At 39.6% G+C, this 72,089-nt stretch overlaps 2 protein-coding genes across 5 annotated transcripts; one reads left to right on the top strand and one right to left on the bottom strand.

Moving 5' to 3' along the window:
• Positions 1-20,204: 20,204 nt before the first annotated feature.
• Positions 20,205-24,707, top strand: npy2r (neuropeptide Y receptor Y2). Of its 2 annotated transcripts, none has more exons than XM_017709375.2 (3): positions 20,205-20,326; positions 21,763-22,387; positions 24,005-24,707. In XM_017709375.2, the coding sequence occupies exons 2-3, from the start codon at positions 21,776-21,778 to the stop codon at positions 24,533-24,535; spliced, it is 1,143 nt and encodes a 380-aa protein (XP_017564864.1). In that variant the 5' UTR covers positions 20,205-20,326; positions 21,763-21,775; the 3' UTR covers positions 24,536-24,707. The 2 variants fall into 2 exon arrangements, with proteins under 2 accessions (XP_017564864.1, XP_037388846.1); XM_037532949.1 differs by lacking the exon at positions 20,205-20,326 and adding an exon at positions 20,430-20,542.
• Positions 24,708-31,479: 6,772 nt separating this feature from the next.
• map9 (microtubule-associated protein 9) lies at positions 31,480-51,641 on the bottom strand. 3 transcript variants are annotated; one of them, XM_037532948.1, is made up of 14 exons: positions 51,479-51,641; positions 49,503-49,603; positions 49,326-49,419; positions 47,731-48,360; positions 47,277-47,491; positions 46,448-46,538; positions 45,226-45,287; positions 43,951-44,021; positions 43,704-43,866; positions 43,244-43,333; positions 42,940-43,101; positions 41,386-41,531; positions 40,899-41,034; positions 31,480-33,950 (listed from the first exon to the last, which is right to left on the bottom strand). In XM_037532948.1, exons 2-14 carry the CDS (start codon positions 49,575-49,577, stop codon positions 33,831-33,833), a joined length of 2,055 nt encoding a protein of 684 aa, XP_037388845.1. In that variant the 5' UTR covers positions 49,578-49,603; positions 51,479-51,641; the 3' UTR covers positions 31,480-33,830. The 3 variants fall into 3 exon arrangements, with proteins under 3 accessions (XP_037388845.1, XP_017564866.2, XP_017564865.2); XM_017709377.2 differs by having other exon boundaries at positions 43,951-44,024; XM_017709376.2 differs by having other exon boundaries at positions 43,951-44,024; positions 49,503-49,631.
• Between the last annotated feature and the right edge of the window lie 20,448 nt (positions 51,642-72,089).

The raw sequence follows: 72,089 nt of genomic DNA on the forward strand, positions 1-72,089 counted from the left end.
CAAGAGAAACACGCAATATCTGCTTTCTCTGAAGAACACAGGAGATGCATTAAATTGGTGGACCAAATAAATCTATGTGTAATAAACCCCAGACCACTTTTGGGTATTGATTTTTAACAACCCCCCTGTTCAGTGAGGCACGTATGAAATAAAATTCGCTGTTGCAGATGAGTGAAAAAGACAGAATGTTAGCTTTAAATTCAGCTACTTTAAGGTGCCTGATTGACGAAACAAGTGTTCAACAGCACACATACAGTTTCTATTATTTCCACAGAAAAGCAGTGACCAATAGAATGGTGTGCTCTGGTGCAGCTGCACATGAGACTAAGGTCACGATGCACAATGCCAAGTGTCATCTAAAGAGGTATAAAGCTCTCCAGCTTTGGGCTGTAGAGCAATGGGTCTGTGCACTCTGGAGTGATGTAGCTCCATCCAATGCCTTTGGCATGAGTCGGAGTGACCTGGAACTGATCATTCAACATTAGTACCTGACCTCACTAATGCCCTTGTGGAGGAATGCAATCAAATCCTCACAGCAAGGCTCTAACATCTACTGTAAAGCCCAGAACAGCAGAGGCTGTTACTGCAGCAAAGAGGGACAAATTGTCTATTAATACCCGTTACTTCTGAAGAAACACTGAATGAGCTGGTGTCTTCAAACATATGGGCACTTTAGTTTGAGTTAATGGCCCTTTGGTAGGTTTTTTCTATGCTACACACTTAAAAGATGGTTCTTTAAGGGTTCCTTAGTAAAGGCAATGGTTCTATTTAGAACCATTAGCTCTATATATATACCTATTTGCATGGTCAAATGATTCCTTGCATGTTGAAATGGTTTGTCAGATTTATGAAGAATGTGCTATGTATAGTTTTCTATAGAACCGTTTTGAAGATCATACATAGCACCCAAAGAAGTTCTTCTATTGTATATAAGCTTGAGGTCATAACAATGGCAGAACTCTATTTGGTGCTTGGTATATAGAACCCTTTTATACCCTTTGTAACGGGGAGCAAGGAGGCAGACGCATATGCGGAGATAAGCGAGATTCATTAAGGGCAAATCCAGGGTCATAGTCATAACAGTCCAGGGTCGTAGAGCCAACACGGATTGATCGGGGGGCAGACAGACAAACCAGAACAAACAACAGTACCACCAGAGCCAATCGAGAGAGTTCCCCCCACCAAGGCACGAGGCTCCGAAGCGTGCCAAACAAAACAAACACAAGGGGCCAAAAACAGAACAAAACTAGACAGAGACAGGAGCCAGGACAGGACACAGAAGCTGGAACAGGAGCAGGAGAATGTGGAACAGGAACCACAGGAGCAGAAACGGGCACAGGAGCAGAAACGGGGGAACAAGGGACAGAAGACAAAGACACAACACCAGACACAGGAACAGACAAAACAGGAACAGAATGAGGACGAAAAACGGAGGGAGGACAAGGAGGCACAACACAAAACGACGCCAAATGAGAGACGAACGGAGGAACAGGACGAGGAAAACACGAATGGACCACAGACCATGCAAACGACAGGGGAACAGGAAGAAAGAACGACACAGGCACGGAAACAGACACACAAACAGAAACCGGGACAGAAACAATAGGAGAAACAGGAACGGGAACCACCACAAGAACAGGAATGGGCACAGACACAACATTAGGGAACAAGACAAAACCAGGAACAGACGAGGGCAAAAACGAAGGAACAGAAACAGACGAGGGCGGGAAGGGCGGGAACAAAGGGGCTGCAATGTCCAAGGGGGCAGGTGGGCCCGTAGTAACGTCCATAGAGACTGGCGGCGGGTTCGCAGCGACGTCCATAGAGACTGGCGGCGGGTCCGGAAGTGCAGCAACTGGCGGCAGGTCCGGAGGCGCTGCGACTGGTGGTGGAATCAGGCTTGCCGTGGGGTGCGGCCACAGGATCAGGAACTCGGGCTGGGGACAGCTGCTCCAACCTGGAGGAACAAACTGAAATGGAACCCACTCGGCCATTCCCAAGGCTCACTCGAGTGATAGGCAGTTCGCAGTAGTGCTTGCGAACGAGCCGAGAACCACAGTATGGGTTATCTGAATGTTCCATCCATCTAGCCTCGTCTTGCGCTGCAGGTCGCTCCTCCCTGCAGTGTTGCATATATACAACACATTCTCCATCAGTGTGAATTGTTAGCATAGAAGCTAACTGAACTTAAATTGAATGTAATAGCAAGTATTTATGTAATCAATTGTGCTATTACATTTAAATAGGATAGCAAAGCAACAACATTCAAGCTTTAAAGACAATGTTAGGGGGTAATACTTTTCTTTCTTAATTCTTGCCATCCTCTGGTACAACTTGTGATATTGTTGTACCATGTGCAAATTAACCTTTTATGGAAAGGCCTGCAGCTCCTTCAAAATTGCCTTTGCCTTCTTGGTGACCTTTTCAATCTGTCTCTTCCACACATGCTAATGCATTCTGCTGAACCAAGCTGGTCTAGCCAATGTCTCAGTGTGACAAATCTGTCCACTTGTTAATAAAGGTCTTGACAATCTTCAAAATGATGCTCAAGTCCTATGGAATCTTGTAACACCCACCTTCTGCTATGTGCCTTTTCATGGTTGACCCTTCGAGGTATGTAGCAGTGGATGCTAAATGGTGGCATCATCTAAAACAGGTCATATCTGAGCTCATTATCTAGCTCTAATTACTACTAAATGTGGTGTACACCACGGCTCACTATTGGGTTCAATGAAACTGTTGCATTTTCTGGTTATTTGCTGTTAAATATCCTACTGTTCCATTTCATATTGTATCCATTTTCTGGCTATAATTTTCTTTTTTCCACACAATTTGATAACAGTTGCTGTTTGCATTGTGTAAACATTTAAGATGAATGGACCAGGAGAAATTTTGAAAAGCAACCCTGTGAAGGTTTCTATGTTACAGTAATGCATGTTGAAAATTTCAGCTAAAAAAAGAATTTCTGGAAAATAAGTTGGTGAAAAAGAATCTTATTTCTCCTCAAGTGACTTCTAACAATTAGTTGTTAGAAAGAGCTATGCATCCTGTGGGAAACGGAAAATAGTCCCAAAGGGAGCAACAATCACACAACCAATATTATCGACATCCAACATGAACCAGAAAGCCCTACTGCAATAATACTCTCCTGAACAGGATGATAAAAAACACTTTTAATCATTCCACCATAGCTGTTATGGCTTTTCATTATCTATTGTGTATATTTATAGCATGGTGCCAATTAATACCACAGAATAAAGCAGTTAGTAGCATTACGGATTGAACAAGTAATGACTAGGGCCACCTCCACAGGGAGCAGGTTATTTCTGGCTGTGTGTTCCTATGTGGTCAGAGTTGTGCTTCACCTAATCATGTCAATTAGGCTGAATGTACATGTATTTTCGTTCAGCATGCGGAAGTAGATGAAATCCATATCACTTAATTATACAGCTTTCAGGTGACTAATGCAGTCTGGTAGACGCTATTAGAAGCAGGTTGCATTGAGACTGAGGAGAGCCTGGTGCTTTGTGTGCATGCAACAGCCATTACATAATAGGACCAACAACTATGATCAGAGTGAGGTCTGAATGATATATGATATTTTAGAAATAAATAAATATGATCAAATTATATAGAATAAAAAAAATACTCAGATAAAATATTTTCAAAAGGATCTATTTTGCGCTATATCTAACCTCAGAACTAACACATTTACAGGTGGAAGCAAAACAGAATTTCAGTATTCTGGTTAGGGCTGCACAACGTAGAAAATATATCATATTATTTTGACCAAAATCACATTATTTTGACCAGTTGTGAAATGCTAATCAAACAGAAAGCAGAAATATGTAAATTCTGTTTGACCTGCATTGAATTAAAAATAATATAACAACTCAATATCTGATGTTGTACAATATACATTTTAATTTTTTTTAAACAGACAATCCGCATGTGAAGCCTGCAAAATGAGTCTAGAACATAGTTCTGAATTGTGTATATATCTTTTAGCGTCAAAGGTATTTTACAGAAGTGAGAGTTATCCAAGCCATATGCACTAATACATTTTGAACTTTACACTGGTAACAATCTGTTAGTTTCTTCAAAGCATTTCTGAGCCCATGCAGTGATATTACAGAGGCGTGACACTTTTAATGCAGCTCCATCAGAGATTTCTCTGAATTCCCTTAATCTTTTAATGACAATATGCACTGTGGAGGGTGAAATACCACGAAAGCTTGCAACACTTCTTAAACTGTTTTTGCTGATGCACTTTTGGCAAAGTGGCAGCCTTAATGAAGGATGCTTAAAGAGCAAAATTGGTTAGCTTTCTGCAATATACTATATTACGCAGGTCATGATAAGAGCAGCGATATATACAAGCGATATATTATGTAGCCCTAGTCAGGGCTATTAGTTTTAAAGAGTAGAAATTTCAGGAAAAAAAAGAGTTATTGTTACTCATTATGAATGAAAACTAATAGTTGACATTATCTGCTCTTCATTAACTAAGTAAAACAATGCTAACCAACAAGTACATTTTATCCATACTAGGTTGTAGCCTATCCAGAAAATACTACTGACTCTATTACAATCTGAATTATGCAAATTTCCTCGATTTATGAAAATAATGTTGTTAAAGTTTCAAAACGTACCTTTACTCCCTGATCAAATATACATTTATACATTTATTTAGCCCTGCCCATTCACACTGATGTTATAAAAAGTTTTTCAGCTCAGACTGCTTTCTGAATAAGGTACAATACAGGACAGCCAATCAGAACAGACCTCATTTATATATATAAATCTTCAGTCTTAAATCAGTCTTAAAGGCACCACCTCTTGATTTCTCAAGGATAAAAACAGGTTGGAAAATGGTTATGTTAGAATGAATTATGACATAAATTAAAGAATTATGTACATAAAATCACACCTGTGGATATCTGGGGGAAAAAATATGAGAAAAATGTGAGATATGGGCCCCTTTAAATGATTCCATGATTTAATATAGGAGGAAACTGTCATGTATATTGTGTGTATATTGCATGGCTAACCTTTCCTCAAGTGTAGGGGCTTCTTCTTCTCCACAGCGCATAAGCTTGGGTAATACTAAAATGCCCTTTGCACCAACTCCGTACAAAAAGCTTGAATTTTTCATTATATAGAGCCTAGTTTCCTGGCTAGAGCTATTAAAGGGAAAGAATTAGAGGTGACTGACAGAAAGCCCTCCAAGGAAAAGCTTCATAAGGCTCTGTTTCTGGTAATACACTTACAGACTGAAGCTGCTCTCTGTATGATTTCAAGACATGTGCATGATTTGATTCTGATGCCGTTATTAAAAATCAATAGCATATGTACCTAATGCACTTTCAATCAATTCATTTAGACCCGTGATTTGCTACGTAACCCTTCTAGGGCCCTCATTGCATGCAATACTTGAAATGGCTCTTCTTACATTTTGTTGAATTATTTCTCAATCGTAACTACTAACAAGATGAGAAAGTGAAATGTTGAAAGTGCCATTTCTAAACTGTCAAACTAGGACAAATTTGTGTTTGTAGGTAGAATTGATTACTTGTATGGAATCAAAGTTTTTGTGCATAAAGAAAACTTGCCTTCAACATTTTTGCCAAACAGAAACAAGACAAGCAGGCTTGAATTTGCCGATGCAAATTGTAAGTCTAAAGTGAATGTAATAAGATTTGGAACTAACTCCCCGAATATGTAGCCAATTATGTAATTATATTTAAATAATTGTGCAAGCTTAACTGAATGTACATCAAAACCACTGTAATAACTGTAGACCTGCTGAACCAAATCTCATACTGACCACACAATTTCTTCATAGAATCTTTCACTAAAAGACCTAAATCTGGGAAAATAAAGTATATTAATATTAATCTAATATGCATACTATAATAAAGCAATAAATCAAAAATGAGGCTGTGTGTTATGATTTTATCACAGGAAGCGTGTTCTTAGGCACAATGTGAAACGCAGTGCCTAAAACTCCCTTCCCTGTGTTAAATCCCCAGACAGCACAGCCTCAAGTGGCTAATTGCTTTTATAAACCGGCAGCCAACATGAAATATGATAAATTAGACATTTTTAAAAGAAAACTTGTTATTAATCTACATAAAGAAGTATTCTGCCAAGAAATGTAGTTCCTTTACAATGTGGTATTGTTGCCAAGCAACCAAGGTTTCATTTCATGAACTTTTTGCTGTATGACAATGAACATATGATAACACAGCACTGTTTAAAGCAAAAACGTCAATTTCTAAGTAACTTTTGGTCACCAAATCACCACCACGGGTCTTATTGAGCACATATCCAGCTGGGCTTCTTCTTGTGCTGGGGCTGAATCTCAAATGACTCTCTGCTCCCTACATAGTGCACTAGCCACATAGGAATTTAAATACTGGATCCTGCATCCCAACTGTGCTAAATATAGCAAGGAAATAGTCATGTGGCATTCAGCCACATCCACACTTGATAAATGATGCACTATTTGGCTGTAGAGGCTGGAATTTCTACACTTTCACAGCAAGCACACTATTTAGGGAGTACAGAGCCGTTTGGGATTCAGCCTTCTGACTTTTCAGCCTTTGTAGTAAAACAGCACTGTAAGTACCAAATTCCTAGAGAGCTGACAATGACGGGGTAGAAACTGACACATCCGGCAGGACGGAATGTCACCTTCACGTGTACTTGCTTACATTTTCTAACTCCAACTGGAACTTCAGATTTAAACACTGGCATGCTGATAAACATGAGGCACCGGTTGACAGCAGCAATGGCTACGCAGTAATTGAAGTAATTGAATTATTTGAGAAAATAAGGCGGAGCTTGGTGGAGCATGTAACAATATGATTGGCTTAACACAATGACAGCTCTCACAGAAAATTTAATTTCACTCTCCAAAACGTTGGCTTCATTAACATTCATTCCCCATTTAATTGGGTAAGCCTGTTACATTTGCTGGCCTAAACATTTTCCTTCCTTCCAGGAACATTTACACCACCATTTTGGTTCCAGCCTATCTGACACATTAAATACAGAAAATGTACTTTATTTGTGTAAACAAGCAACAAATGAAAGCAATATAAATGTGGAGCGCACAAAATATACGTTTTGATAGTGAGGGGACATTTCAAAAACCATATATCCACCCATCCATCCAACCCATCACCAGTGCACATTAAAGGAGGGTGGACTGGGAGACATGCCCATCATTTTTAGGCACTCTAGAGTGGTGGACAAAAGCAGTGCGTAGCTGAGTGGTACAAGAGCTGTCATATGAATTATTACATAGTCTTCTGCATTTAAAAATAGAAATTAAACACAAAATAGACTGTTTCGCAACAATCAATAAAGGCCTGAGAAAGGAGCGTAATCGTTTTCATCACTTCAGTGTGTTGTGATCATTTGTTGATCTATTCCATTACAGTTATTAATAGGTCCCTCTTTTCCTTCTGAACCTCATCGCTATTCATGTGTTTTGCAAAATTGTTTATTACATGCAGATCAAACTCAGAAATTCGGCTACACAATAAAAAGAAACAAATGCTGCTGTAACCGGCAGCAAAATTCTGAATCTGTACATTATTATTTCTGTTAATAATATTATTGCATTTGTTTTTGTGTTGTAATATTGCACACATCTCAACAGCGTGAGATGCCTATATCATATGAGTGATAAGTATAATTGTGCACACTTAAATAAAGATGGTTCTTCAAGAGTTCTTTAGCAAAGAAAATGGTTCTATATAGAACCATGGACTCTCAAAAAGCCTTTTGCGTGGTGAAAGCGTTTTTCAGATTGATGGAAAATGTGCTGTAGATGGTTCTATATAGGACCTTTGTAAAAGGGGTTCCATATAGCACCAAAAGGGATCTTCTACTGTGTCAAGCTTGACATCGTAACAACAGAAGAGCTCGTTTTGGTGCCATATGGAACCCTTTAAGAAAAGGTTCTATATAGAACCGCCTGCAGCACATTGTCCATAAATTTGAATAACCCTTTCAAGATGCAAAGAACACTTTATGGTTCTTTATAGAACTACTATAGAACTAAGGGTTCTATGTTGCATCAAAAAGGGTTCTATTGTGTCAAGCTTGACATCGTAACATTAGATCCCTTTTTTGGTGCTAATGTATATGGAGCCCTTTTTGTTCAGGGGGGCTACCCTGGTCATATAAAACACACAGAGGACGCAGACCTGAGTTCTCAGGAGACATTGGAGTCAGGAGTCATGCCAATAGCAGAACCAGTGGTTCTAATAAATGTAATCCTATTTCTTTCAGCAAGAGTAGTGCTGTTTCTTCAGAATACCACAGAACAGAACAGGGAGCTGTTGCTTTGACTGAAAACTGTAAGGTCCATTTTTTTCTTCCTGCTAACCTCAAAGGACGCCTGAGGATAAAGCACGTTTTAAAATGGATTCAGCTTAAAAGTGAACGTCAATAAAAATCATGGGTGGGCAGAAAAGATGACAGCTCTGTAGATCATGTCTGAGATTCTGACGTGGTGATATTTAGCAAAGGCTAACAGGAAAAATGATGAACGTTCAGTCGCCGCAGTTCAACGTAGCTGACGTTATTGATATCGGAGCTGTTAAGCAAAATGATGCTTTTTAGTCGATGCATTTAAGTCAGATACTTAATTAAAGAGCTGGCATAGGAAAGGAATCGATCACAGATTGAGATTCTGAAACTACTGCTTCCTTTTAACTGAGGCGAGACACGGCGGCGGGTCTGCAGTAGCGATGCATTGGTACCATTCTTTTCAGTTCGAGCACATATTGTTTAAGTCCTTGCTGATTGTTTAAGTCCAATACATAACCAATTACTTACTTTGAATCAAGTAGTTGTTAGTGTAAAGGTGTGCAATACACTTTATTAAATCATTCACATCTAGCTCATTTTAAATGACGTGCATTAGCTAGCACAGCTGCAGGTTTTGTTCCACGTCAGAAAAGCACCTCTGTACGTATGTAAAGTACATGTCATATTTTTGATCCTCAGCTATCTCTTTTAACAACAGTCTCTGTAGTACAGTGACAGCAGGAATCACTAAAGAGTCCGAGGAATTCGTGTGTGCCTCGTTTGGCTGGTTGAGCTGTAGTTCAATGCCTTCTAAAGCCAAACTGAGTGACTTAAGAAACTTTGCTCTTTGGCGACTCACACTTTGAATACACCGTTTTGTATGGGCAAAGCCGATGACGTACATACTCACATTATACGAAAGCACTGTATGAAATGCAGCCCCTACAGACAGCTCTACCAATGGACAACTATCGATAAAGCTGTTTCATTCAAAATAACATGCTGTGCACCGAGTACCGAGCAGAAATGCTGATACATTTTTCATTTTTATTTTCATATTTTTCAGTTCTATTCAGTCAGACAGTGCCAAGACGGAATGCTTGAAGTGACCAGAGACTGTGTCCAACCTACACAGAGTTAATGACACTTTACATCACTTCACATCACATGGTATCAGGTGATATCAGATGTTGGTATCGGCACAATTTTATTGTTGAGTAAGAGTAAATGAGCACAGGGCCGTTACTCAATACCAGTATCAGTATCCATGCATCCCTGGATATGCACTATAGACAGATCTACAGTAGTTCCACCATTATGGTGAAATAACATGGCCAAGGGCTTTTTTTCACAACCCATACTACAACAAACCCCACCCTCCTGTGCTAGGACTGGCTAATTATTTGTACAACTCCTGGGATCGGTTGGTAGCTAACATCTTACATATTGAGCCAGCGCTGTGAATATGAAATTCTAACCAATCCTAGTGCTGAAGGGTGGGGTTTGGTGGAATATGGAAAGCAAAAAATAACTAGTTAGGCAATGAGAAAAAGCAGCACAGAGGTTAGAGCTTGTTCTTAATGACACCCTAAGCCCTGCAGCCCTCCAAGTCCAGGATGCACTATGGCGGCATCAACAATGAATGAACATATAGGGCAGAGAGACCGCTTAAAAGCATCCCTTTGCAACAAACTTGTACAGGCTGCCACGTATCATAGCTAAGGAAATTATGCTACCAATTGCACTTGTTGTTTTGAACCTAGGGGGTTCCTAAAGGGACTCAAATTTGCCTGAAAAGGGTATTACAAAAATCAGACCCTATCAATAAAATCCTTTAATTGCTTGGTTTTCTTTCAGGTAGTTTTTAAAAATCTTGTTTAGTTAACTACTCTTAACTACTCTTAACCCAAATGAACTACTCTTCAGACATGTGCCAACCTTCTGTAATCACTGACCCAGGGGGTTGCCTGGTCTCACCTTCACCCCAGCTCATGTGCACATCAAGCAGCAAACCATTCATTTCAGCCATAATCTTGAAACACAGTGGTCACGTTAAAAATAAGGTAGACAGACTATAATGAAAGAGCGAGCACAGGAGCGCAAGAGCACACATGCAACAGAAAGCGAGAAAATGTATAAAATGCGCATCAGATACCCACGTCAGTGACCAATGCAGAATTCCTGATTTGAAGATTTGTTGATGTCTACATTTACATTTATGGCATTTGGCTGACGCTCTTATCCAGAGCGACTTACAATTTCATCATTTTACATTGGTAGGCCAAGGCTGTGTTAGGAGTCTTGCCCAAGGACTCTTATTGGTATAGTGTAGGGTGTTAGCCCAGGTGGGGGATTGAACCCCAGTCTACAGTGTAGAAGGCAGAGGTGTTAACCACTACACTAATCAACCACAACCTCTAGTTTAGTCTAGATCCTCACATTAAATTAGGCTTTTAAAATCTTGGGGAGATTAACCCCAAAACACTGTTACATTAAATGATATTAAAAAGCTACATGTCCAGAAAACGGCTCTGCACTGACCATGTTGTTTATGTTCAAGTTGTGTCAACAAATACTGTACTTTTTATCAAATATATCAACACTAGATTTTGAAACATGAAGATATTCAGATTTTCTAAATCGACAAGCTAGAAAAGTACTAGAGCTAATATTAGCTAGCTAGCAAATCTTACTAAGACAATTTTGGAAATGAGGTCTTCTACACATTGACTGAGTCTCCTTTTGTCTTCAGTCTGAGAAATGAGTAACTTTCCACCAGTCTCTTGGGAAACTGGGCAAGTTGTCAGACTTGCAAATATGTTAAGGCACACTATGAAGACCTGGGCTTAGTTACAGTTACTAGGCTTTGAAGGCCCAACTGGGTGAACTTGTTTGCTATAGCGCCCCCCTGAGGCAGAGCAGCGCAGCAGGTCTAGTTGGTTAAGAATATCAGATACAAGCTTGCTGTTTCCAGACTGAAGCAGGCTAAACAACCTTTCTCTGAATTTGCATTTTTTAGCATAATGTAAGAATTTTCTGGGACCCCCTAAAGTTTTTTATTTTGAGGACTCTGAGCCCCTAATACCCTTTGGGTTAATACTGTTGAAAAGACTCCTAAACTACTTTTAGTTCCCAATAGTGCTACAGTGGAGCGCCTTAGTACATCTAACAGAAAACAATGAAATTAAACCCAAAAAAAGGAATTAGGAAAATCATGTGAAAAGGCTAAGCACATATACACACACATAAACTATAACTATACCCACCTCTGCTTTGAACTGAAGCCTTTGTATAGCAACATTTTAATAAGATGACCGCCTTTTATTTAGCTACACGAAGCCTGCTGAACCGTAACTTCATTTTACACGTCACATGTGCCTGCATTATCATTTCCACCTCGTATGAGTCAACACGATGGCCTGGTTTTTGTGTAACGAGTCCCCTGGCTTCGGTGTAATTGCATTTCCTGACATTGCAACCTTCACTGTGAACAGCTGTAGTGTTTTTGTGAGAAGTGTGGTTGGACAACAAGGGACTGTCCTGACGGAAATGTCTGGCAGTGCCTATTAAATAATTAGCCGAAAAATCCGATGAAATGAGAGAAAAGCGGTAATATGGCTTTTTTCTTGTTAATATTAACCTTAAATTTAATAACCTTAATATTAAATTTAATTTAGATAATTGCTATAATATAGACATTTTACACTGATGTGGGTCTAATAGAGCACTTTGTGCAAATATGACAAGCAAGTAAAAGACTCATTAGCATTACTAAATGTACACAGCAAAATCTCAGATATTCAAGACCAGATATGTTCGTATAACAAGCCCTCAACAACTTCAACTTACTTTCTGGAAGTGTATCACACCGCCGTTGTATCCACTCCCAGCACAAAAGGAGGAGCAGCGGAATTTTCAGTCGGCCTTGGCTGGCTAAGCCTTAGTGAGCTAAGTAGCTTTTTAAGTAAATTAATAAACATAATTAGGTGTATATTTATGTTAGCATTAGAAACTAGTTGAAAGAAGCAATTCACATACATTTTTATTGAAGTATAGGTAATGTATATTGTATAGGGAATGTTGGGAGAGGAGGCACATTATTGATGAACCTCAAATAGCTCCCTACTTCCTATTTAGTGCCCTGCCTTGGTCATGGAATTATCTATAACCCCAGTAGTGTTGGTCATCCTCTAGTCCTTCATCAGTTGTCACAGGATGTTGTTGGCTGGATATCTTTGGTTCTTAGTCCAGCAATGACAGAGTTGTCCAAAAACTCCAGCAGCGCTGTTGTCGGAACAAAACTTTGTATCAAAATACCTCGTATTTTTTAGTTCTTCAGTTTTGTGCATAATTTGAAAATGCTGGTTGTCCTTTACATTGTGTGTAAATTTTATGATGAATCAAGTAAAAGAAACAACTTACTTACATTACAGCTACTGAGAGCTGATTGATTAGCATTACAGCTACTGAGACCTGATTGATTAACATTACAGCTACTGAGAGCTGATTGGTTAACATTACAGCTATTGAGAGCTGATTGGTTAACATTACAGCTACTGAGAGCTGATTGATTAACATTACAGCTACTGAGACCTGATTGATTAACATTACAGCTACTGAGAGCTGATTGATTAACATTACAGCTACTGAGAGCTGATTGATTAACATTACAGCTACTGAGAGCTGATTGATTAGCATTACAGCTACTGAGACCTGATTGATTAACATTACAGCTACTGAGAGCTGATTGATTAACATTACAGCTACTGAGACCTGATTGATTAACATTACAGCTACTGAGAGCTGATTGATTAACATTACAGCTACTGAGAGCTGATTGATTAGCATTACAGCTACTGAGAGCTGATTGATTAGCATTACAGCTACTGAGAGCTGATTGGTTAACATTACAGCTACTGAGAGCTGATTGATTAACATTACAGCTACTGAGAGCTGATTGGTTAACATTACAGCTACTGAGAGCTGATTGGTTAACATTACAGCTACTGAGAGCTGATTGATTAACATTACAGCTACTGAGACCTGATTGATTAACATTACAGCTACTGAGAGCTGATTGATTAACATTACAGCTACTGAGAGCTGATTGATTAACATTACAGCTACTGAGAGCTGATTGATTAGCATTACAGCTACTGAAACCTGATTGATTAACATTACAGCTACTGAGAGCTGATTGATTAACATTACAGCTACTGAGACCTGATTGATTAACATTACAGCTACTGAGAGCTGATTGATTAGCATTACAGCTACTGAGAGCTGATTGATTAGCATTACAGCTACTGAGAGCTGATTGATTAGCATTACAGCTACTGAGAGCTGATTGATTACCATTACAGCTACTGAGAGCTGATTGATTAGCATTACAGCTACTGAGAGCTGATTGATTAGCATTACAGCTACTGAGACCTGATTGATTAACATTACAGCTACTGAGAGCTGATTGGTTAACATTACAGCTACTGAGAGCTGATTGGTTAACATTACAGCTACTGAGAGCTGATTGATTAACATTACTGCTACTAATAGCTGATTGATTAGCATTACAGCTACTGAGACCTGATTGATTAACATTACAGCTACTGAGAGCTGATTGATTAACATTACAGCTACTGAGAGCTGATTGGTTAACATTACAGCTACTGAGAGCTGATTGATTAACATTACAGCTACTGAGAGCTGATTGATTAACATTACAGCTACTGAGAGCTGATTGATTAACATTACAGCTACTGAGAGCTGATTGATTAACATTACAGCTACTGAGAGCTGATTGGTTAACATTACAGCTACTGAGAGCTGATTGATTAACATTACAGCTACTGAGAGCTGATTGGTTAGCATTACAGCTACTGAGAGCTGATTGGTTAGCATTACAGCTACTGAGAGCTGATTGGTTAGCATTATAGCTACTGAGAGCTGATTGATTAACATTACAGCTACTGAGAGGTGATTGGTTAACATGACAGCTACTGAGAGCTGATTGATTAACATTACAGCTACTGAGAGCTGATTGGTTAGCATTACAGCTACTGAGAGCTGATTGGTTAGCATTACAGCTACTGAGAGCTGATTGATTAACATTACAGCTACTGAGAGCTGATTGGTTAACATTACAGCTACTGAGAGCTGATTGGTTAACATTACAGCTACTGAGAGCTGATTGGTTAACATTACAGCTACTGAGAGCTGATTGGTTAGCATTACAGCTACTGAGAGCTGATTGGTTAACATTACAGCTACTGAGAGCTGATTGGTTAACATTACAGCTACAGAGAGCTGATTGGTTAGTGTTACAACTACTGAGAGCTGATTGATTAGCATTACAGCTACTGAGAGCTGATTGATTAACATTACAGCTACTGAGAGCCGATTGATTAACATTACAGCTACTGAGAGCCGATTGGTTAGCGTTACAGCTACTGAGAGCTGATTGGTTAACATTACAGCTACTGAGAGCTGATTGATTAACATTACAGCTACTGAGAGCTAATTGATTAACATTACAGCTACTGAGAGCTGATTGATTAGCATTACAGCTACTGAGAGCTGATTGGTTAGCATTACAGCTACTGAGAGCTGATTGATTAACATTACAGCTACTGAGAGCTGATTGATTAACATTACAGCTACTGAGAGCTGATTGGTTAACATTACTGCTACTGAGAGCTGATTGGTTAACATTACAGCTACTGAGAGCTGATTGGTTAACATTACAGCTACTGAGAGCTGATTGGTTAGCATTACAGCTACTGAGAGCTGATTGATTAACATTACAGCTACTGAGAGCTGATTGATTAACATTACAGCTACTGAGAGCTGATTGGTTAACATTACAGCTACTGAGAGCTGATTGGTTAGCATTACAGCTACTGAGAGCTGATTGATTAACATTACAGCTACTGAGAGCTGATTGATTAACATTACAGCTACTGAGAGCTGATTGGTTAACATTACAGCTACTGAGAGCTGATTGGTTAACATTACAGCTACTGAGAGCTGATTGGTTAACATTACAGCTACTGAGAGCTGATTGGTTAGCATTACAGCTACTGAGAGCTGATTGGTTAGCATTACAGCTACTGAGAGCTGATTGGTTAGCATTACAGCTACTGAGAGCTGATTGGTTAGCATTACAGCTACTGAGAGCTGATTGGTTAACATTACAGCTACTGAGAGCTGATTGGTTAGCATTACAGCTACTGAGAGCTGATTGGTTAACATTACAGCTACTGAGAGCTGATTGATTAACATTACTGCTACTAATAGCTGATTGATTAGCATTACAGCTACTGAGAGCTGATTGGTTAACATTACAGCTACTGAGAGCTGATTGGTTAGCATTACAGCTACTGAGAGCTGATTGATTAACATTACTGCTACTAATAGCTGATTGATTAGCATTACAGCTACTGAGAGCTGATTGGTTAGCATTACAGCTACTGAGAGCTGATTGATTAACATTACAGCTACTGAGAGCTGATTGGTTAACATTACAGCTACTGAGAGCTGATTGGTTAGCATTACAGCTACTGAGAGCTGATTGGTTAACATTACAGCTACTGAGAGCTGATTGATTAACATTACTGCTACTAATAGCTGATTGATTAGCATTACAGCTACTGAGAGCTGATTGGTTAGCATTACAGCTACTGAGAGCTGATTGGTTAACATTACAGCTACTGAGACCTGATTGATTAACATTACTGCTACTAATAGCTGATTGATTAGCATTACAGCTACTGAGAGCTGATTGATTAACATTACAGCTACTGAGACCTGATTGATTAAAATCGACGTCATGCTTATTAGATCCTGTACCTACACATCTATTTAAACAGGCACTGCCTATGGTTGGGAACTCATTACTAGATATAGTCAATTCATCTCTCAGCTTGGGCTATGTACCTAATTCTCTCAAATTGGCAGTCATTAAGCCCATCATAAAAAAGCCAAATCTGGATCCCTGTGAGCTGGCTAATTATAGACCGATTTCCAATCTCCCCTTCATAGCCAAAATTCTTGAAAAAATAGTGTTTAAGCAGCTGTGCTCTTATTTACAAAACAACAGCATTCATGAAGTTTTCCAATCAGGATTCAGACAAAATCACAGCACAGAAACCGCCTTGCTAAGAGTAACAAATGACCTACTTTCTGCACTCGATAGGGGCAGCACTGCCATTCTTGTGCTCCTTGATCTCAGTGCTGCCTTTGACACTATAGATCACGCTATTTTGCTCAATAGATTAGAAAATCTTATAGGAATTAAAGGATCCGCCCTCACCTGGTTCAAATCCTATCTTAGTGATCGCTACCAGTGTGTTCATTTAAAGAATAAATGCTCTTATCAGTCTAGAGTTAAATATGGTGTCCCACAAGGGTCAATTCTGGGCCCAATACTCTTTACACTCTACATGCTACCGCTGGGTAAAATAATCCGTAGGCACGGTATTAACTTTCACTGTTATGCAGATGACACCCAACTTTACATATCAGCTAAACCCAATGAGGACCTCTGTCTAAACCAAATAACTGACTGTATTAGAGAAATAAGAAAGTGGATGACACTTAATTTTCTCCTACTAAATTCAGATAAAACTGAGGTCCTCCTACTAGGTCCCAAACTTGATAAAATCGATAATATTGTAGTAGAAATAGATGGTCACCTAATCATACCAGGTAAAACGGTGCGAAACTTAGGAGTCATTTTTGACTCAGTTCTTTCATTCGATGTGCATATATGCAGCATAGTTAAAACCGCATTCTTCCATCTACGTAATATAGCTAAACTCCGCAACATACTCTCTCATGCAGATGCTGAGAAGCTGGTGCATGCATTCATAACCTCTAGACTGGACTACTGCAATGCTTTGTTGGCTGGAAGTTCATGTAAATCTTTGAATAAGCTCCAGCTGGTTCAAAATGCAGCTGCTAGGGTGCTCACCAGAGCTAGAAAATTTGATCATATTACACCAATCCTCTCATCCCTACATTGGTTACCTGTTAAATTCCGTATAGACTATAAAATACTCCTTTTGACGTATAAATCTCTTAAAGGGCTGGCCCCGCAATATCTGGCGGAACTCCTTATCCCTTATAACCCGCCACGTACACTCCGCTCGCAAGAGGCCGGCTTATTATCAGTCCCGCGTATTAGAAAAAACAACGCATTAGGTAAAGCTTTCTCTTATAAAGCTCCGCAACTTTGGAATAATCTCCCTATTAATATACGGGACTCAGACACACTCTCAGTCTTTAAATCCAGACTCAAAACATTTCTTTTTGAACAAGCTTTTAGATAAATTTATCATAGCGGTTCTCTCTAGCTGTAGCCTGCAGCTATTCTACTATTGTCCAGTGCACACAAACTTAGTCTGTACTGTTGGTCTCCCTTTAACGATTTCTCTTACAGCTCACACACCAAACACAAACCCTGTTCTAATCATTATCTTTCTCTTTTTCCCCTCATGTCCTGAGCTGCTGTCTGGAGGTGTCCATCCAGGGTCCCTGTGCTTTTTCACAGGCGTGCCCCGCTCTTCAGCAAAGTATAAAACCATTCTAACCTCTTTTTCTTCCCTCCCACTCTGTTCTCTCTCTCTGTCTCTCTCGCATGCGTCGAGATGTTCGGTTGGCCTGTCTGGAGGTGCCGATTCGTGTTTGCAGCACTCTGGAATCGGCCCTGTCCCGCTCAACAGGGATTAACACAACCCTTCTAACCTATCTTTCTTCCCTCCCACTCCGTTCTCTCTCTCTATCTCTCTCACATGTGTCGAGATGCCCCGTTGGCCTGTCTGGAGGTGCCCCATTCGTGGTTCCAGCGTTCCAGCCATCTTTTTGCACTCTCTTTGTACTGTTGTTCTTGTTTCTGTTCTGTTTCTTCTGTGCGGGTCGACCCACGGGGGTTGGGTTCCTCGGACTGAGCCTTGGTCGCTTCTAAGGTTTCTTCCTCTTAAAGGGAGTTTTTCCTTACCACTGTAGTCACCACAAAATTGGCTTCACTGTGGTGATGCTCATAAGAGGCGTGGACCTGTTTTTTCTGTAAAGCTGCTTTGTGACAACCTTGTTGTAAAAAGCGCTATATAAATAAACTTGAATTGAATTGAATTGAATTGATTAACATTACTGCTACTAATAGCTGATTGATTAGCATTACAGCTACTGAGAGCTGATTGATTAACATTACAGCTACTGAGAGCTGATTGATTAGCATTACAGCTACTGAGAGCTGATTGGTTAGCATTACAGCTACTGAGACCTGATTGATTAGCATTACAGCTACTGAGAGCTGATTGATTAACATTACAGCTACTGAGAGCTGATTGATTAACATTACAGCTACTGAGAGCTGATTGGTTAACATTACAGCTACTGAGAGCTGATTGATTAACATTACTGCTACTAATAGCTGATTGGTTAGCATTACAGCTACTGAGACCTGATTGATTAGCATTACAGCTACTGAGAGCTGATTGGTTAACATTACAGCTACTGAGACCTGATTGATTAACATTACTGCTACTAATAGCTGATTGATTAGCATTACAGCTACTGAGAGCTGATTGGTTAACATTACAGCTACTGAGAGCTGATTGGTTAACATTTCAGCTACTGAGAGCTGATTGGTTAACATTACAGCTACTGAGAGCTGATTGGTTAGCATTACAGCTACTGAGAGCTGATTGGTTAACATTACAGCTACTGAGAGCTGATTGATTAACATTACAGCTACTGAGAGCTGATTGGTTAACATTACAGCTACTGAGAGCTGATTGGTTAACATTACAGCTACTGAGAGCTGATTGATTAACATTACAGCTACTGAGACCTAATTGATTAACATTACAGCTACTGAGAGCTGATTGGTTAGCATTACAGCTACTGAGAGCTGATTGGTTAGCATTACAGCTACTGAGAGCTGATTGGTTAACATTACAGCTACTGAGAGCTGATTGATTAACATTACAGCTACTGAGAGCTGATTGGTTAACATTACAGCTACTGAGAGCTGATTGATTAGCATTACAGCTACTGAGACCTGATTGGTTAACATTACAGCTACTGAGAGCTGATTGGTTAACATTACAGCTACAGAGAGCTGATTGGTTAGTGTTACAACTACTGAGAGCTGATTGGTTAGCATTACAGCTACTGAGAGCTGATTGGTTAACATTACAGCTACTGAGAGCTCATTGGTTAACATTACAGCTACTGAGAGCTGATTGGTTAACGTTACAGCTACTGAGAGCTGATTGGTTAGCGTTACAGCTACTGAGAGCTGATTGGTTAACATTACAGCTACTGAGAGCTGATTGGTTAACATTACAGCTACTGAGAGCTGATTGGTTAGCGTTACAGCTACTGAGAGCTGATTGGTTAACATTACAGCTACTGAGAGCTAATTGATTAGCATTACAGCTACTGAGAGCTGATTGATTAACATTACAGCTACTGAGAGCCAATTGATTAACATTACAGCTACTGAGAGCTGATTGGTTAGCGTTACAGCTACTGAGAGCTGATTGGTTAACATTACAGCTACTGAGAGCTGATTGATTAACATTACAGCTACTGAGAGCTGATTGATTAACATTACAGCTACTGAGAGCCAATTGATTAACTCTACAGGTTCTCTGGACACGCAAGTGGTTTTGCTGTTTTTATCGTGCGCTAAGCGAGCGCCCCCTAGAGCATATAGAGGCGTGGCAGGTGAAGGCGCCCCTATGAGAGCACGTGCGTGCGGAGATGAGCGCTTCCTCGGGGCACGCGGACCCCCCCGCCCTCACGAGCGCTTCTAATGAGCGGGAGGAGAGCGGGAGGAGAGCGTCCTACGCAGGGAGTCAAGTCCAACTTGTTCGCTCTCTTGGGCAGAGACTTCAGCGTGGATGCATCGCCTCTGAACGCACTTCGTTCTCTGTGGAGTCTCAGGAGCTCATCGTTTCTGCTCTGAACTCACTGGAGGACCTACACGCTGGAGCAGGTGAGCTGATGGGACCTCAGTGTAGTCCACTGGCAGCTGCAACGTTTTTCTAAGCGAGTATAACTCACTGAGCAGAATTACTGGGATTTACAGAAATCACTGTTACCTGCGCTGATGTACACAGTAAAGCCATGGAGATATTTTCCGCTGTTACTGATGGACATCCTGGGCTGTTTCCGTGGCTTTTCTCCAGCTGACTGGTCGATGGTCTGTAAGGTGATTAATTAAGCTTAATTAAGTGGGTGCATTGAAACGAATAGGCTGTTTGCATCGCCACAGGTAGCATTACAGCAAGGAATCCTGCTTATTGTCTTAGAAATTCTGAGCCGTTTTTAAAGCTTTGAAAGCCCAGTGGAGCAGATGAAGCCATCTGTAAATGCATGGCTGCACCCTCATCAGTGAGGATGGTAATAATCAGCTGTTGGATGATTTTGGCTGTGCAAAGTAAAGCTCAAATGCACTTGAATTCAGTTGCACTCCAAAAAAAAAAAATTACCTTGAATTGGCAGTTATTTGACCATTTCCCTGATGATATTTCATATATACAACATACACGTGTGTGTGCGTGTGTGTGTATACATATATATATATATATATATATATATATATATATATATATATATATATATATATATATATTAGTCTTTGAAAGGCTACATACTCATTCGGAGTGGTTTGATACACGCTCCATTCTAGAGAAGCACTGGTGGTGATAGGAACCAGACGTCTGGGAGATTTAATGCTGGCTTTACACAGGAAACTGTCATGCAAATACTTGCATGTTGTGAGTCACATGCAAAATAAATTCCTTGGAATTTGTCAGTCAAAAACACATTCAGTTATTCCATTATTTAGCCATATTGATAGTTAATGTTCTTGCTATGTCATCTTTGACTTTAAGTACCTGTTATGGCTGTGCTGGATGCTGCAATGGCTACTTAATTAGAAGCAAAAATAAATAATCTAGCAAGATGGATGAGCTGGATGTTAAGCTGATTACAGATACTTGCCTTTCTTCTTCTGGCTCAGGGAGCTAAGAAAAAAAAACTGTCAATCGCAAGATTCTTAAAATCTTGTCCCAAAATATATTTTTTAAAAAATCCATTCATGGTGAAGATGTTTGTGCAGGGTTTTGTAAGGCAAACTAGATCCTAAAGATTTTTTTTCCATAAAATCTACCTTTTTTTTACCATAATCAATGTTTTCAGTAGTAAATAAAATGCCTATATTTGTGGTGTTGAAAGTGTAACCCCTGATTCCACAATGAACCACTCTGACTGTTTGAATCTCAGTGATTAATCTGTACTGCGAGTGTGAGGAATCAGTGGAATTCCCTTTTTATTGTTATGGTCTTTTTTTTTTTTAAATCCATCAAAAATGTGTTATGATGGTGACAGTCCTAATTGCCATCACCTTCTTGTTGTCCCCTTGTGCAGTTTTTGTGCATGGATGCCAAGCATGGATATAAGAAGCCAAGAGAACATGACCCAAGAGGACATCAATGGCTCTTTCGCTGCCCCCTCAAATTGCTGCACCATGACAAACTTCCAGGATGAGGGTGATTTATTGGATGGTCTGGAGGACAGCACGAAGCTCATCGGGGTTCAGGTGGTTCTAATCCTGGCGTACAGCAGCATCATTTTGTTTGGAGTGACTGGGAACTCCTTGGTCATCTATGTTGTCTACAAGTTCCGAAATCTGCACACGGTCACCAACTTCTTCATCGTGAACCTGGCTGTGGCGGACCTGCTGGTGAACACGCTGTGCTTGCCGTTCACGCTGATGTCCACGCTGTACGGTGAGTGGAAGTTCGGTCAAGCCATGTGTTACCTGCTGCCCTATGCACAGGGGCTAGCCGTTAACGTCTCTACCATCACGCTCACCGTAATCGCCCTGGACCGCTATCGCAGCATCGTCCATCATATGGAGACCAAAATGTCCAAAGACGTCTGCGCCGTGGTCATCGCCATCACGTGGGTGTCTAGCGCCGTGCTGGCTAGCCCGCTAGCCATCTTCCGCGAGTATGTGACCTTTGACGTGACTCCCGAGCAGAGCATTCAGGTAAAGGTGAAATTCTAACATCATATACAACATATCGAAAATTCCCATGATATCATGAAATTCCCACTACTGTTTACTTCAGACCTGTGGGAAACACTGTGTTTGTGGGTTACATTCTTTGAAATTCAACATATGAATTTTTAATTCAATGCAGAAATAAAGTAGTTACATTCATGCGTTTAGCAGATGACTATAAAATTTAAGCATGTTACAAAGGTAGGCAAATATAGAATTAGGAGTCTAGACCAAGGACTCTTATTGGTGCACCATGCAAGCAAGCAAGCAAAATTTATTTATATAGCGCTTTTTACAACAGGTGTTGTCACAAAGCAGCTTTACAGAACAATCAGTATTACAGAGAGAAGAGAAAAGAAGAAAGAAAATCCGGGTCCGAGCCCCCATGAGCAAGCCAGCGGCGACGGTGGCAAGGAAAAACTCCCTAAAAGAGGAAGAAACCTTGAGAGGAACCAAGACTCAGAAGGGGAACCCATCCTCCTATGGTCGACACCGGATAGCAAACATTATTAGTATGAAGTATTATAGTTAAGTGGGAAAAGAAAGAGAGAGATCTGAGGGTGAGGACTGCACAGCGCTGTACAGCAAGAAGCTCAGTGGTGGTCAAACCGGTCCAGAAGGCTGGTGAGCAGCGGCACCAATCAAGGCAGTAGAGGCAACAGCATCAGGCGCACAGGATGGGCAGCTGATCAGCTCGGCAGAGAAAGGAGAAGAAAAAACAGAGTTAGTACTGTAAAGAGTGGCTGACCACAGATTACAGTAAAAACCATGGTGTGCTTGTCCAGTCTGCCATGGGGAAGGTAGGAGTAATTTAAGAAAGAAAGGAGGAAAAAAATAATCAAACAACTGGTAAGAATAAATTAATACAATAAGATAATAACTAATAACGGGCAAGATATTGATCGTGATAACGCATGACCTCAGGTTCTCTATAGCTTTCATTTCATTCCACAGTAGTGCAAAATAAAGAAAATAAACAAAGTAAAGAAGCCCTGAACATTATATCAAATGTGCTTTTGGGTTATGGATAGAACCGTAAAATTGTTGCAATATCAGGTTCAGCTCAGCTTGCCAGACTGTCCTTTTGTTCCAGCCAGTCACGGTTTTGATTAACCATTCCACGCTTTAATTTTGGCGCTCCAGTTTGCTTCGCTGTCCCACCGTCACAGGTGCTGACCAAAAAGCTTGCTTGGGCCAGTGACAGATTCAGAATTTGACATAGTCCTGCTGTCATTCTTCTTCAGAAACGGACCAAATGGACTGGATGCCCAAGTTATTTAACTGTCCATTTTTCTTTTGGATATACTAAAGTAGAAACATAGTAAAGGTTATCTGCAGAGTAAATGGCTCTTCAAAAAGCCTGAGAAAATAAATAAGAAAAGAAATCATGGACAGACAGAGCAGCACAGGCTCATGCCATGTGGTGGACTCAATCCCAAGAAACCATCTTGCGGATATGCAAGATTAACATAAGCCATTCATGAGACTAATGAATGACAGAAGTACTGATTGATATTTATGATGTACTTAGAAAAGTATATTGAGAAGTAATTTATCATGATAATAAATAACATTATCATATTGACCACCTTTTACGTCCAGGGCTGCGCCGAGAAGTGGCCAGGCAGCAGCGCGGATGGCACCGTCTACAGCGTCTCCATGTTCTTCCTGCAGTACGGCCTGCCGCTCTCCGTTATCTCCTTCGCCTACGCTAGGATCTGGACCAAGCTTAGGAAGCACGTTAGCCCTGGCGGAGGTCGAAGCGACCGCCACAGGCGCCGGCGGAAGACCACAAAGATGCTGGCCACTGTGGTGGCCGTCTTCGCCATCAGCTGGCTGCCTTTCCATGCCTTCCAGTTGGCCGTCGACATCGACACCAGCGTGCTGGAGATGAAGGACTTCAAGCTGCTCTACACGGTGTTCCACGTCATAGCCATGTGTTCGGCGTTCGCCAACCCCGTCCTCTACGGCTGGATGAACAGGAACTATAGGGGCGCCTTTGCGGCTGTGTGCAAGTGTGGTCCGGTGGAGAGTAGACTCAGGAGGGTGCATAGCAGGGACACAGTGAGGGAAAAGGCTCTCGCACACCAAAGTACGATTAGTGTGTTGACACAGGCTAACACGCATCTCTGACTTTGGCTTTTTACTGAATTGATTTACACAATTGTTCTTACCCCTACGCTCAGCGTAGTCGAACAGCCAAGACATGCTTGATGTCCAAAGTTTGCTTGTTTCATTTATCACTGGAGCCATGAAGCTAAAATCTTTGTTTGCCACCAGATGTGAACAAGGTAGTTTCTGACTTCCAAACGGGGGGAAAAAAATCCATTTGAACGGCCATCCAGCTCCCAGTCTTTCAGGACGTTTGACTGTTCCAAGTTGCGTGTCCGTGAAGACTTCAACAAGGCAGCCCCTAAATAACAAAAAGCGCTTTTGGCAGACTTTTTCGTTGATGTTTGTGTATAATATCCTGTTTGATATGACATCGCTAAAGACCATACTAGAGATAGACTTAAGTCATTCTGCATTAGATGTTTATTCAAACTATGTGCTTTCATGTCAATATCAGCACTATATTAATGGTTAACCGCCATATCCTATATTCAGTTTTCAACTATATAAAGAACATAACTCTTTAAATGATGTGTAAATACTTTTAAAGAGACTTTTATGTGTCTACAGTGGCCAAAAGAGTGCTGTGAGCATGTTTTTTTTTACTGAGTTCAGTTCTCAGTTGCCATGAACTCAGCACAGTGCTGCTACCAAGGAACCTGCACTGTGCAAACTACATGTTTACTTTATAGTACATGTGGTATCTGACACTGTATGACATACTGTTATATATATTTTATCCATAAAAATGGATAAAAATTCAGGCTTCAAGGTGGCTGCTACTGCAGTTTTTAGCTATGCTGTGTTAGAAACCACAGAAGCAAAATTATTTGGGATTATTTAACACCTTTACAGCAGTTTGAGACACGTGCAATGATTTAGGCATGGAGTTTGGACAGGGCGGTTTCATTCACAGTACATGTTCGCTTCATTAGCCCCGTAGCTCCAGTGCAAAACTAATGAAGCAAACATGTCTAGGCTGATCAACTACATTTGGCTGAAATGGAAAAGTTGATTACTTGCTGAACTATTGCTCTCTCAATAGACTTCATTGTGTATGATTCTGTAGTTGGCATCATGTCCCTATTAGGAATGGCATTTTTGCGCTTTGTGGTGTTAAAAAAAAAAATGTGGCGTCAAATATGAAAACAAAATATGATTATTGCTACATCCATGCTACTAGCAAGCCAACACTCCTGTGCATTAAAAAGTCTCCTAAACCTCATCTCTATTAGAAACCAACACCAGTGGGTTTGAGTGAGATACTTCAGTGACATTGCCTTATGACTTTAATTCAGTGCACAGAAGTGTCGCATGTTGCAGTACTTCGGCTCCTTAATGATGTCATAATTCAGAGGATCCGATGATATGCGAGAAAAAAAAGTCCATATTGCAAAACATCATCTTTGGAACCGTTTTTCATAGGGCGCAATAGCAGTGAATGCCATTCGTTTTTTTCTCATAGAGATAACCAGCTTAGATGTGCCAACTACACAGTGGTGACGTCTATTTGATGAGGATAGTACCAAAATGAAATCAAATCAGCCCCTGAAGACCGTATGATAAATTATTCGGAAGATTTGAAGACTGAAAACTCACAACTGTATATGTTTCAGCCCCCCTGTGAATATGTAAAGGACAAAACCAGTGGTTAGTATCTGACTGTCCCATAGGCTTCTCTGATTAATCCCAGTTTACTGTGGTATGTCATGTTAAGGCAGGGTGAAATGAGAATGGTAGCCCAATGTAATTGTTAATGTTTGTTCCCATAAGATATGTATGTCCAACTGCTGTGTGTTGTATGTATTAATGTACATAGCAAAGAGATCATAAAGAATGTCATTTATAAGTAGATTAAGATTAAGGAGTCTAAAATACTGTAAATAAGAAGTTATAAATACTTTTTAAAATTTATAGAGAAACAAACGAGATAAACCAGGGAAATGACAGATAACAGGCTGTCTAGCTGCTGTGTCTGCTCTGCATCTTTTTATCTAATTGTCTGTAAATGGACGTTCAAGCACTGGTCAGTTTACAAATGCTGACATGTGACAGGCTTCTTTGGAAAGGCAAAATAGTGCAGTAATGTATGCTGTAGTACTATCGTGATACTTCACAAATGTGTCCACAAATTTATGACATTTATTTATTTCTTATTACATCTGGTGTTACAACAGACAGTGTAAGCCCATATTTTAAAAACACTATCAAAAACTAAGAATTCAGTGACTTGTATTCAACATGTTACACATTGTGCCGCACTAAATCCAATTAAACAAGACTAAGAATGTTCTCTTCAATCAAACATGCAGATTTTTAAGTACTGGCAATATCCAAGATATGCTTATGGAGCATATTAGGACATACTGTGATGTAATTTATCACAATATTGATCAACAGTGTCATATTTCCCAGTTCTAATTGTGATATATGAAAAATTGAGGTATGAATGCTTTGTAACGCACATAAACAACACTCACACATCAATTTTGTTTCATCAAAGAAACAAGGCGGATGTATTGAAGTCAATAAAGTCTCTCAAGTCCTCCACCCACCAATCAATTCATATATATTGTCTTATAAAAGTCTGTCTGGCAGACAATATTGGACAATTTCTAACCACTGTGCTGGAAAACTTCACATGCTGCACACTCATAGTGCAGTGATTGAAGATTTACTTGAAGCCGCAGGCCATACTTTCATCAAACGAGCCGCTCTTTAAGTTCAGTGATATGGCTAAGCATAACACCTAGAATTCATACATGGTTGATGTACCCTGGACCTGACTGGACAGCCTAAACCAGGGGTCGGCAACCCAAATGTTAAGAAGCTATTTGGTCTTTTCAACAAAAATCTACGACTGTTTACGAGGCTGAAGTCAGCTTCTCATTCTCCAGCTTCTTGTTCTAATTTTCCCGTTCCACCTTAAATGATGCCTCCGGGTTGAACGGGAAAGGTTGAATGAGAATCTTCAGCTTTGTGGCTTTTTTTTTTTAGTGTTTGACAGTTTCCCGTTGTAGATTAAATGTATTAAATCTTTCTCGCTGTGTTTTCTTTATCTACTAGCTAGGCACGACTGTTGGCTGCGTTGCTAAGTGACCACCAGTCTGTGTGCCAACCTAAAAGGTCAAAAGCTGGTGAATTAGCAGTGATAGGCTACATTAACTCCACCGTTTAAGGCCATTTATTAATAAAACTGTCAACAGAACAATCAGCAAAGCTTCATTTTACTGGGAAGGAGGATTATTTTACTTTTACCTACAAAATCTAATCCTGCTGTGGAGCCGCAACAGGACGGTGGAAGAGCAGCATGCTGCCACCCTGGACTAAACCCACTAAAGTCATTTAATGGAAGCAAATTTACACAATTTACTCTAAACATAACTAAGACTGGTGTCTGGAGTTTTCTTCTATAGAGTTGTGCTGGAGCTACAAGGCTAATTCCGCTAACAGGCAGCGGAAGCTTATAGCAGGCTAATTAGCACTGTGTGAACTACAAGCCTAAATCATCATACATTTACCTCAGACTGTGTTAAGTCATCTCAAATAGACTGCTTTCTAACACTGTAGCACACCGTTACGTATACAAACGCACAAAACTTTGGAAAAAATGCTTCAAGATGGCTGCTACAATTGTCTTTAGCTTTGTAATGTCCTGTCCAGTTTTATAGGTAAAAGCATGTCCCACACGGTCAGAAACCACTGACCAGTCTTTTGAGATTACTTAAAAACTTCACATGATCTGGCGCAAGTGTGTGATACGAGCTTCCACTGGAAAAGTATAAACTTGCATCATTTGTTAGCTACATTAGCCTTGTAGCTCTACTGCACAACGAAAGAAGCAACATTAGACAACATGTATGGGCTGATTGCCTGAATTAGTGGGGAAAACTGTGTGAGTTTTATCTTAGACCAAACAGCACTGTGCAAAAGTCAAAGAGCACTTTTCATTTACTTAATATGCCTGTCGAATCGGCCGTTAAGTACAAGTTATTATTAATATTTCAATGTCAGGGGAAAAAAAAAATCAGGAAATATAACATTAACAGAAAATTACACAAAAGCCTCAAAAGCTATACAGTTTATAATATCAGATTGTGCATTCAGTAATTAGCTTCACCTTTATTACAGCTTACACTGTTTTCAGGAGAGCCGCGTACAGTTTTTCATAGAAACCCGCAGGGATATTTTTCCGAAAAAAGTTCAGTCTTAGAATTTGGTTGCATTTTCTGGCTCTCATAGTCGAAATAATCCCAAACCCATTTAGTTATCTTCAGGTCTGGACTCTGGACTCTAGTCAATCCATCGTTTTGAGAACACCGGCATCTTTTTTTTTTTTTTTGCAATTGTTCTTCTTTTTTTTCCTCATTTCCTTTTCTCAGTAAGGATGGACAGAAACGCATGAGGCTTTTTCCCATATCTGAAGCAGCTTGATTTTCTCCTCTCTCTCAAAGATGAGAATTTTGGTTGTTTTGGTGGTTTTTTTTATATCTCTCTCAGAAGTTTTTGAACTTCAGTTTTAGAAAGTCTTCAGAAAGTCTCCCTTTTCAGTTTTCTCTGTGACTCTCATTTCCCTTATTCAAGCAGATAATCTTCCATCTAATCACATCAGAAATAACTCCTGAAAAAGTAATAACTTTCATTTAATGGGCTTTTGACAGGAAATTAATAAAATAAAGCAGGATGTGTGACTTTTGAACTGTATTGCATGTAATTAGGTTAAAATAAGGCCAACACTGACTGGGACTAAGCCACAGTACTGGAAAGCCACCTCTCCTGACATCAGAATTCTCAGCTTTCAGCTTTCTTTCCAAAATTCTGCCCAGTTTCAGGGGCTTTGGCTATCGATCCGCCCAATCGCTTCCCTAATTACTGCTCCTCAGCCACAGAACGCAACAAAGATGGCAGTAACGTTATCCAAACAAGGCTACTATTGAGTTTCTGTCAGCTGGATTGATGGAGACACAAAGCTGCTCATCTTACTGCGTGCGTAATTAAAGCACCAACTGACATAATCTTGATTTAATTTTCCCTGGAGAAAGGGCTTTACTGCACAACAAGAACAGCCACACTTAATCTACTAATGATGGACTCATTTTGGATGGTTTGTAGACTCAGAAAAGAGGGAGGGATGCATTAACTTAGAAATTTCAGAACAGGAATGTATTAGGGATAAGGAAATCTTCATATTCATCAGGGTATTTATCACAAAAATGGGTATTAGGTGAATGCTCCTCGTCTGATATGCCTTATGAGGGCTTCACTGTGCTGCCATCTAGTGCTGATATCAAATTAAGACCGCAGGGTAAAACCAGAGATGTAAAGTACTCTGCAAAAGTCAGAGACAACTTTATATACTTAGTTTCAAGTGAAAATGTGCAAAATATAATTAAAAATGTCTTTTACTTTTCAATGAAATTATTTTTAATATTATAAAGATTTTTCAGGAGATATTTTCCAAAACTGAGTTCAGAAAGTGGGCTGGGCAATATGACAATATATATCGTTATCGTGATAAATTATGTCACATATGTAACATATTGTGGATATTGTCATTAGACCACTGACTAACTGCATGTTTCATTATAATAAAAGTGAAGTTCGTCCCATTTAACTGGATTTATTGCAACACAGTATGCCAAATAGCACTAATGGTTCACTATTGCGATATTATACACTACTCACAAAAAGTCCGGGATATTTGGCTTCCGGGTGAAATTTCAGGATGAATCTAAAATGCACTCTAACCTTTACAGGTGAACTTAATGTGACCTTCTCTAAACTTTTGAATGCACATGTCCAGCTGTTCAGTGTTTCAGTACTTTTTGCACAACTTGCTGTTCTCTAACAAGGAGCTTAGCAGCAAGGTGGTGGTGGTGGAGTTACAGTGTGGGCAGGTGTGTCTAGTTGTGCCTCTGCACGAATAACACAGGCCTAATTTCATCTTCATGGACGACAGTGCTCCAGCTCATCGAGGTCGCATCAGTAGAGAGCGGCTGCTGGAGACTGGGGTACCTCAGATGGAGCGGCTGGCACTTTCTCCAGAACTGAATCCCATAGAAAACCTATGGCATCAGCTGAGTCGCCGCGTAGAGGCTCGTAAGTCTGTACTCCAGAACCTCAATGACCTGAGGGCCGCCCTTCAAGAAGAGTGGGATGCCACAGCAGACAATGAGTCGACTTGTGAACAGCATGAGACGTCGCTGTCAAGCTGTAATTGATGATCAAGAGCAAATGACAAGTTACTGAGACATTGAGATTTTTTGTTGGGGTTTACCCACCACTGTTGTTGGCTTTTGTTTCAATAGACTGTTTGAGATGAGGAAATCTCCATTGCATGCTTTTACTTAAATGCCCCACTTTCATGATATAACATCACTGTGGCGTGAACTTTTTTACGTTTTCCATAAATTTCACCTGAAATATCCCTAACTTTTTTTCAGTAGTGTATTTGAGCCATACCGCATACCTCCAAAAGATGCAGAGAAAATGTGACCTGTTTTCAGCAGTGACCTGCTCTTACATTACATCTGAAAACAAGTGTTTCTGTCCATCCTTCCATGAGAAGGCAACTCAAGAAGCCTTTACTGAGAAAACAAAAATGTAAAACAAAAAAAGAAAAGCTGCTGGTGTTCTCAGAACATTGGACTGACCACACCAGAGTCCAGACCTCAACATCACTGAACACGTTTGGGATAACCTGGAATGGAGACAGAAATATACACCTGCAGATTTCTTTGAAAAACTGAAAAAAACATAAGCTGTAAAGGAAAGAATGTAAGCTAAGGTAATTAAGATGAAGGGTGGACATGCTACATATTAAAAATATATACTTAGTTAATGGGAAGACATAAATAAAGGGTAGTCTCTGACTTGCAGAAAGCATCTATTGTCATGCAGTTTATTAGCTTTCTACATCTTCTTTCTGCGTTCCCACTGTTAAAAAAAACACACTGGCCATGACGTGAAGGTTTCAGTGCATTTAATCTGTAAAAAGGTTATTTTATGTGAAAAGACCTCAAACATTCAACCATAATTAAGCACAGAAAATGACTGTTATGGCGTTTTCTGCATGTGCCTCTAGACCAGGGCGCTGCGTATGTAAATGAATTACATATTTACGTCCAATCAGAGTTCAGTTTATTCTGTTTTTGTACAGTTTGACAGGTTGTGAAGCTGACCCTGGTAACTTGATCATAAAGAAACAGATATGATGTGCAGCTCCAATGTTCCCGACAGGCAGCACATTCTGTACTGTTGCAGATCAAAGTGGAATCTTGTGTTGATGGAAGACTGTGAGGTTGCAATTACTTTATAAACAGTAGGGTTGGGCAGTACCTATATATTTCATAAAAGTATCCCAAGTTACGTTAAAGCATTTATGTGGCTTTTGTACCGTCTCATCTATACGTTATTTCAACATCAACAACAGCTAACTGATGCTAAAATAACAGAAGAGCACAAAGTTAAGAGACTTTGGTTTGAGTGAAAGCTGAAATTTAGTGTGTTTGTTGAGTGTATAGCCAGAGATGTTATAAAGGAGGAGACTGGTCACTGGTTGAAATATGAATGGGAAAGGGCTTTACGCCCCAACAACTGTCGAGATCTGCATAAGCGCAGTAGCCAGAACTTTTCTCAGACAAGCTACAAACTACTGTTGTCAGATTTTACCAGTGACTTCAAATATGTTTTTAAACGTCATTTGACCTTCAGTTTTGAGTATTTAGGTCTCTCCGTATTCAAAGAGACAGGAGCCTAGAGCTGTTTTACAAAAGCTTCCTAACTCATTTTCTCTGTTCAGTCACCATGACAGCTTCAGGTAGAACTGAATTTAGGTAAGAAGCTAATACAGAACACCAGTTCTTAAGTTCATAATCTCAGCCAAGTCCAGATAACAAAACAGTATTACAGAAACATCCTAACTAGACTAAATTCTGTTCTAACTTTAAGACACTTCTGTTTAACCTTAAAAGTTCTTAACCTAACTTCTGTCTGTTTCTATTGTTTTATGCAGTGACAGGCAGCATAATTCTCTATAACTGGTATAATGGTGTTACATTAATGTACATTAAAAATGGTGCTTTGACTTATGAGGGTTCTACGAGCATTTTAAAACCATAGACGCTGCAGACACAATCTCCACTGTCCCCTTTATTACCTTTGTTTGTTAATGTTGAAGAAAACCTGTCAGCTAAAATTTTACAGTGATTGTGATGAAATATGATGAGACAGAGCTGAACGTGAATCTGTTAATCAGGAGGAATAATGCTAGCGCAGCCAGCAAAAGCGTTTGGGAAACTGTAGAGCCGTGATGCTCTGATAAACAGCTTGGGACAGACAGACAGACAGACAGACAGATACTTTATTGATCCCGAAGGAAATTTAGCAAGCGCTGACACAATATTCTTAACTTCAAGTTTATGGCGCTTAAGTTTTTTTTTAGCTTTCTTTTACATCAGTGATGGTAACTAACATTAGCTGTCAGCCTCCCTGACCTGATTATTCTATGTGTTTAGGTTTCAGCTATGTGTATATCAGCAGTTGCTAGGTACCAGACATGACAGTTGATTATCGACTTCAATCATGCAGGTTAAGATTTCCTAACTTAAGATGAGATGCTGGGAGGTAAGACAAAATTGCTTAGTTAAGATAAGATTTGCTTCTGTAGTACAAATTTGTGGAAAATCTTATCTTCATCTATCAGGAACAGGAAGATTCTGTAATACGACCCCTGGTCTTGTATGGCTGGAAGTAATTGCCCGTTAGTGATGCAAAATTGGCCATTAAGTGATCTACGTAAAAGTTGGTAAATGTTAAACAGTGCTGCCAACTAGGAGAGAGGAGCTGGTTAGTGTCAGCCAAGCTAGCATGATAACAGCTCTTCCTTAGCACAGAACATGTTCCGTTCTAGCTAACTAAACCACTGACACACATTTAGACGACAATGATTCAAATTTGAAGGATTGAAGTTGCGCAAGATTGAATAAATCGTGTCATGAATAACTTATATACAAGTTTTTAAAGTGAGCACCTACATTTTCATGAAGAACGCCACTCAGAAAGCTGCGCCCTTGAAAGTCTGTGAAGATCTGCAAAGTACTTTTAAAAAGCACTGCTAACGTATTCATTAGTGTTCTTCCGCAAAACATCAGACAAAACGAAAATGTACAAGCATGATTCAACAAATCTGTCACTTAATTGGATTTGGTGCGGACTTGCACGCAAAGTCCTGGTATCAGTCATTGTGTCGGATTTGGTATCAGTCTGATTCATCAGTCATTACACAGATATGGTGGAGATGCCAGCGGGATAAGGCTTATTTACCAAAGGGAATGGTTCTGTTGGGTGGACTCCATGGGGGAGGAGGCTCCTCTTGAACAATGGCCTTGATTTTCTTCTCGTGTTTCTCTCTTTTCTGTTGAAACTCTTTTCTTTTCTGTAAAGGGAACAGAAAAAGCAAATGATTTGGCTTACAGTATACTACACACAGTGACCCCAAAAAGTATTTGTTAAACATGACGAAAATCTTTAGGTTACTTCATAAAATGTCAGAGAGAAACACTTAAAAGCACAACCTAAAACTAATAATTGACTCTTCGTGTGGAGAAAACCTGCAGAAGAATTCCAATCAGTCTGCAGTAAGGCTCTTGTAAAGCACAGAGGGAATGTCAAAATTTGGAGCTGTTTTTCTTATAACGATGTTGGCAAGCTTGAATTCAGAAATGTACAAAGTTCGATGAAAACCTGCAGAAGGCTGCAAAGAAACTGCTCAAATGATAACAATTTGAAGAACAACGGCTGCCATCTGAAATTATTTACCAAAAGGAAACTGACAGTCTAGGAATGATCTATTTCTAACACAGTGAACTTATGCATTTTAAGTATGGCACAAAGATCATAGCCAGTTTTTTTCTCTGAATCTTTTATTATTACGTACAGTAGATGATGAAACGCAAAAAGGGGTTGTAACGAGACGTAGGACCGTCATGTCAATGACCGAAGGTGCTGAAGAGTCAACTGAGCAGCAAGGCCAGAGCAGCTCTCCTGAGCAAGAATATGGCGAAGCTGAACCAGAGGTTAGTTTGCTAAGGATACTGAACGAGCTCAAGGACTTTAGACGTGATAAGCAACAGCTCGCTGACATAAAGTAAGAACTGAGCAGAACTAACACCAGAGTAGAACAAGCAGAAGAGTGAATTGGCGAGGCTGAGACGAGACTCCAAGCAGCAGCAACGCTAATTCAGTGCCTTCTCTGACACCGAACAGATATGAAGGCTAAGCTAGCTGACCAAGAAGAGCACTCATGTAGAGACAATCTCCGCATCTATGGCATCCCCGAAGAAGCTGAGGGAAAGGATATGAACAGCTTTCTGGAGAACTTACTGAAGATAACACTCGATTTTCCACATGATGAGCAGCTCAGAATTGAGAGAGCACACAGAGCACTGGTCCTAAAACCAACCAGCTAACAGGGGAGACTGCAGTCTATCGATGCAAAATTTTCAAGCCACAGAACCAAGGAAGAGGTGCTCCGCAAAGCCTGGCAGAAGAAAGAGGTTTTCTACAGCAATGTCCGCTTTTATGTGGATCATGACTATCCTCCTGCTGTCCTTAAAAAGTGAATAGAGCAAAGCAAAGAAGGTACTGAAAGAAAAGAAAATCAAGTTTTAGACCCCCTACCCAGCGAGGCTTTGGGTCTTTTACAAGGATGGTACCAGGCTGTATCAGAGTGCGGCAGAGGCAACGAGAGATGTGGCTTCGTGGGGATTTCCAGTGTCAGTGGTGAAACCCTCGACCAATTCGGTCCAAGAAGAGGTGCAACTGTTGGGGGAATGGCAAGTGGTCACTCGTCGCTCAGATCACCGGGGCCAGGTTATGGCTAAAGCACCCACACAGGCAGAGAAGACTGTCTAACCATCCTACAGGGAAAAGTTGCGGGAGTTCAGGCGCAGATCCTCTTCGGAGGACTGAAATATGAACAGACGTCTCGATTCAGTCAACGGGAACAGATAAGTCACCCGTATATCCTCGATTATTTTCAGTCATTCAAGACTTTCTTGTACTTTGCAGCGGCATGATTCCTACGTTCTTAGAGTTTTGAGTTTTTGAGTTAGATAAACAAGTCGGGATATGTTAAAAAGACACAATGAACTTGGTCTTCTTGGTAGTTACCATGGAATTTTGTTTAAGGGCCCTACTCGGATTAAAGAGTGGGTCATCCCCTTATGGGTGCTCTGACTTCCCAAGCCCCCAAAGGGCTCATTTAAAACAAGCCTCAGTTTTGGAATCTAATGTTCAGTTAGAATGTAACATTGTAAAACAACTTTGTTTTTGTGCACATTGCTTTTGTGTGTGTTCTTGACATTGTGTTACACTACGTTCATAACAGGCAGGGGGACATTTAGGAGCTTAAGTTAAAATCAGAGAAATGAGGAAATTTTGAGAAAGTGTGGTAATTATTTTACAAACCATGAACAACCAAGACTAAGTAATTTAATTTATGTAAACGGGATATTACACCCAGTAAAGAGAAGTAAGATTCTAGTTAAAATGAAAAAAGAAAAGGCACGTATTGTTCTCTTGTAGGAAACACATCTTAGCTCTTCTGAACATGAGAAACTTAAAAGAATGGGCTTTTAAAAATTTTTTATTCATCTTATAATTCGGGCCGCAGGAGAGGGGTTGCAATATTAGTGTTACGATGTGATTGAAACCCAGACGCTCGCGGATGAAAGGTTAGACGATTTATTCGTCTACCTAGCAGCCAAGGAAACAAAAAGGGGCAAAACACAAAGGAGTAGTCAAAGTACAGTCCAAAAGTCCGATAACAAATCCACACAACCAGCAAAAGTACCAAAAGGGAAAGGCGACAGACGTAGTCCAAAACACGATTCTAAACGGTCAAAATCACGGTGAGACAAGCAATCACAAGAAGAATACACTCAGTAAGTTCTAGAGAAAACAATACCTCACATTGACTGACTGTCAGAGCCAGGCTTAAATGCTCTGCTCAAATGAGGCACAGGTGACATTCATCAAATGTCCTGAGTCCGGAGTCACATGATCTCCCAGGGTGTTCTGGGAGTTGGAGTTCACTCGACGAGCTGAATGCGTGACAATTAGTCTCCAATAAAATACCATTTGAACAAAAATCCGAAACAAAATATAAGGAGGGAAGATACGTTTTGGTTTCAGGGAAGGTCGAGGGCACTTTAATAACAGTACTGAATGTTTATGCTTCACCTGGTAGTGACTTGGCGTTCTACAGAAAAATATTTGGTTTAAAGGCAAAAGCGGAAGGTATATTAATTTGTAGGGGAAATCGGAATATACTTCTTAATCCAGAGTTAGACTCTACTAAAGAAACTTCTGTAAGCACTACATAAAAAATTAAATGTACTAATGATAGAGTTAGTATAACAGGTCTTTGGAGAGATTTTAATCCAACAGGACAGGACTACACATATTACTCTCCACCCCATGATGCCACCCCATATTTAAAAGGGACTGACAAAGAATACGTTGTATTGATATAGGAATGATTGATCTGTCTGACCATGCACCTTATTCAAATGAATAGAACCACTGGAAATCCATTGTGGAGGCTTAATTTAACTATTCTGAACAGGCTGCAACTTAAAACACATATGGCTGAAGAAATAAAAACGTTTTTGCAACAGAATGATAAATGGGGAAATGGGTTCAGAGACTGTGTGGGACACATTGAAAGCAGTTATAAGGGGGAAAATTGCGCTTTTCAAAAGAAAATAAGACAATTAAGACTGACGGACTTAAATCAAGAATTATTGAGCTCGAATCGAATAATAGAGCACAAAACAAAACAAAATCTGAATCTCATTTCAAAGATAAAGGCAATTAGGAATGAAATAGATGTAATATATACACAAGAAACTGAAAAAAAGATATTATTCACAAAACAAAAATATTATGATTCAGGGTCAAGAGCTACTAAACTATTGGCAAAAACAGCAAACAGAAAATATGATTTATAAAATCAGAGATATAGATTCTAAAACTTTATTATATGATAGGGACGGAATACAAGAAGCTTATAAAAAAATACTACGAATATTTATACTATATTTGCCACACCTAAAGGATGATCAACAAATTGATAGTTTTTTTGGGATCTCTTCATTTGCCTGCCCTGTCGGAAGGACAAAATATAGGATTGACGGCGGAAATAACAGAAGAAGAATTGAATAAGGCCATTTCTAGGCTAAAGGAAAATAAGTCCCCGGGTACAGATGGTTTTCCTTCGGAATGATACAGGACGTTTAGATCAGAATTAATACTGGGTCTTCTTCAAGCATGTAATACAGCTCTTTTGGAGGGAAAGATACCACCTTCATGGAGGGAGGCCATAATTTTTGTCATTCCCAAGGAAGGAAAGGATAAAACTGACTGTGCATCATACAGACCGATTTCGGTTCTAAACGTAGATTATAAGCTGTACACAGCTACTCTTGCCAAAAGAGTAGAAAAGTTCCTTCCTCAGCTTATACATAACGATCAAACAGGATTTATCCCACAAAGACAAACTCATGATAATATTAGATGCACGCTACATATATTAAGCCATATTCCATATTAAACAATCTAATTGGGAAGCTTGCTTAGTGAGTTTGGGGGCTGAAAAGGCTTTTGACTCTAAGTTGGATCTTTCTATATAGAGTCCTTAAAAGATTTCGGTTTTATAACCTATTCATTAAAGGAATTCAGACTTTATATGATAATCCAAAAGCACAAATAAAGGTAAATGGGCATCTCTCAGATACTATCATATTAAAATGTGGTACAAGACAAGGATGTTCAATTTCACCCCTGCTATTTTCTCTCTATATACAGCCACTTGCTCAATGGATACATCAAACAGATAAGATTTAAGGGGTCTCTATACGTAGGGAGCAACATAAGATCGCATTTTATACAGATGATGTTTTGATGTATTTGGGAGAACCCTGAAAAACATTTCCCGTATTGATGGAACTTTTGGATTGTTTTGGGAGATATTCTGGATATAAGCTAAATATACAAAAGACCCACATATTGGCTTTTACTTATACACCCCAAAAGAAAATATTAGATAGATTCAATCTGAATTGGAGCCAGAATTCATTAAAATATCTTGGAGTAAATTTACCAAGAGACATTTCGACACTGGCAGAGATTAATTATGGCCCCCTTCTAACAAAAAGTAGATATACAGAGATGGAACTCTCTTTCTTAAACCTTAGTCACATAGTAGATACCGTAAAAATGAATATTCTTCCAAGATTCCTCTTTTTGTTCCAGGCTCTTCCAGTAGAAATTAATTCAAAAACAATTTCCAGAATGGAACAAAATGATATCTAGATTTTACAGATTACTTTTACACAGCCCAAATTAAATTCTTGATTAGTTTATGTAAAAATATGGAAAGATGTCGAGTTGTCAATAATGAAAGATCTCCTTGTGAGTGCAGTATTAGGAGAAAAAGACTGGATAAGATTTGTGGACAAAATTCAAAATCCATAGATGAAGTCAGAATTAACAATTTGGAGTACGGTTAAGGAGGAATACATATTAAATGAAAAATTGAGAATATATAGATGGTATGCGTATGATAGAGATTTTAAGCCTAATGAGATGGATGATAGATTTAAAACCTGGATAGCTGAAGGAGGAACAACATTTTATTCAATAACAGAAAAAAGGTCAACTGCAACATTTCCAGACCTTGAGAGAAAAATATAAAACAAGATTTTTTTAGATATCTCCAGATACACCATTACTTTGACCACAAAATTAAACAGAAAACTTTGGACATGAATGAACCAATACTACAAGTAATTGCTGAAACATACTTAACAGAACCAAGTAAAGGCATAGTTTTTAGAGTGTACAATGGTTTTTTAATGGAAAAATCTCATTCTACAAAATATATTAAAAACAAATGGGGAAAAAGAGGGTAATCTTGTTATTTCAGATGATGAGTGGTCCAAAGTTTGAGATCTTCAGTGGAAAAACACCAATTCATATGCATGGTGGGAGTTTGGATAGAAGTGCCTGATTCTGGGAGTGACCAGTAATACAAAGTTTCTGGTTGGAGGTTCATAAAGTATTGATGGAAAAATTCTGTGCAGAAATACCCTTTCAATTTGAAGGTTTGTACATGGGGAATTGGAAGTGGGAAGGGCCAGATAAATATTTCTTTGGGGTTTTGATATCTGCTTGTAAAAAAAATATAGCAAGGTGCTGGTGTACTCCTGAGCCTCCTATAATAGACAGCGGGATAGATCTAGTGAATGAAATATATATTATGGAAAAAATTACTTTCTCACTCCACTTACAAGTGAATAAATTTGTTAAGTCTTGGTCAAAGTGGGTTACTTATATAAAACCCTTACGACCACATTTCATGGAAGAATATATTTTTAAAGCTGTTATATAATTTCATGTTTAGGTATCTACTTCTGACATTTGTTTATATATCTATGTATTTTCCCACTCATGATACTGTTTGTATATTGCTCCCTGACAGTGCTTGGTGATGTAAGGCTTGGATGCAGCTGCTCAGCCATGGAAGCCCATTCCATGAAGCTCTCTACGCTGTTCTTGAGCTAATCTGAAGGCCACATGAAGCTTGGAGGTCTGTAGTGATTGACTCTGCAGAGAGTTGGTGACCTCTGCACACTATGAGCCTCAGCAGCCGCTGACCCCGCTCTGTCATTTTACATAGCTGACCACTTCATAACTGAGTTGCTGTCGTTCCCAATCTCTTCCACTTTGTTATAATACCACTGACAGTTGACTGTGGAATTTAGTAGTGAGGAAATTTCACGACTGGACTTTTTGTACAGGTTGCATCCGATCACGGAACCACACTGGAATTCACTGAGCTCCTGAGAGCGACCCATTCTTTCACTAATGTTTGTAGAAAGAGTCTGCAGGCCTAGGGACTTGGTTTTATACACCTGTGGCCAAGGAAGTGATTGGAACACCTGAATTCAATAATTTTGTTGGGTGAATGACTTTTTGGTGAGTGTGTATATATCACTTCCATGGCCACAGGTGTATAAAACCAAGCCCCTAGGCCTGCAGACTCTTTCTACAAACATTTGTGAAAGAATGGGTCGCTCTCAGGAGCTCAGTGAATTCCAGCATGGTACCGTGATATATATGTATATGTATATATGTGTCTGCCCTGCGATGGACTGGCGACCTGTCCAGGGTGTATCCTGCCTTCCGCCCGAAGACTGCTGGGATAGGCTCCAGCTCCCCCCCGCGACCCTGACGGAGAAGCGGCTTGGAAAATGGATGGATGGATGGATGGATGTATATATGTGTGTGTGTGTGTGTGTGTGTGAGTGTACACACATACCAGCCATTTCTCATACATTTCCAAAGCCGTCTTCTCTTGTTCCTCTTTCTGGTACTTCTCTTCTATCTCCTTGATCTTCTCCTTCTTCCATTCTGCTTTCATCTTCTTCTCAATGGCATCTTTTTTCCTTTCACTCCTAGGAAACATTTAGGGGAAGACAATGCATGTTCAACAAGTCTTAATTATGATAAAGTTGCAGTTTGGTGCAAAATCAGATTTGCACAGTTAAACCCCTTTAACCAAATGTGATACATATATTTTTATGTCTTTTGGTTGGAAAAGTAATGTGGTTCAAAAAACAGAGAACTGTATTGAATTAGCTGTATTTCTGTTGAACTACAACACTTTGCGCTTCTTGAAACAATTGTGTAGATTGCCTGACTAAAACATCTTGCTGCAATAAATACAACTTTCTCATTAATACTATATGCAAAAACTGATCGGACACAAAAGGTGCTATACCGTGTCTACATTAGCTTAATCTCACCATTGAGTGAATGAAGAGTTGCAGTCTTTTTTCCTCTCCTCTTGCTCTTTCTCCTTTTCCTCTTTCAGCCTGCTCTCTGCCTGGGCTTGTTTTCTTTGCTGCTCTCGTAGGTGATCGCTGTGCTCTTGTTTCCATTTCTCGAAAACCTGTTTCAAGAAATGAAAGCGCATGTCACCGAAATTGCTTTCAGTGTTGAACACGACACACTCGACTGGTGAATGTCCTTCATCATGCCACCCATTCCTAATCACTCTGATAAAGGAACGTTTGATGGCACAATGAAATTGGTATTCTGATGTGAATATATATCAACCAGTACCTTTAAATAATTCATTCAAGTGTAACAGGCAATTTTAAAAAACACATTTACTCTTACATTACAGCTTCACTGCTCATTTCCAATTTTTTGATCAGATGCGATCTTTCTAACGTGATGATTCCATAGGTTCATGATGCAAACCTTTCAGTAAAGACCAGATTTGTCCATACAGCTCCGAAAACATCAGATCTGCATTACATTAGGGCAAAAAATCGGATTTCTGCCACATCAGCCTGTTAATGTAATCGCAGCCTAAATTGCTCAAGTTGCATAATGTACAGTAAAGCGCCCTGCAAAAAACCTGAAACTCACTCGCAAACAGCTGAAAGCATCTCAAGCTTTTCACAGCCACTCAAAATGCCAATAATGCATTACATGATCACTTTAAATGGCATACTTTCAAACAATTAATGAACAAGAAAATTAATCAGATGTTTCACAGGACGGTTGAAAATGGCTTCATAAGCCATGGCAACAACGCTTCTCGAACTTGTTTCTCAAAATATTTTTTTACTAGCCATGTTAACTAGCTGTGTTAAATAGCCAGTTAATGCTGACAGCTTTTTAAATGGCTGCTTGAGCTTGCCACCCCCTATTTTACACAAATCTCAGATTCATTTGCCAATGAAAGGATGAAAATTATTACAGAAGAGGAAAGCGGTGCTTCTAAGACAGGATGAGTGAGACATCAAGAAGGCTATAACCATAAAGACTACTTAAACATTAACTTTCAAATGCTTAATATACACAGATTAAACATTAAACAGACGAAAAACTCAAATATATTGTAAAGAAACCTAGAGATATATAGAAAAAGGTTAGATGTAGAAAAAATCATGGCAATGATAAAAATACTGCAACTATATAAACTACACCTCAAGAATGACTCGATACCACTTTAAAATAAGACTACCCTTATAAAGTGTTTTATATATTTATATGATTTATATATGGTTAAACTCAGATTGTCACTTGATGTTTACTGATCTTACGTTGTCTTCTTCATCAGTCAGCATGCAACCTCTCAGCTTCATCACATATTCATGGGCTGTAACTGCTTATTAATAATTAGTGAAGTGTTTATGACCCAACTAATAACCGATAACAATCTACTTTTAAATCATTCGTAAACGCTATAAGGGTAGTCTAATTTTAAAGCGGTAACAATGACTCTATAATGAGTGTATCAAAATATGAGCTGTTCATTTGTTCTTCTGTTTCTTTTAAACACTTACTCTTTTTGCCGTTTCTTTCCTCTCTTCTTTTTCTTCCTTTTCTTTTTGCTGTTTTCTCTCTGCCTCCTGCTTTTCCCTGATCTTCTCTTTTATGGTTTCACGTTTCTTTTCTTTCCAGGCTTCGTAAGAGGCCTTCGCCTCTGCTTTCTTGCTCATCTCCTCCTAAAAGAGAGAAAGCCGCACATTTCAAACGTGTGAAGTGCCACAAAAGCCAAAAACTGCACAATGTCTAAGGGGCTGCCATGCTTTGCTTTTTTGGCCTCTGCACAGAAGATCTGAGTGCAAAGTTTTTTTTTTCCACTACCTCTGCCTTTTTCTCCTCTTTCAGTTTTTCTTCTTGCTTTTTTGCCTTCATGGTTGCTTGCAGTTTCTCCTCTTTCTTCTTCAGCCAGTTCTGTCAGGAAAGATGTTTCAGAGGTGGCTAAAGGTCCTGGACTAGAGAAAAATCTGTAGAGATCAGTGAGGACTCAAAGAAATCTTTGGAAGAACCACTTTGAGTCTCCAAAAAAACTTTTCAATGGATGATTCTTGGTAGAACCACTTTTGTAATCCCATTTCAAGTTTAAATCCACATCTACATAATGTAAAGTCTACATGCCAAGCAATGGTTTTCCTAGCTCTACACATCTAAGCCAAGAACCTTCATTATTAAGAGTGTTATTGTACATACTGTAAAATATGATGCACAGCAGAGGTTGTTTTGAAGAGTTTGTAAGACATAAATGGACAATAAAGTATTCTAATTCAGAATTTTTTGGGCCAACCTGGTAGACAGCAGCCCTCAAGGGATCAGCAGCCTCTGGCTGGGTCTCCTGTAAACCCATCTTCTGGTCCAAAACCTTTAAAGTGCCCAGATATTTGGATTCCGTAGTGTAGGAACATGCACTCTTGGACTTTCTGGAGCTTGCTGGTCGACAACTCTGAGGTCTGATTTCCAAAAACGAGAGATTTTTAGGACACTCAGTCTCCTTAGCATTTGATTGAGTGTTGAACATCGGTAAGTAAACTCACTTGTCTTGTGATTTGATGGTACTTTGGCTTTGCCTACTTGCTGTTACACGAGAAACATCTTCTGAGGCTTCCTGCTTGAAAGAGAGGTTTAAAAATGTTTGATATGTGATGGAATATGCAGTTGTGGTGGCTGTTCTTTAAGTACTTGGAAAACTATACTGTGGCATATTGTGACATGATTTACCATAATAACAATAAATATCATATTGCACACCTTAGAATAAGCCTCCAATTGTCTTATATTAGTTTATACTGTACTGCATTGTCACTGTTGAATATTACAAAATAAAAAACAATTTTAACTACATTACGCTCGTAACTCCAGTGCCAAACTAAACATGGGTGATTAAAGTTATTTGTGGTAACTAATGTAACTGTGTAAATTACATTATTTTTACTAAATGATTCTTTTAACAGACATTCTACAGCATCTCAGGTCTGTTATGGGCTTGACGTTTATATCATCTGTCCTGAAGGCAGTTGTGGGCTGGAGTTTAGGGAACCCGCCTTGTAACTGGAAGGTTGCTGGTCTGATCCCCTGAGCTGACAGCGCTTGACTGAGGTGTCCCTGAGCAAGACACCTAACCCCCAACTGCTCCCCGGGTGCTGTGGATAGGGCTGCCCATTGCTCCAGGCAAGTGTGCTCACTGCCCCCTAGTGTGCATGTGGTGTTTCACTGCATGGATGGGTTAAATGCAGATGTGAAATGTACCTGTTGTGGGACTGTAGGGTCACTTAATCTTAATCAATCACCTGCGCAGGCAGTCGGCCAATGTAGCGTGTTATCTGCTTAGAACTTCCTACTTCGAAACATATGACCACTGATATATAACTACGTTTACTTACTTACTTCTACTGCTGAATAGAATTTTTTTATTGTTTGTTTGATTCTGGTTCATATTGTGACCTGGTGTTTAGGTTGGAATAATTACTTATTTTCTCAGGAATTTGAGTTAGTGAGACAAAATAATGACCAAATTGCAAAAAAACTGCTGTTAGAAAAAGCAGATGATTTCAACAAAGACTATTATTTTGAGAAAATACATCATTTTACTTACTTTCTGTTTATTCTATAAAGTAAATTGCATTAGCCACCTGTTAACTTCAAAATAGGGTTTGTGACAGTTCAAAACTAAGGTAAATCTGATCCTTCAACTGTGAGACTTTTATTATTTGGTATTTACATGAAAAACAGTGCAAAATGAGCCTTTAAACGCTATTTTCTACTAAGATAACTCATAGATGGAAAGGAAGAGAAATTTTTCCAAAGCTTACTTGATTTTCTTCAAAGGATGTGGAGTGTTTTTCCTCCTTGCTCTGTTCCACTACTGACAAATCTGCATTAAAAAGAGAAAGCTTTAGTGATAAGATTTATATAATGAATATGGAATATGTGAGGGCTAAATACAGTATATTGCCAAGAGTATTTGGTCGTCTGCCTTCACATGCATATAAACTTAAGAGACATTCCATTCTTAATCCATAGGGTTTAATATGATGTCGGCCCACCCTTTGCAGCTATAACAGTTTCAACTCCTCTGGGAAGACTTTCCACAAGGTTGAGGAGCATGTTTATGGGAATTTTTGACAATTCTTCAAGAAACGCATTTGTGAGGTCAGACACTGATGTTAGACGAGAAGGCCTGGCTCACAGTCTCCGCTCCAATTCATCCCAAAGGTGTTCTATTAGGTTGAGGTCAGGACTCTGCAGGCCAGTCAAGTTATTCCACACCAAACTTGCTCAACCATGTCTTTAGGGACCTAGCTTTATGCACTGGTGCGCAGTCATGTTGGAACAGGAAGGGGCCGTCCCCAAACTGTTCCCACAAAGTTGGGAGCGTGTAATTGTCCAAAATCTCTTGGTGCTGAAGCATTAAGAGTTCCTTTCACTGGAACTATGGGGCTGAGCCCAACTCATGAAAAACAACCCCACTTTAAACTCACCAAACTTTACACTTGGCACAATGCAGTCAGACAAGTACCGTTCTCCTGGCAACCACCAAACCCAGACTCGTCCATCGGACTGCCAGATGGAGAAGCGTAATTCGTCACTACAGAGAACACGTCTCCACTGCTCTAGAGTCCAGTGGTGGTGCTTTACACCACTGCATTCGACACTTTGCATTGCGCTTGGTGATGTAAGCTTTGAATACAGCTGCTCGGATATGGAAACTCATTCCATGAAGCTCTCTGTTCTTGAGCTGATCTGAAGGCCACATGAAGTTTGAAGGTCTGTAGTGATTGACTCTGCAGAAAGTTGGCGACCTCTGTGCACTATGAGCCTCAGCATCCGCTGACGCCGCTCTGTCATTTTACGTGGCCTACCACTTCATGGCTGACTTGCTGTCGTTCCCAATCACTTCCACTTTGGAATATTTAGTGGTGAGAGAGAGAGAGCGAGAGAGAGACAGAGACAGACAGAAAGAGAGAGAGAGAGAGAGAGAGCGAGCGAGAGAGAGTGTGAGAGAGAGTGTGAGAGAGAGAGACAGAGACTGACCAACGCTTCCAGTGCCCTCTAGTGAGCCAATAAGGTCCTCGTACCCCCTCTGTGCCGATGAGAATGACATTGTTTGGTGCTCTTCTGTATGCTGCAGCCAAAAAGATACATATTAAAGATATTTGAAAACTTAATTACAGGGAGTAGCAGCAGTTAGCAAGAGATGCTTCCTCAAGTAGAAAATAAACTGAATCCAGGGTTTGGCCTTAGAATCAATTATTCAGGACAGCAACCAACCAAAAAGTTCCTCTCATGCTTTACAGCCCATGCAAAAAAGTGTCTATTTCTGGCATTTAATCTACTCTTCCTCTTTAATATTGTGATTTCTCACCACTGTTGTTGCATTTATTTGACATGTATAGAAATAATATAAATTAGTATAATAACAAAGTAAGTAACGTATAGAATAAAGCAATAATAAAGTATATAATAAAGTAAACTAAATATGTCATTTTTGTTGTTTTTGTAAACTTCCTGAACATGGAAATGCATAAATAATAAGGATGCTATAATGTAACATATAATTAACACTCCAGCTTGTCAGGACACTATAAAGCACAGCTTTCATTTCAAATATAAATCCTCTAATACACATTCAAGCTTTAAGCCTCTCATTATAGCTCCAGTGCAAAACTAAAACAGCTGAACTTCAGACACTAAACATGTCCTGGCTGATAGATTACAATTGGGTTTAGGAGATTTAAATCATATCACATCTTATTTGAGTTTATCCCTATTAAGCTAGAACTTTAATATAATTTCAGACATTTAATACAGTTTACAAGACCCTTTTTGGTCACTCAAATGTAAAATTGATTTTTCTGTTCACCTGGACGCCGTCACTCCCAAACGACCCCATTCTGTCAGATGATCCAGTTGTGGTGGTGAGCCCATCAGTAAAGGACAGTGGTATGGACACAGAGGAGGTGGCTGCTCTGCTAGATGGTGTTCCTACTGGTCCATCCTCTTCATCATGACCGTTGCCGCCAATGTGAACTGTCCTCTGCCTAGGCCTAGGTCTCGGAGGCTTGTCTTCAACCAAACCTGCATATGAAAAAAGCCCTGGTTTGTGATGGTTTTAATCAATGGACTGGTGAAAAATCGACTTTAGACAGTTTTCCATGTTACCCTAAATGTAGGAGATCGGTCAAAACGTGACCAGCGTTTAAAGTTTGCTTCTTAAATTTAGGAATGGAGAGACAAGACCAATGTAATTAATAAGTAAAGGAAGCCCTCTACTGCGTCTTTTAACACTGGCAAGTTGTTACAGAGGTACTACTGACCAGTCAGGGATGTTTGTCTGGCACTTCTTTCTCTGGGCTGAGGAAGAGGTTGTTCACTGTCTCCTCCTACAGGCATTCTTAGGCTGTCCTCTTCTTTTTCAGAAGGCAATGGAAGAGGACTGTCAAACAGGGAACCTTCTGATGGCAACAGCGATGGGGATTCCCACTGACTGTTCTCTGAATTCAAGGGCAGGGGAGATTCTGATAGGCTCTTCCTTGAAACAAATGATTCTGATTGGAAATTCTTCCTCAGGAAAGGTGATTCTGATTGGTTCCTCCAAGCTGCATGTGACTCAGGCTGAGAGGTCAGAGGTGTATCCTGATGACCTTTCTCTGGAGTCAGTGATTCTCGTGTACTTTGGGGAGTGTTCCTTCCTTGGTAAGAGGGGAAAGACCCTTGGCTGTCTGAGCTGCCCACCGTATCTGATCTTCCACTTTTACCTGAGTCAACCAGCTCATCCTGCACAGGCGAGCTTCTCCTTCTGGTTTTCATGAAAGACACTTTCTTGGGTTTGACGTTTTCCTCTTCATCGTCTGATAGTTTGAAATCGTTGACCTTTGCTCTGGGTCTTCCAGCCTTCAACACGTCCATCTTCTTTCTCCTCGTCTTAAGCAGCTCGTTGAGGATATCTGTAAAGAAACAATCAGCAGGACTCAACGTTAAAAAACATACAGATGTATTTTTCATATAATTGACATACACTACTCACCAAAAGTTTGGAGACACGTAGCCTTAGAAAATGTTTTTTATGTCAATCAATGTTTTTCTTGTATGATAATATTAAATAGGGCTGCACGATTTTGACATAAAAGGCAATGGTCAATAAAGCTGTTGGATATCATTATGACAATATGAGAAGCCATAAATTACTGTCAAAATAACAAGTCGCTGGCTGAATGTTAATGCAAGTGCAGACATTTTCTTTGGGATGTGTAAACATCTAAAAAATCTAACTAACCTCCCTTTAAACCCCTCTTTAATAATATAATGTAGATTATCTCCAAGTTCAACTGTATGCAGTTGTGTTAACACAGAGTAGTCCATTATAACCATGACCAGGTGGAGTGAGTGCACAAAAATGAGTAAAAATAATGGCTGTTTTTAAATATATATATATATATAGATAGAGAGAGAGAGAGAGAGAGAGAGAGATTAGACTCCCATATATGCTGACCAATATATATTTATATACATATATAAAGAATATCTAAGAATGATTTAAAAATGGTGATAAAATCTCAAGGCAGACAATAAATATTATTGTAAAACAGTAATTGCAATATATTATTAACCATCTAATAACTTCCTGACGCTCCTAAAACAACTGTAATATTTAATAAAACCTTGGGTGCCTATTACATTATACGAAAATCTAGACAAGTAGAGTTATAAAACAACAATCATTAAAATGACAAGTAATGTTAAAGTTCAAGTAGTACTTGTACTACACTTTCTGAAATGAATAAGCATTTAAAAATAATAATTCAACATTTCATTTTATAATAGCTAATAATAATAGCAATATAATAATAGGTGATAGTACCAACAATACTAATACTGCTATGCTACTACATGCCCTCACTTATTAACTCACCATCATCATCGTCATCAAAATCATCAGAGTAGGCGTAGCTCTCGGTTGTTTTATGTCTGCTAGCTCGTGCAGAAACAGCAGCTTCAAGCTCATCCTGCAATCACATTCATAAAGTCAGGACGTACCATTCAAATGACTGATATTGCCTGGACAAGAGTTCCACAGAAAACCTCCTACCTGGAAAGTTGTCCTTCTGGAAGTCTTGGGGCTTTTCGTGTATGCAAGTGTGGTACGTAAACGTTCATCAGCCATCACGTTGAGCTGGGGTTCAACACAGACTGCCAAGAAGTGACACCGGTGAATGATCTTAGTGTACAAATACATGGAGTAAATATGACATAAATACATAGAGACACGGGCCTAATACTGATAAATAGTTCAGTTAGACAGCAAATGATTTGATTTATAATAAGAATCAATACTTTAACATGAAGTATTGAAAATCTTATCCAAAACCAGCCTCCGATTGAAAATCACATAGAACCTAGGGGGAAATGAAGGTGACCTGTCTACTGACCTACTATTTAATGTATACATCATGACACTTCCCTGAAATGGAGCCCCTACAGTAGAGCCTCTACCCCTTTAGAGGGAGCTGCTTGAGTTCCTATTACTGGAGAACATTTGGTTTTGTTTCTGTGTTCATTCAAGGAGAGAACAGTGGGACACAAAGCAGAGTATGTCCCTCCAGCAATGGGTCATTTTAAGGATACACAATGATACTGAAATCATATCGGCGCCGGCAAACATTTGCTATAAAAACAAATATCAGTATCAAATAGATACTAAAATCTAGAAAGGAGCACTTTACATCAAACCACTTTATCTACTTCTTAAAGACTTGTGCAGAAAATCAGTGGATTTAAATTCCCCTTTAACGGTCATAAGACTATCTAATGTTCTCTTTCGGAGAGAATACAACAAAACAGCCCAACCAAAACCAGTTATGTTTCTAAGAGGTTATTTTAGTACTGTATTCTTTAAAAATATGGTTCTTTGAGGGTTCTTTAAATAATAAATAGAACTATTTCATGCTTAAATGGTTCTCTGCATTGTGAAATTGTTCCTCAGATTGATGGAGAATGCGTTGTATGTGGGTTTATATATATAACCTTTTCGAAAATGGGTCTATATAGCACCCAAAAGAACCATACACAACACTTTCTCCATCAATCTGAAGAACCATTTCACCATGCAGAGAAATATTTAAGCATGAAATGGTTTTATACGTAACCAAAGCTTCTTAATAGAACCATTCCCTTTACTAAAGAGCCCATCTTTTTAGGAGTATAGTGATCAGTAAATATGGGTTTGCTAAACTTATCAATGCAAACTTTAATATACAGGTCCAGACATCACACAGTTCTACTCGGTACTTAAGAGGCTGCTACTTTTGCACTTAAACTGAAGCTGACAGACTGAAGCTGTATTTTGGAAAGGAGCTCTTATGTGACTTATTCAACTGAAGTAGCAGCACTTTTACTGCAGTATTAGGCTTCTTTAACATCCTTTCCTAAAAATCAAGCACTAAATATCCCAGAATATTAATAAAAATACTGAAAGTACTCAGTGTTGCTCACCAAAATGAAATAATACATTTCCCTCAGTATTTCTAGACTGTCATGTGTCTTGAAAGAGAACAAAATTTGTACATAATTAAATGGTTCGGATGTCAGTGAAGTCATTCATAGTGGTTTGGTGTGAAATGCTCTGTTCTAGATAAACTAGAGAGTCAGAACTTCTCCCACCTCCAAAAGCTCCCTCACAGAAAGCCAGCACATGAAATGGTTACTCAGAAGAGAAGTGTAGGTTCCCTGGTGGTTTTGGACAGTAAGTAAAATGGGTATATTTTCGACATTATTCGACACAAAGTTTCTTTAAAAGCTATATTTGTGGATTATAGTGACCAAATCTGTTTCGAAACCAGATTAGCGCCCCTGAGGAACATCGGGAACCGTTACGTTAACGTCAAACGCGAGCCTGAAATCAGCTTCTTGTTCGAATTTTCCGTTCCACCTTAAATGGTGCAGCGGCCTGAGGCTCCAGAATGTAACTGCTGCACCAGTTAAGGTGGAACGGAAAATTGGAAAAAGAAGCCGCCGAAGGAGAAACTGCTTTAGCTTTGAATAAACAGTAACGTTAGCGGACGTTACCCAGTCAGACACACAGCCGAGCTTCAGAGGCGGCGCTCTCCGTGTGCTCCCAGAAAAGATTCCACACTCAGGGTCTCAACTTCGACAAAAGACCCTCAGTAAAAGCAGAAAACAGTGTTTTTAGTTCAACACGGGCGCCATGTGTTTACATCTGTTACCAAGAGACGAGAGAGGCGCAACGTAGTGCTTACGCAATATCCGGCAGCGCGCATTCACAGGACAATCCCGCCGGTTTTTCAAAATTTGTGTTGTTTTTTTTCTCCACTGGTTGAGATGTAAACAAAGTCCTTCAGAGTAGCTTGGTATGAAATGCTCCGTTCTAGAAAAGACTGCAGATTTCTTTACAGTGGTGGTGAGAGGAACCAGGGGTTGCCATGTCTACAACACAAACAGAGCCATTTTATTTGCTCTCCAAAACCACCAGTCAGTCTACACATGTCTTCTGATGTTAAAACAGCCAAAAGAAATGATTCAAATAAATGAAATACGTTTTAGACAGAAACATTATTACAAAACTAAAATAAAACATCATCTCATACATTAGGCAGTGTATCCACAGCCCATTAACGTAATGACTTTCTGTGAGGGAGCTTTTAGAGGTGGATGTCTGGTTCCTATCACCACCACTGTGAACAGTTCTGACTCTATAGAAGAGTTTCTCTAGAACACAGCTTTTCATACTAAACCTAAAAAAATCTAAACAGCTTTGTTTACATTTCAACCTTTTAATCATGCAGAAATGTAGAAAAATTGGCGGCGTTCCTCTTTAAATGACAAAGAACTAAACCTTAAAAATGGCAAAAAAAAATACTACAGCTTCATTTTAAAAGAAAATATTTTTTGCATATTTTGATTTTAATGCAAAAATACCTCGTGCAATCTTTTACACAAAAATATTTCTTTTTGGCTGATATTTACTGTAATAAGTGTCAGATTCTTAAATTTATTGACGTGTAAATTAACATAAAAATGTTTTAATGTTAAGTGACTTTACTTTTTCCTGATATATTTATTAGTAAAGCTCAAAGGAAAACATGAACATAGACACAAGATGGCAGTAAAGACTCAGATAAACATTCCAGACTCATACACACGGACAGGATTCACTTTTAAGCTGTGGTAGGATGAGGTTGTGATCTAGTACATATCTGCGTCATTATACAAATATTATAAATGAATCTAAATAAAGAATCTTGTGTGTTTCTGCAAGATATCTAATGTGTTGGTAAAAGGAGCCCTACTGATGTTTTCTGCATACCTGCATAATGATATAGTTATGATGTATGTCATTCAGAGTGGTTTGATGTGAAATGCGCTGTCATGAGAAACTTATAGAGTCAGAATGTTTTCGAATGATGGTGATAAAATATTTTTAGAGGCGTCCTACCATCAGACATCTGGTTCTTATTTTCTCAAAAGCCACTTTATTTACTATTGAAAATGAGCAGACAATCTACAGGAGTCTACTCTCAAAGTTAACAAAAAAGAGAAAAAGTTTCATGAAAAAAATGATATGAGATGAATGTTTTTATGAAAACAAATATCTAAATTTAAAGAAATGATATGTTCCCATGAAATTAAGGTTTTAACACAGTGTTATTAAATGATATGAAAAAAAAAAAATAACCATCATTGTGAAGAAAGATGAGTGTGATTCTCTAAAAGCACAGAAAGCTATTGAATGAAATTTAATCATAATAAATCATGATAGTTTCATTCTTATTATAAATGGACTCAATGCCTGTACGAGTCGAGCGCCGGTTTTTAAAAAGGAATCAAATGGTTGATCTCTCTTGACCAGTGAGCAAAGAACAGTGAGCTAAGTATCTAATTTAACATGAAAACGCCACTGGGCCTTTCCAACTGTAGTTGCAGTACTCAAAAGATAAACTTTACTGATTGTCTTGCTTTCTGCAGAACCCCAGCCCTACCATATCACATCATCACAGTGCGACAAGGGTGGAGAGTGTTCATGGGAATTTTTGACCATTCTGCCAGAAGCACATTTGTGAGGTCAGATGCTGATGTTGGACGAGAAGGCCTGGCTCGCAGTCTCCGCTCTAATTCATCCCAAACGTGTTCTGTCTGGTTGAGGTCAGGACTCTGTGACTCTGTCCTCTAAAAGCACAAAAAGCTATTAAATGAAATTGTTACAAAAATGTTTGTTTCATGATAGTTTTGAGAAAGACTTTAACCTAAAATATTTCTTAGAACCCAAAGATTTTTTTCCTGATTGAACACTATTGACCATGATCAACATCAAGTTCAAGTCCTTGGTTTTATTAAAAAATCCACAACCAGGTGACAAAGCAAAGAAGAACACTGAAAAAAATACTGACAAATAAAGAAAACCAGAGACAGAGGGACATAAAGAAAACCAAAACAGGACCGGAGAGAAGAAAACACGGCAGTGCTACAAACAACAGACAGATGAGACAGACAACAAGAGAGCAGGACTAGGGAAGAGACAAAGACCAAAACAACAGCAAAAGCACATGGCTCACATAAACAAATGCACATGGGAGGCTGAAACAGAAAAACACAAGGACAGGGCAAGACAGAATATTACAATTACATTTAAAAGCTTTAAAGACCAAAGGAACAACACTGACAGAAGAGCTATGTAGGCTCACTGGTGGCTCTGAATAGTAAATAAAGCAGCTATATTTGTGTTGTGGACATCTGGTCTCTGTAAACCGAGCATTGGAAAGTCAGTTTCTCTATGATGATTCACTGACCACCATGTTCTCCTCATAATTTAGGTCACTTAACACTCACCATCCAACTCATCTTCTGCTTATCTTTTGTCCTCTATTTCCACTAGCCTTGTTTTCTTCACACCTAAACACCATTCAGTCCACTTACTGCTGACCCAAACTCTCCATCTAACTGCTGCAGCACAATCAATCACTACTCTTCTCTCTTCTCTCCTGCTTATCTGCTTGTTTTTAAGGCTGTATCTTTAAGACTGATGTATGTAAATGACTGGCTGTCCTATATTGTGCCTTAGAAGCAGTCAGGGCTAAAACACTCCTAATAACTTTAATGTGAATGGGTGGGGCTAACATACTGTAGGCTGAATAGGCAGTTTTACACTATATGTTGAAAATGAGTGAGTTCAGCTACTTTTCAGCTACACAGCTTCATAATCTCAGTAGAAGAGCACTGTCAAAAGAATGGGACACTCTGAAGCAGCCACACATGAGCCTAATGCGCAATGCCAAGTGTTGGTTGGGAGGGTGTAAAGCCTCCCAGCATTGGACTGTAGAGCAGTGGAACTGTGTTCTCTAGAATGAAGGCGCTCCATACAATATCACTGGGATGAGTGGGAGTGATCCAGAATTGATCATCCAACATCAGTGCCTGACCTCGCTATCACCACTAATCCTCACAGCAATGTTCTAACACCTAGTGTAGCCTTCACAGAAGAGTAGAGGCTGTTACTGCAGCAAAGGGGGAAACTAATTAATACTCTTCTTTTAAGCCTTACCAATGATTTTCTTTTCTTTTCTTGTAAAGTTACTATTTTTGGAGATATGAGGATTTCCTCCAACCACATCAATTCATTTGACCTGCTACCAGTCCACAGTATCTCACAGCGAGAGGAAATGGGGCTCCTGTGTTCTGCAGCTTTGTGTTCGACTCCTCGGGGGGTAGATGGACTGATGCATGTGGCTGTGGAATTATTCTAGCATCAGTGCCCATCCACTGCCACCATTATGAAAAAAAAGCCACTGCGGTTATGTAATGGTCATGGTTAGATAAGGCCACACCCCATTACAACATGCCCCTCCCCCTTTCAGCTTGGGCATTATTGTCCATCAGCTGTACGAGGCTTTATATTCACTCAGCGCTGGGCATTTCTCTAGACTTTTCTTGTGCGTGATGAATGAAATGTCATTCCTTTGTGTGTGTTTATGTATGTTAACCCATTCCCATCCAAGAGTTACAGCCTGGATGAATATCTAACACCGAACATTTGTTATTGTTGATTAGTAAAATACATTTTGTTGATTTTTTTTGTGGAAACATGTGAACCCATCCAGAGAGCACACTTCTGCACATTTTGCTGCACCTTTACTTTTAATTTACTGAATTTAACAAAAAATAAAACAAAAAAGAATAAAAAATGTGCCCATGTAAAAGTTATGGCACATTTGATATTTTACATTTACATTTTTTACAATATGTTAAACTCGGCAAATAAATAGAAACTGTGCAGTAAAATCTGAACTTTTTAAGTTCTCAGATGATGTATTAACATATTTTCACAAAAGAAATCAACACAGTGTAATTCAAATGTAACATCAGTTTTGAAATTTTGGATATGAACATATGATAAATTAAAGGGAACCCTGACTGTTAAGACCTACACACCTCAATGTGGTGTACACATTCAATACAATTAAAATACACTGCTCAAAAAAATAAAGGCAGCACTTAAACAACACAATATAACTCCAAGTAAATCAAACTTCTGTGAAATCAAACTGTCCACTTAGGAAGCAACACTGATTGACAATCAATTTCACAGCTGTTGTGCAAATGGAACAGACAACAGGTGGAAATTATTGGCAATTAGCAAGACACACTCAATAAAGGAGTTGTTCTGCAGGTGGGACCACAGACCACTTCTCAGTACCTTTCTGCTTTCTGGCTGATGTTTTGGTCACTTTTGAATGTTGGTGGTGCTTTCACACTCGTGGTAGCATGAGACGGACTCTACAACCCACACAAGTGGCTCAGGTAGTGCAGCTCATCCAGGATGGCACATCAATGCGAGCTGTGGCAAGAAGGTTTGCTGTGTCTGTCAGCGTAGTTTCCAGAGGCTGGAGGCGCTACCAGGAGACAGGCCAGTACACCAGGAGACGTGGTGGAGGCCGTAGGAGGGCAACAACCCAGTAGCAGGACCGCTAACTCCACGATTCTGCAAGGAGGAACAGGAGGAGCACTGCCAGAGCCCTGCAACATGACCTCCAGCAGGCCACAAATGTGCATGTGTCTGCACAAACGGTTAGAAACCGACTCCATGAGGATGGTATGAGGGCCCGATGTCCGCAGATGGGGGTTGTGCTCACAGCCCAACACCGTGCAGGACGCTCTGCATTTGCCAGAGAAAACCAGGATTGGCAAATTCGCCACTGGCGTCCTGTGCTCTTCACAGATGAAAGCAGGTTCACACTGAGCACATGTGACAGACGTGACAGAGTCTGGAGACGCCGTGGAGAGCGATCTGCTGCCTGCAACATCCTTCAGCATGACTGGTTTGGCAGTGGGTCAGTAATGGTGTGGGGTGGCATTTCTTTGGAGGGACGCACAGCCCTCCATGTGCTCACCAGAGGTAGCCTGACTGCCATTAGGTACCAAGATTAGATCCTCAGACCCCTTGTCAGACCATATGCCGGTGCGGTTGGCCCTGGGTTCCTCCTAATGCAGGACAATGCTAGACCTCATGTGGCTGGTGTGTGTCAGCAGTTCCTGCAAGATGAAGGCATTGAAGCTATGGAGTGGCCCGCTCGTTCCCCAGACCTGAATCTGATTGAGCACATCTGGGACATCATGTCTCACTCCATCCACCAACGCCACGTTGCACCACAGACTGTCCAGGAGTTGGCGGATGCTTTAGTCCAGGTCTGGGAGGAGATCCCATAGGAGACCATCCGCCACGTCATCAGGAGCATGCCCAGGTGTTGTAGGGAGGTCATACAGGCACGTGGAGGCCACACACAATACTGAGCCTCATTTTGACTTGTTTTAAGGACATTACATCAAAGTTGGTAGTGATTGACTCTACAGAAAGTTGGTGACCTCTGTGCACTATGCGGCTCAGCATCTGCTGACCCCACACTGTCATTTTACGTGGCCTACCACTTTTTGGCTGAGTTGGTGTCGTTCCCAATCACTTCCAGTTTCTTATAATACCACTGACAGTTGACTGTGGAATATTTAGTAGTGAGGAAATTTCACGACTGGACTTGTTGCACAGGTGATATCCTTTCACAGTACCGTGCTGGAATTGACTGAGCTCCTGAGAGCGACCCATTCTTTCACTAATGCGTGTAGAAGCAGTCTGCATGCCTAGGTGCTTGATTTTGTACACCTGTGGCCATGAAAGTGATTGGAACCTGAATTCTATCAGGGCTGCTTTCTGCCATCATAATGCATATTGCCTCTTTCCTTTTGGCCAGACATAACCCCACAATATCAGCTCGAAGACAAACAGTACCATAAAGCAAATGTTCTTCTTGCAGTGTTACAATTGCTTTTTTATTTATGCTGTTTTATGCAATGCTTTTGTCCTTCAGTTTGCTGCCTACTCATACTATTTTCTGCTAGCAGTGTATTTTTGCTCTGTGTTGTGGGCTTTATCTGTCTGTTTTTTGGCACTTTGCTGCTTTTGCACCAAATTTTGGAGCCAAATTTCTTCTTGGGGGCAACTGACTACATAGATTCATTAGCATTAAAAAAAACTTCGTCCAAAATGAGGTCAGAGCAGAGATTAAAGCTTTTATTTCGACAAAAGGGACAAAGCCAAAATGAAAAATGTAACTATTGCTACAGCTGTTATAAACATGCTTACTGGGGGCTTATTCTAGGAACACCCCCCCCCTTCTGATGAAGTATTGTGAAGGTGAAGGGGACTGTTTAAAAACTACAAGTGTGTTGTATGGGAAGACACAAAATTCCATGAGCTCTGCTGGTTTTTCAGGGAATGCTGTTTTCTCAACTCGTCAAACATCACTTTCAACAAGACAAACAATCAAAAAAGAGGGTTCAGCTCATGTTTGTCTCTGAAAAAAATGTCCAGCTCAGAAATAAATATTGACTCTTTAGCACATGTACCATCCTCTACATCCTATGTATCAAAAACAAGGCCTGTAGGCACTACAATACCCAACATGCACTGCAACATAATGTGTGCTCCCCTATTAACAATGTACGGGACAATGGTTTCACCACAATTCAACCACTCTAGTCACATCACCAAACACACTAACTGTTAACTTTTCTGGGCTGATATGAGTTTCTTGAGTCTGTCCATTTAGTGTAATGTGGTGCTGAACTTCCCACCATGAACCTCCAGATTGGGCAGGCTTCCACCAAACTGGGTGGATTGCGGTCAGATTTAGTGGTGGTAAAAGTGCTTTGTTGGGTGGACAATTCGGGCTGGTTTGTCGCTCTATTCACAAGTTTTAAAACAAATATATTTAATTAATAAAGTGCATATTTAACAATGCAGCTGTAATTTGAATAGGCTTAAATCCTCCCCTCATTCGATCAGTTATCAAAACTTTGAGTGACATACGTTTTACTAAGGGGAGGCCATTACCTCCACTTATCATCTTCACAATTGGTTGTCGTTTGACAGTTTATTACTGATGTAGTGGATGGGCATTAGGGCTGAGCACAGATTGTCCAGTTCACTCTGCATTACTGACCGTACACAGCCTATAAAGGTAAATGAGTGAGTTATAGAATAGTTATGCTTCCAGTATTATTGTTATTCATTTGCTTTTATCATACACAACCTGTTAAAATGTTAAAAACCTGTTGATGAGCTTGTGTCCACTCTATAAGTTGTGGAAATATGATACATATACAAATCAAGTAATTTCATTATTTTATTGAAATTCTTCATAGTTTCTTTCTCCAGGCATTTCTTAGATGTTTGACAGGGATTCAGAAAATGACATAAAAAGTTTTTAAAATGCCCTCTAGAAACAACTTTAGGCAAGACATCAGTGAATGGCATGATATCATGTTGGTTATGTACCACATTATTTTATAGTAGGGTTAGAATGACAAACTGTGACACACTTTTTGATGGTTCTTCATGCATTTTGACAGGATTTGAACATTTTTGGTCTGGAAAATGTGGTAGCAACCACACCATTCTGTATCTACTCCATTCCTTTTCCACTTTGCAAAACAGAGGCAGATTCCTCACGATAGAAATGGCTCATCAAATGAGGCAGACAGCAAGCTAAACTAACCTGCTATTTAAATGTCTAACTTCAGCTTAGCTTATTTCTCTGCCAGTCTCTAGCATCATTTTGTCAGCCAGAATCAGTGTTTTATTTACAATTTTGTTTAGTTACACTAAAGCTAGCTAAGTTGTGTTTACTGCATTAGCAGCCAATAGATCAGTGGCTAGCTTAGCAGGATGGGATTTCACCACAGAGATTCTCCACATTTGTGGGACGTATTTGTGTGAAGCATGCTGGGTTTGGTCATGAGAGGACATTGATGAATGATTGAGAGGCATGAAAATGATATAGAATTGTCAATTCTGTCAAATTAATGAGGGTGAAGGAAACGGTGCAGCTCTTCACAACAAAGAACAGAGTTTTAGGTCAGTGGAGTCTTATATTATAACAGTATTATCATATCTTGATGTTTAATCCATTCACAGTGGCTTTAAAACATCCTGTTTAAATGCAAGCCTTTATTGAGGGGAAAGAATGCATGTGAAGTGACCCCAAAGCAAAGGAAAGTGAATATGATCTATGAATATAGTTAAAAGAATTTAAAAGAAGCAAAGGTTTCTTTGCCTTCCTAAGAAAGTTCATGTAAATATAATTAAGGGTACAGTAGAAATCAGGCTGGGCCACCCACTGTACATAATTGGTGATCAGTCAAAATGCTGTGGCTGGTATCATAACTGTATGGATTGTATGGCAACAAATCAACCTCCCACTGATGGCTTAGCTAAAAAGAAAGAAAGAAAAAAAAACCTCTGCAGCGACATTAGGCAGTTAGTTCTGGTAAGTGAGATGGCTTGAGATGCCTTGATTCAAATCAGAGACTTTATAAAGGAGGAGGAGACAAATCACTGGCTGAAAAATGAACCATAAAGCTCAGCACAGCGTCTACTTACAGGAAAAGTTATTTGAGCCAAATGCTACAGACAGGGAGGGGAAGTAGTTTAGTAGCACTCTACTTTTTGTAGTTAACTACTATTTTTGTAGCTATAGCTGTAGTCACTACAGTTTTATGAAATGTCTCTAATAGTTGTAGCGCCTACAAATTTTTGTGTAGCCATAGCGATAATTTTCACTACAATTTCGCTACTGGCTTCAGGCAATCCGTGCTAAACCTGACCCATAGAACATGGTCATTAACTGGGCTGGTGGCGAACCTGACTGAGCCGAACAGCTTGAGCAAACGGGCACGTGCTGATCACCCCTTACTAGTAAGCTTGGCTCAGGTGTCACAACTGAAATGTTAAGAAGAGCCATTTTGTCTTTTCAACAAAAATGAAACCACCATGCAAGGCACAACGTTTTATGTTCGTTTTACAGTCTTGGCTGTCAATAAATCTCAGTATATGCTGATAGTTCAGGCTAAAAATGAAATAAACAGAAAGGCAGACTTACTTTGCTCTGCTTTAACTTTAAGCTCAGCTGTAGACGCTTTTCTCGCATCTCAGGAAACTTCTCTGCGAGTTTCTTGTAAAATGTCTCTCAATGTTCGACTTTTTAAGAGGCTGAAGCTGCTTCTCTTTCGAATTGCCCCTTTCCACCTTAAATGGTGCCTGAGGCGCTAGATTGTATTGCCATGCCATTTAAGGTGCAACGGGAAAAACGAGAAAAACGAGAGGCAGGAGAAAGAGAAGCTGATTCAGCATCGCGAGGTGTTGCCGATTAAACACATGAGGAAACCCGCTGAGTGATTAGAAGTACAAATAAGTCAATTAGTCTTAATTATTAATGATCATCTTAAATCTCTCTCTTAGCTGTTTCGTTATTCCTCAGCGTTAAAGGTTGGTGAATTAGCAGTTCTACATTGACTCCAGCGTTTAAGACCATTTATTGTGAAAACTGTGTGTTATAACGATTTTACAGTGAAGGAGGATTATTATGTTATTTTAGAAATCTAGTTCTGCTGTGGAGCTGCAGCAGATTATTCAGGCCTGATTCTCAGCCCAAACAGAGCCAGAGTCACTGATGAGGATTTTGAGGCTGAAGTGCTGCTGATGTTTTTCAAAGGGCTCTGAATATCATGTCTGAAATGTTTAAATTGGAGCAGTTTTATTTCATCAGTCGACAATTCTTTGCACGAAATTGTTTGGTTTGTAATCGGTTACTTTGTTTGCCCTTAGTCTAAATTTTCGTTAAATATTTCGCCTTTGGGTGTGTAAGTTTGATATTTGGTTACACCTCATCTCACTTTTTGGTGATCTTTTTGTATATTTGCAGTATTTTAATTGTATGGTTCTTTCTGGTACATCATTAAATCCAGCGTCTTGTTCACACTGTCAGTTGGGCTTGTTTGGTGGTCTCTTCTCACTCAAACAGATAGAACTAGTCTTTTTGACAAGTTTGCCAAGTGATCTGACTTCCCTATAAGGTGGGGTTCTCCAATTATAGCTTCATACAGCCCATCGCATATTTCTTGGCCCACAAAACACTTTCTTCATTTTTACGGGGCTAAATATTTACACCTCACAGAAAGATCAGCTTCACCCACCAGACAATGTGAATGGTTACCCAACATCAGCTACATAAAATGATAAAAGAAAAATGTGAATGCAGCACACTGAGCAGGCTTGACTGTGATTTAGCTCTAACTGACTTAGTTATTATTCTTATTTATACTGCAGTTTAGTTAAATCTGCCTTTGTGGTTTCATTCATGGAATAGTAGCAGACACAGAGCGTCAATATTAAATGCTTCACTCAAATTCTGCAGGAACGCTAATACTATCCCAGGAGTCTCTTACAATTCTATTGTTAAATAGTTTTAGCAGCAGGTTTACTTGATTTAACTGAACACTAAAGATATTTATTATACGAGAATTAGATATACTATTACAACTGTACAAATGTTTGTGACTAAGATACATTAAATAAGCGTATATGTCAAGTAGCTAAAATTCCTACTTGAAAGAAGAGACACTTCTGCCTGTACTTTTTCAACCGTACCCAGACGTTAAACTCAGCAAACAGGCAGTAATTGTGCAATAAAATGCGTAGAAGTTTGGAGGAAAATCAACAGAACATGCAATTCGACCAGGGGTGCCTAAACTTTTGCATACAACTGTATTTATGATCAAATAACAGTTTTACTTGGCTGTACTGAAGGTACAGGTCTATGCATAATTATGTGTAGTCATTCTTATTTTTGGCTGAATGATTAGTCGCTGTGATTTTGTCACCCCTTGGCAAAAATAGGAACAGTAATAGACATACTGAAAATGAAATGGTACTTTTTCTGTGGTATTAAATCATGAAAATATCCACATTTATCCACTGTTTTGTCCTGATTTATCGATTTTTAACTTATCAACTGATAAAGGCTTTGAAAGAGCTTTGTTTTGTTTTGTTTCTTGGCATGTACAAACAAAACAATGTTGATGCCATTATTATTCTGAAAAAAAAAAAAAAAAGCTTAAGTCATTTCGATTTCATTTAGTCTCAATTTATTGTTTTTGTTCTTTCATACTTGCTTCCCCCCCCCCAGCGTTAGAATTAGCAAACAGGCAGACTGGACTAGCTGCCATGTTCTTCTCAAGAGAAAAACAACACCTGGTTGTGAGCCTGCCCTCAGGTCACTGTATGGACAGCCTGAGTCTAGACTAGCTGCCACTTTACATGGGGGAGAAAGCATTAAGCTGAGAGAGGTTTCAAAATCTCTTTTTTATTCGAATTAGATTCATGTGTGAAGGAGGTGGATGCTTGTCAGCTGCTCTAAAAGAAGCACTCGTGTCAGTGTGACCGATGTGTTTTATCGAGTCGGTTCCTGTAAACCGTCGATAGCTTTGGGAACCAGAGTGCTGCAGCTGCGTCAGTCTCTCGTGAAGGAGGAAGAGCCTTTTAAATGCTTGAGGTTTTGTTTAAGTTATGAGTTGTAAGGCCGACCTGCTTGGTCACTGGTTTGTATCAAACAAGAGGCGCGAGGAGAGGTAGGAAAGAATGGGGAGTGGGAACTGTTGGCAGTTGCTTCCTAACAGCAACAATGCCTGAATGGTCTTTGTCACTGAAATATAAAACTCTAATAATTATTGTCCTGTAAAGACAAAAAGGACTGGCTAGGAAAAGCAATAGGCTAAAATATAGCAGGCAATAGCAACTTCAGTCGGCCAAGGACCATAACACAAGCAGTTTATAGCCTGGAGGTTTTGAGCAATTGAACCACATAAAACCAAAATATTATCTTGCCTCCTAGGAGCAATGACCTTTGAAGAAGACTTTCATGGATACATCAGATTATATAAGATTAAGCGAGCCCTTAAGATGATAAAGTATACTGAGACTTCCACAACCTTAAAGTTAACTTTCTGCTAAGTTAGGATTGGGAATGGACATGCAGCAGATAACCATTTGTGACAAATGTGCAGATAAGGAATTCTCAGACCTTGATCAATGACCAGTATTTGGTCTAAAATTAACCTAAAGACGAGTGACTTCTCTGTCATTTTGTTTTCAGTTATGATTTTTCTAGCCAATTCTCCAAGGACACTGGACAAGCAAACCAAGGCTGACAGGCTTGGTACCTAATAATAAAAGAGGTTATTGGTATTTGCAGTAAAAGCGGCCAAATACCAATGGTGGCTGAGAACCTCCAAGGACTTCAAGGCCTGCCGAGGAGGCCTAATGATTTCTGCTAACTGAAAAACACTGCCTGTCTTTTTTGTTAATTTTATTTAATACTACCATCATGCTTGTATTGAAACGCTCTGAGTATTGGGCTGTAAATGGCCCAAAAACCTTAATGTGCACCATCATTAGCTTAAAGCTAAGATGCAATTAGAAACCATATAGGACTGCTAGTAGAAATTAGCATCATTATAACAGGTAGGGTTTCTTTTCTAGTTTATTGGCTGAATTTTGATGTTTATTGTCTGAACTGAAGGCCTAGCTCTAACAGCCACAGTGGCCATGACCAATGGCCTCATACTTCTAAAATGTCATTTTCCCAACCAACCTGCAAATGTTCATTAAATATTACAACATAAATAGCAAAAGTACAGTATTCATATGCCAAGCCGTTGAATGGATTTCAAAATGAGCATAAAAAGCAAATACCCACTCCGCCTTTCCCCAAAGACCAACGAATGCGTCAGCTGAAGCTCGCTCTCATTAGTGCTGCTATTTACACATGATAATTCAGAGAGAGTGTGAGAGAGAGGGAGGGAGAGAGACACGGAGATGGGGAGGTGGAGAGATGGTCAGGGCAGTGCTCCAAGCCAAGCAGATGGGAGCCAGATAGGAGAGCACTGGCTAGAATACCAATATCCCACTTAATGCTGTGCAGATGTCAGCGGCAATACAGCTGCCGCTGTGAAACAATCTCTATTGATTGCCTCATCACCACTCAAGGCTTCGCGCAGAAGGGCTCTCTTCACAGGTGCGTGGTATGACGGATGGACACCAACTACCCCGTGAAACTGACGCTTCGTGTCTCTTGCAAAGCCAGATGTCATAAATGCCTCCATGCTCTTCTCCCGAGAGTCAATTACGAAGTGTCTCGTGTACAGCTATGTGACGTGAAGCACCTTTCAGATGATTATGCCCTCGGCGAAGAGCTGCTTCACTGCTCTTGGTGTTTCACTTGTCTTTGCGTAATTATTTTTTTCTGTTTTTAAACAAATTCTTTAAAACTTTTTAGTGTTTGTTTTCATCTAATTTTATTCTATTAAAATTTGCCAGCTCATTTACGCATTAAATTGATGCTTTTTAAATTTCTTGTTATTTTATTCCTCTCAAACAACATTTCATTAAACTACAATGTATCTTTTTTTTTTTTTCCTTTAATGGCATATTTCATGAAAAAAAATTTATTTCCCTTTTTTTAACACTTTTAAACACTTTTTAAAGTCTATATTTTGAACAAGGCATGATACAGGGCAGCCAATCAGATAACTTGATCCAGTGCTGCTGGGGTTTTTAAACACTGTGTCCACACACTGTCCACTTTATTAGATGCACCTATTGTTGGTCCACCTTGCAGATGCAAAGCCAGAGACCATAGATAATCTCTTGCTGTACAGTTTGAGCTAATTATCCTCTAGTTCTTCATTGGTGGTCACAGGACACTGCTGGCTGGATGTTTTTGGTTGGTGGACTAGTCTCTGTCCAGCAGTGACACTGAGGTGTTTAAAAAGTCCAGCAGCGCTGCTATGTCTGATCCACTCAGACCAGCGCAACACACACTAACACACAACACAGAATGATCCACCACCCAAATAGTACCTGCTCTGTGAGGATCCATGGGGGTCCTGACCACTGAAGAACAGGGTGAAGGGGGACTAACAAAGTAGGCAGAGAAACAGATGGACTACAGTCTGTAATGTAGAACTACAAAGTGCACCTATATAGGAAGCTGATTAAAATGGACAATGAGTATATAATCAAGGAGGTCGTCATAGGACAGGAATTGGATAAAAGATGAAGAATATTTGAATAGTTAAACACGTAATTGGTTTCAGCTGTTTGCTTATTTCCGGTACCGCCGTCTGTTTTCGTACATTCGCAGACTGAGAAATCTGAAAGAGATCAGGGTAAGAGTACACATGCACTGTGAAATCTGACTGCTGAGCTAAAACCCAGGTCTCTTAAAAGCACTCACTGTGATGTAAACAAAGTCATTCAGAGTGGTTTGATGTGAAACGATGAATGATTTTTGATCCAGAGTTCGTCACAGTGGTGGTGATTGGAGCCAGGGGTCATAATGGTTTATTTACTATCCAAACCTCCAATGAACCTACACATGTCTTCTTTTTGAGACATCAGGCAGGGTATTCAGCACCATTTCAGGCACACTTGCTGTGAGGGAGCTTTTAGAGGTATTAAAACCTTCAGATCGGTTCCTGTCGCTACCATTGTGAATAATTCTGACTTTTCTCTAGTTCTGAGCATTTCACACCAAACCGCTCTCTATGGACTTGTGTACATCTTACACACTTAAATATGCAGAAAACTTCTGTGCAAAAAATCTGTGCAATTTCTCTTTAAGTAGAATGGTAGTTATGGCCTCTTTCATCAGGGTTTATTTGAAACCATCACTAGAAAAAAACCCATTCATTTCTAAATGAAATTGTGCTTTGCAAATAAACTTCACCTGAAACTTTTCAGTGTCTCTGAGCATGAGCTGGCAGCGCTGAGGGAGATGCCACAGAGTTGGCCGGAGTTTGCCACAAACCTTTCGTAAGAAAAGCTAACAGTGAAGATTAAGGTCTTTGATTATTTAGACTTACACGAAATTCTTTCGCTCCCAGCACCCAGCGAGATTTGCCCTAAAGGCGACTTCATTAAACAAGAGGGCCAAAAAAAACAAAAAAACAGCTATCTGTCTTCTCCGAGGTGCCACTCATGACCATATGGCGTCTCCCGAATCGCTCTGCAAACACTCCCTGTGTTTGTGCATCTGTGGGCAGCTGTATCCACACTGGGACACATCATCGCTACTCGCTCGCTGCCTCTGATTGCAGATCAGGGTTGCTATTTGGGTTTGGAGTTGCCATTCTGCATGTGCCACCCTTCTCGTCCATGTAAACACGGCTCCACGGCTTTAGTCTTTAAAAAGGCAAGCACCGTGGGAAACCTGCTTCTTGTTTACCTTTCAAACGCCAGGCTGCTCTTTTGTACCATAAACACGTGCAGAGCGGCTTTAGCGAGGGAGACGAACCTGTGATGAATCCTTCAGCTACATGTGTAAACACTGCATGGCACTGTTATCACTACGCAGCTTCGGGGAAGGCATGAGTTTAAAGGGCCCATAGTCTACATTTTGTGTTTATATCGTCCAACCAGGTTTCAGTCAACTGCTAGAAATGAAAAACAGCGGCGGCAGCTCTTTGCCAGAGCTCACTGCTGAAAACTGCTATATATAAGGTAAAGGTAAGAGGTAATAAGGTAATACATCTTCATGTCTGTTAAAAGCTTCAAATAAAACAATGAACATCTTTTAGAAGCTTCACATGTCAGTACTCAATACAGAACAGCTAACAAATGTTTATGCAAATTGACACTAAAATACTCCCAGAATCCTGTGAGGGTGCTAGCAAAAATTAGTGTATATATCGTAGATGTGATTTTTCTCTTGTTTTTGACCAGGTTTTGACATTTATGGCACAAACCGAAGGCCTAGCTCTGACAGTCACAGTTCAGCAGTGGTCAAAATAAACTTGGCGATTTGAATATTTGTGGAACTAATAAATGAGAATAAACGCAAATTTGAATGTAAAAATGCCAATTTCCAAGTTTCAAGGCCCCTTATCATTGATAACCAAATTGTGCACTTTTTTTAATAAAATAAGAGTTTGCTGTAGTTTATAAACATTGGGAAATTAAATATATGTGTAGACTGTATAGTACACAAAAAAGCTAAGCTGCCTGCTTTGAATTGGCTGTTTTTGTGATGCGACAAAAACAATGCATTTGCATATATCCGTATATTCAGCTTACAGCAGTTTAGCCCCTCTTATTGAAGATATAAGAAGTGTTCCGCCTTGCTTTCTGAAAGAGGCACAGTACACGGTAGTCAGCCAAAACAGAGCTCATTTACATATATCAGCTTTAAAGGCACAGTAACAAAATCAGCTTATTTAATTCCAATGCTGCGTTCACAAGTTGGCATTGAAAATAACGTTGTTCCGTGACTGACAGTGGCATACAGAAATGGAATCGTTGCCATGGTGACAGTGTTCCCATTAAAAATGGATGAATAACCACCACCATCTACTGCCAAAATGTGAATGCAGCTTAAAGGATAAAGAGGGGTTGGAAAATAGTCATATAAAAATGAATTATGGATATTTTGATACATTAAAACATAAGTGTTAGAAGTGAACCTCGGGCGAAAAATAAAATGCAAGAAAAGTGAAGAATATTGGCCTTTAGCTGTTTCTGCATCACTTCAAAAATGATTACAGCCAAAATGATGGAACACAAGACCGTTTGTCCAGCGTTTCTCCAAACTCTTGGCCAACCTTCAAATAGCGCATCATGAAAAATGACTACAACTTGATTACGGACCAATCAGTTTAATTCGGTTTGGCCCCTCTGGCCCCATTTTTTTCTCCTTAGTGGAAGGTCTGAACAAATGTTGGGTGGCCTTTTTCAGCCCTGAATGATAACCCTGTAATGTAAACGCAATAAATCTAAATAAAGGCACAGTAATTATTGAGAAGAATCAGCTTCGGACATCCAAGTCGGACTACACCATCAGCCGAACGAGTGAAGCGGTGCAAATGCCTTGAAATTTGGATAATGGCCTATTTGTAGACGTTTTTGGATGATAATGGAACATGTAAGAGGCAGGGGAAGAGCAGCTCTGATTGGTTTTGTGGCTCGAGGTTGGGTTTTAGATGCAGTAGTAAGCAGCACGCTGGGTCGAATGATGCGTTATGGTGGGGGAACAGAGAGAGCTCTCTAGTCCCTCTCTGACTACCTCTCTATTATTTAAGCTTTCAAATGTGTTTGTTGTGTTTGAAGGAGCTGATGCTTTACAGGAAGGTCTCCTGGCCTTACTATTGCCAAGCACCCTCTCACTAAGCCATTTAGCCATCGATAAGTGGGCTAGGATGGAACAGTTTTTTGTTTAGTGTTGAGAATTCTCACTTTCTGGGGCGCTGCTCGTGGCCAGATTAAATCTAGCGCTATGAGGCAGCTATTTTTGTTCCAACTTGTGCATGCGTACAGGCAATTGTTCAATAAATAAACAGGCTGTTTGGGCCAATACTGAAGCCTGGGGGCCATTTAAAGTGTTTGAAACTCAGTTTAGGACAGGCCACATGAAATAAGGGCAGTTTTAGACCCAATCGTTACTTGGGTCTGTTTTAACCAACAGCTTATTTTAAAGGTTCCATGTCATGGAAAACTGAAGGAGTTTGATGTCTATGTAAATATTGTTAGTTTTAAAATGCTCAGATCATGCAATATAGAATCTAAGCTTTAAAATGACACCCTCGAATATTCATTGTTTTTAAGATGCTGTAAAAAGCAGCACATTAACCATTAAAGCCTACCCTGATGAAACAGTCCTTATAACTTCAAAGTGAACAGATGGGGCTAAACTGCTGTAGGTTAAGTAAATGGCTCTACGGTTCTATGCAAAGTTCGGGCACACCTCGTCAAACTACATGTTTAAAATGAGATTTTCAAAGTGAAAATAAGTGAACACACTGTTCTCTACAGAGAACAGACTTCTGCACAATCACAGTTTCACTGTTTCTTTGTTGAATTGAAGATATTGGAAAACAAAACACAAAAAGTGTCCTGTGCAAAAAAAATGAGACACTTACATTTACATTTACATTTATGGCATTTGGTTGATGCTCTTATCCAGAGCAACTTACAGTTTGATCATTTTACACAGGCAGGCCAAGGCAGTGTTAGGAGTCTTGCCCAAGGACTCTTATTGGTATAGTGTAGGGTGTTAGCCCATTTAAATATTTATGTTTCACTTTTGGTGACACTTCATTTTGAGTGGTCCTTTTAAATGAAATAAACACTCAACAGACTCTCAGTAACATGTCAAAAACATATGAGGTTTAGGGTTAGGTTCTGAGTTGAGGTTAATGTTAGGATTAGGGCCATTAGGATTAAGGGGGTTAGGCTTTGGGTTGAGGCTATGGTTAAGGTTAGGCTTAGGGCCAGACTGGGGATTAGATTTTAAGTAAGGTTAATGTTAGGGTTAGGTTTAGGGCCAGAGTCAGGGTTCGGGTTGAGGTTAGGTTTAGGGCCAGAGCGAAGGGTAGTTTTTGGGTTAAGGTTAGGTTTAGGGCCAGAGTGAGGATTAGGTTTTGTGTTCAAGTTAAGGTTAGAATTAGGTTTATGGTGAGTGTTAGGTTTTGGGTTGAGGTTAAGGTTAGGGCCAGTATTAGGGCCAGGGTCAGGTTTAGGATTTGAATAAGGTTAGTTTTTGCATAATGGAGGTAAAATAGTAACAATACATCTACTTAAAGTAAGTGTCAACAGTACAGCTACAAGATATTTATATCAATGTATTTAGATGTTTCACTACTGCTGGGTCACCCATATGTTCTCCATGTGTTATTGATCATCTGAAAAAGTTTATTAATCATCTACAAGAGACAACTCTAATTAAAGTGTTACATTATTTAAATAAATAAAAATTGTGCATTCAATTTCACAGGTGTGTTCTCTGTAGACGGTGTGCCAACTTATTTTCATTTCAGCATTGGTGTCTGCATACAACTGTAGCTTAAAAATAATACCAATAGTTGTGATACAGTCTGAAATTTGTCTGATATAAATATAACAGTATGTTTTGAGTACATTTTGAGTAAATGTTTAGTAGGTTATATTTAGTAGTTTCTTGGGCAATTTCATTATTCCACTTAAAAATGATTATGGTTTAACCCCTAAAATTCCAGGTAACTACAGGGACTTCAGTACTTAGGTTATAGTAGTGTGTAATAAAACTTTGGGCCTGCTGGTGGGCCCTGGGCATTTCAGGGGTTAAACAACACTTTTGGGAATACTTTAACAAAGTTGGTAATCAAGGTCTTGCTGCTTTGCTGCATAAGGGAATGGGATGCACTACTGCTGATGAAAATGAAGTACTAACAGAGGCCATACATGGGCTTGGAAATCTATTATTGGAACTCTTGATGATGGCTTTGTGTGACAGTAAAGCACGACATAGAGCGCTAAGCTTGAATTTGCGCTCTAAGACTTAATATATCTGCCCCTGCAGTGGTAATCACAAAAAGATTGGAGGAGACGATATTTGGGAGAGTGCCTGGATTCCGGAGCAGGAGAAGAAATTGGACTCTGCAGAACGTTCGTCCCTGTGGATGGTGTGTTGCTATGGCATTCAGCTATGACAGATTCTAGCCTCACACACACACATACAGTCCTGCATGAAACCATCACTGTGTTCATAAGCGCGTGACAATATTACATAATCATAAAGGCCTTGTCCCTGGGCGCTGAAGAGACTGAGAAAGCGTCGGAGCTGGAAGTCGGTTATGAACTGTTTGACAAATACTTCTCACTCTCTGTGTCTCTCCCCTCAAGGGTCTTCCCAGGGGTTTAAAAAGTGCAGCTGCAAATGTTAATGTTAATGTACAAATACATATTTATGACATGTTAATATATTAAAACCTGCCTATCTGGATTCAAGAGCTAGCACGTAAACCTGGTGTACTAATGATATTTGATCTGTTTTAGCCATCGAGTCTAGGCAGTTATTAAATCAGCACTTATCACCTTAAAAACATCAATAAGATCAGAGATTTGCAGACTAAAGCAGACCTGGAGAAATTACTCCACGCCTTTTTTCTAGCAGGATTGATTACTGTAATGGTCTCCTAACTGGACTCCCAAAAAAGAGAAACAGCTTCAGCTGATTCAAAATGCAGTGACAGAATCTCAGTAGCAGTAAAAGAAGGAAACGCATCACCCCCATTCTTAAATCCTTACTCTGTCTACCAGTATGATAAAGAACGGACTTTAAGGTACTATACATCTATGATCTATAAATCACTCAATAGTGCAGGACCAGCATATTTATGTGATATGCTGCAGCGATCCGAGCCAAGCAGAACTCCTGCCGAAGGTAAAGACTAAACATGGAGAAGTGGAATGGAACCGATGGACAGAGAGCATTAGGAGAGCCCCAACACCAGATGCTTTTAAGTC

Source organism: Pygocentrus nattereri, chromosome 22 (assembly GCF_015220715.1).
Source record: "Pygocentrus nattereri isolate fPygNat1 chromosome 22, fPygNat1.pri, whole genome shotgun sequence".
NCBI classification, from domain to species: domain Eukaryota; kingdom Metazoa; phylum Chordata; class Actinopteri; order Characiformes; family Serrasalmidae; genus Pygocentrus; species Pygocentrus nattereri.

What these genes read in the sequence shown, in the direction of transcription:
- npy2r (XM_017709375.2), top strand. Translation starts at nt 21,776, where the DNA reads ATGCCAAGCATGGATATAAGAAGCCAAGAGAACATGACCCAAGAGGAC. An exon ending in CTCCCGAGCAGAGCATTCAG is followed by an intron (nt 22,388 to 24,004) that starts GTAAAGGTGAAA and finishes TTTTACGTCCAG; the next exon opens with GGCTGCGCCGAGAAGTGGCC.
- map9 (XM_017709377.2), bottom strand. Translation starts at nt 49,577, where the DNA reads ATGGCTGATGAACGTTTACGTACCACACTTGCATACACGAAAAGCCCC. An exon ending in CAGACAAACATCCCTGACTG is followed by an intron (nt 47,492 to 47,730) that starts GTCAGTAGTACC and finishes TTTCATATGCAG; the next exon opens with GTTTGGTTGAAGACAAGCCT. An exon ending in AAGAGGAGAAAAAGGCAGAG is followed by an intron (nt 43,102 to 43,243) that starts GTAGTGGAAAAA and finishes TCTCTCTTTTAG; the next exon opens with GAGGAGATGAGCAAGAAAGC.